Source organism: Calonectris borealis, chromosome Z (genome assembly GCF_964195595.1).
Source record: "Calonectris borealis chromosome Z, bCalBor7.hap1.2, whole genome shotgun sequence".
In the NCBI taxonomy this organism is placed as follows: Eukaryota; Metazoa; Chordata; class Aves; order Procellariiformes; family Procellariidae; genus Calonectris; species Calonectris borealis.
This window is the reverse complement of record NC_134352.1, coordinates 67,475,634-67,539,474: the sequence shown is the minus strand read 5'-3', so window position 1 is coordinate 67,539,474 and position 63,841 is coordinate 67,475,634. Positions and strand designations below refer to the sequence as shown.

Here is a 63,841-nt window from a genome sequence, read left to right as displayed (position 1 = left end):
AAGCACCTGGCAGAAAACCGAGTTCTGAGTCTTCCGTGACTTTATATATACTTTGGCTTAACATTTTAAAATAAATGTGGTCAAAAAAGTTCACAGCTCCTCTCCAGCTGTCTGCTGGCTTGAGGTTTGTGGCTCTAGTCAGTAATGGAGGTAGTGAACTGCATGGAAATTCACACAGCACTTAGAAAAGGGAGGATCTTTTAAAGTTCTGGGACCATTCCTTACAAGCGTTTTTGAAGAGGACAGAGTGCCCTTAGTGTTTTTTTCTTCCCCAGAAATACATGACAGCAGCTACACACAACGGATTATTCACCAAATTTAGTGGGTTCAGCTTGGTTCATACTTTCCGTGCGGTTCAAGTGCTATAAAATACTCCACAGAGAAACACTGCTGACAAATAACTAACAGGCAAAGAAGTAGTACATAGGGGAGCAACAATGCAACTACACACAAATCCCAGAATGGTTGTAAATTTTTGCCCAAGGAGTCAAAGAAAAGCGAGATCCACCCTGGGATGAAATAGCCAGCTGAGGGTACTTCAAAAGTATTCTGTTTTTTCCTGTATGACTTATCACTGCACAAAAAAAACCAAACAGTAAAAAAATCAGGCTGTGCTTCCCACTTACTTTCTGTGTTTTACTGTGGTACTCACCTTTTCAGAGAGTTTTTTTAAGGGTAAATCTGTTATATCACGCTCAACAATATAGCATGTAAACCGTGATGCAGGTCCGACTGCACCTGAATAGCAGCTGCTGAAGTATATGCAGCTTCTTGCATGGAAAGCCAAGTCCCGCTGTTTCTGATGGAATCTTCCCCTAACTGCCAAAATCTTTTCAAGAGCAATTTCTCCAAGGCCTGAATCAGTGCCCATTGAAAGCAAAGGGAAAGATTCCTATTCATGGCAGCTGGCCCAAGTAAGCCAGAGGTCCAGGCTGCCCTTGCCAGAAAATTTTGTTTATGTGCATTTTGATGACTTTTAAAGCTTCTCTTTTTGTAGTTGTCTTTCTTATGGATCTTACTTCTCAGTGAATTTTTTCCAGACACTTCATATACTGGATAAAGCGGGGTTGCTGTGCTTCTATCCCTGATTCAACAGAGAAGATCATTTTATCAGATTAATTTTTAAGAGACCCGCTTTAGTCAGGGTGCACTGGGAAGCATATGCAATGTTAAAACATTCTGCCGTCCAATGGCCTGATTTCCCCTGTATAAACACACGGGATGAAGATAAAAGACTCAGTCATGTGCTAAAGAAAACTGTGCGGTGCCCTCACAATAAAACCATAGAAGCCAGATTTTTAACAAGTTTACCCAATGGTGGAAGTTTACTTGTAGTTTGGCCTCAGAGGTAAGTATAGACATTCCAGTCCAGATGGGGATTGAGGGCAGATTTCACTGTGGAAAGAACTGGGAGAGTCTCGTAAGCTCCCAGGGAAGGTGTGGGAGCCTGTGGTAACATACATACTTTCATGCCACTAAATGGCAATTTATTACCAAGGTGCAAATCAGGTGAACAAACCTGTCTGAAAGGGGCTCATTGGGGCATCTGAGTTATCTACAAAAACAGACAGGAAAGGAATGAAAAACCGTGCACCTTTAGGTAAGAGTTTATTTCTGGAGGAGCTCTAGCCCATTATTTGTTGCATTTGCTATGATGGGGTAGCTGGCTGCCTGCAGAAAGTAAGTGCTGTCTGTGGTATAAACAAGTGCAGAGTGCAGACTGTCATCTTCTGTTTAACTAAACGTGTTCTCTTCTGGAGAAGGAGCAGGAACAGTATATGCAGTCGCAACTCACTGTTTTAGGCCAGACTTCAGTTAGCTTAAAAAAATCCAACCTCCCCCCCAGCATTAAGAATAGCAAATTGTGTTACACCTTTGATATCCCAACTAATTATTCAGAGAAGAAATCACAACTAGCTGGAGTTTGGCTATCAGAGGTTACCCCTAACTTCTCACTCCTTTGGTGTATGACGTATCAAGAGGAGAGACAAGGTAATACTTAAACCTGAACCACCACTGTAAAAATAGTTAGGGAGTTGGTGGCACTATGAAGAAATGTGAACCGATTTCAAGGGCTGAATAAATCCAGTTTCAGGGAGAAGACAGCAGTTTCCCAGGCAAGAGTAAACTACTCATGGTAACTTTCACAGAGGCAGGACATGATCTTTTGCCCATTGTTGTCAATCTGGCTGCACCCTAAATAGCAGCTGTATTCCATAACAGAGGACTTCAGTTACGCAAATCCTCCCTCCCAAGCCGAGGGACTGCAGACAGGATAGGTGAGATTCAACCTTCCCTTAGTAAAGAGTGTTGCGCTTCTATAGGAGAAGAGGTGCTGAGTGAACATGAGCTCTCCCAAATCCCAAACCCACAAAGCCAGCACAAAGTATCAGTGGTAATCATCCTCACTGCCTCTGCCACCCTGTACCAGCCCAGACCCCTTGAACTCCGACGCTGGAAGGTGAAAGGATGTCCCCAAGTTTGCTTATGCTAACTTGGTATCCTGACCTGGGCTCTTATTACACATCTGTATGCAAAAAAACTAGGTATTCACTGAGGAGATAAATAAAAAAACCAGCTTCAATGCAAAACAGCCTCCTCTCTCCTCCCATAAGCAGCCTGTAGCTTGAATGCCCTGTGGCAATTTCGTAATACAATCTCCTTTTGCTCTGAGAGATGAAGCCAGCTGGGCAGTGGGGACAATGTCTCTGTTTGGTGTGGCATTTAGTATCTAGCCTGGAACGCAATGTGTAGGCATTTCTCCTCCCCTCATACTGCAGCTGAATGACTTTGCTGTGTTGATTTGAAATGACCTGACTAATCTCAACTTCCTCTAACAGTTTAATGAAATGTCAGAAGTGAACAAGGTCCACGGAATTGAAAAAAGACCATTCAAACAATGATGAAAAGAAACACATGGACAGCAGTTTTTAAACAGTCTTTGGGCTATTGGAAATAATTCAATGAGCTTTAGCCAAGCTGCAATATAAACATACTAAGAAGGGACCAAAAAATGTTTTATATAAAGCCACGTTTTTCATCTGGACTGTTTAATCTACTTTAGGATTACAAAAAGGAGGTATATGGCAAAAGCCACAAGTAGGTAAATTTGAAAAAAAGAAAGAGACCCTTCCTGCCCCGCTCAGATCAGTTAGTGTTTAGAAATACAAACCACAGAGCAACAGTTACGTAGCACTGGTTCCACCATCTGAAATTACAGGAGTGAGAGGTAGAGAGGGTCTGGCAAGTTGAGTCCTGTTCCTTTCCAAGAAAAGTTTAATGGTGTTCTCAACTGCAGAAGAAATTAAATACACTGATCGTGACTCCAACCTCACAAAATACCAACTCAGAGGGAAAAGCCTGCATTGTACTCCCCCATCAAGCACAGTACAGTGAGCTAAAACAAAAATATCAGTGCTTTGCATATTATTAATATTTTACTTCCTATTAGGAAGTTATTGAGAGCTCTGCTAAAACAGCACTTTCATTACTGAAGACAGCCCCCAAATTTAATGAACTGCCCAAGGAAATGAATTTCTGCTTCCGATGGAAGGTAAGAGAGACACTGTTTTGCTGGTACAGCTGCTACCAGCTATTACCAAGCACTAATCCATTTCCCATTACTGTTTTCCTCAGATGCCTTCATATCCATTATAATCGTGACAGATGTTTAGTGCAGTTGTCCTCTGCATCCTGAAAGGCAAAAATACGCTTTCCAGAGGCAACCATATCTACCATTACTGCCACGCTGCAGAACACGGCCATTGCAGCATCAGCGTGGCTGTACGTACACGGGAGTCTCTGGGACTTCCCAGAATGCAGGCTGTGTATCAAAGATTCGACTGTCTCAGTTACTCCGGGAAGTCTCTCCTCCTTCCCAGCAGCTCCAGCACTCAGTTGTACTGTTTCTGCCTCTCAGCTTTCTGCTGTTATGCTATGCTGGAGGGACATTCATGGACATGGGCCACAAAGGAGTTTTAAGCAACTTCAGGGCTGACTGCACATTCTTGCATGTTAATTAACATTTGCCCAAAGTCCAGCACGCAAAGTTAGGAGATGCCAGGTCTGAGCAATGATAGGGAACCAATTGCTCTTGCAACCTTTGCACTCTCAAGCTGACGCCTTATGGCAAAAAAGTTATGTGATCATGTAATCAAAAGCCAACCATTGAGGGGAAAGCTGGCGGAGGAGGAGGGGGCAGTCTGGAGGTTGGGCGGGCAAAATGCCTATCCAACAAAGCGCTCAGCATTGCAACCAAGTGCCATTATCTTCACGTATTTTTTGTATGTGGAGTTCGAAAGGCTGAACTTTTAAGAAAAAAGGAAATGTTACATAAAATGTCCTCCCTGAGCCCCTCCGTTTAAATGATGCAACGTTTGAATCCTGAATGCTCATTTTTGCTGTGCAGATCATTTGCGCTACAGGATTTAATACATTAAGATTAGATTATTAATCCAGACAGAACAGAAGAAGATGATTTGTAGGAACAGATACAGCTGTGAGTGATTGGAAGAGCAAGGGGAAACTGAGAGCTAATAAGCACAGGGGAGATTTTGAAGCCTGCTAGAAGCTGAAAGAAAGAATGTGGGTCGCGATAACATTAAGAAACTGGAGCAGATGATGCTAGGCCATTACAGAACAGGCAATGAGGTTAGTACAAGCACGGATATGGAGAAGGTAATTCTTTCTCTTGTCATGGCAGAAGGCAGTCATAAGAGCCCCATCATCTGTCCCTGTCCTTAGAAAGTACGACTACTTCTGCTCATCACAAAGCTCCCACTGAAAAACTAAGGCCTTCGTCTCGGTGCTCCGACTGTGTGTAATCACAGACATGTCCACAACTTCAACACAGAGGCATGTCCACAACTGCTCTTGAAGCTTCCTGGGAATTTCCCTCGCTACTGGTACTTTGGCAATGTCTAAAGGTCATGCTGGGTTAATGCCTTATATACCTTGAGATCTGGGTTTTGGCTTGATGGTATCAGCACACATGATTACAGCTGCTTGAGCCCCATGCAATGAAAACTTCAGTTTGCATCACAGAGTTACCACATAATACGGAGGGCTGGATTTTCAAAGTGCAATGAAGTAGGGATGGTGCCAAACAAAGAGCCTGGTACTGTTACGAAGAAAACCTTAGACTCTTATTCAATGCCCAGAGTTGACAGTATTTCACCTCACAGCTTACTCCACCAAAGCTCAAATGTAAAGACAGAATTCAGTATTTCCAGCAGAAATCATTTTTCTTCTATGAGAAGGTAATAAATGGTATTTCACAATACACCATTGGGTCTACATATTACTTTTTCTGCGCCACTAAGTCACGTGATGATTTGCTGGAACAGAGAACATAAGGAATTGGAATTAGCTGGCCATCACTGCAGGTCGCACGAGAAGCAAGACGAAGTGTGGATTTGTGGAGGACTACATTTTGTGCTTGCATGAAAAGAGACACTGCAATCTAGTTCTGGTCTTTTAGACCATTTAAGTTGCCATGAAATTTTAAAATATTACTTAACTCAGGATGTTGACTGTTGACACAGAAAAAAAAACCCTGAAAATGCCACTCTACTTACACACTCCTAACTTGTTTCTGACACTTGTGAGTATCTCAAATGCATGTAGTAAAATAAAAAAATACTTTCCCATAAGAAAATGTGCTTCAGGTGATGCCAGTGTAATGAAATATTTGTTAACACTTTAATACTTACCAATTTATAATTCAAATCAAAGCTGTTAAAGGCCTGTATAAATAAACAGTGCGGCAAGAACCTATTTCTGTAACCCAGGGCTAAAACAGGCTCTTGGAAAGGTACAGAATAATTTCCTTCTAAATATTAACTCAGATCATTGTACATAGCACAACTGGCAAAGAGACAAACAGATAGACGATGCAATTAAGACACTTCACCATGAACTCTGTCTTACTTGGGAATTTCTGTTGAACTACTAGATCCTAACAGAATTTAATTCTACTAAAAATCAGTGGGCATTTTACTACCTGCTACCATGGCAAGGATTTAACTCATGGAACCATATTCAGATGGAACATGGAAAGACATAATCAAATTGAAGTACCTGCACTCCTCAGGGTTTGTACCTAAATTAAGCACTGAGTCTATAATGAATAAGCACAAGAGCTTAATGTGAATGAGCCAATGCTGCTTGAAATCCTGCATCTTTTGTCCTTTCCTTTCGGTGTTCAAGTACTTCTCTTCTGTACCAAGTAACTGTGGAGGGTTTAGCAACATATTACAGTTGTGGAACTGTAAATTTGCAAAATTTGTTGGAAAGAAGAGGAAGTTTGTTGGAAAGTAAAAAAAAAAAGCAGGTTTAATTTGTGAAATACACTGCTGAGAACTTTGACGGAATGCAGCCATCAAGTTACATGCAGTGATGACTACCTAGACGTTCAAGGAAGTATTTTATGGCAGAGGTCAGACCCTGTCCCTAAAAAGCAAATGTGTTGGCCAGTGCTAATGGTGTCAGCACTGCAAAATACGCTCACTGTCAGGCAGTGAAAAGGATGGACAGATATGCCCTAGAGAATAAGGAAACCAAGCAGTGGAAGATAAGAGTATACACAGGGAAAATGGCCAGGATGGGGCAAATACTTCTCTCTAATACAGAACAGATGATGGATGTATTCTCCAATTCTGATTTAAAGGCACAAAAAGTTTCACAAGAAAAAGAGAGAGAATCTGAAATAATTATTCTGATCTGCAGATAATATTCCAAACTCATATGATCTTGTATTTCATACAAATCAAAGGACATTTATGCAAGTCAGTGTCCTTTACACAGTTTGAGGAGCCTAACTCAAACAAACAGATTTACATCATTACTACAAAAATTCACATTGTTTTCCACAGAAGCATGGTAATTATCTAGGTTATGCTTTTCATTGTCTTTCTGATGAAAATACAAATTCTTACCCTGCAATGTAATTATTTCCCAACTCAACTCCTACTTCACAAATATTGCATCACTCCAACTTTTTCACTGTTTTACTTACTTCGGAATTTAGCGTTGCTCAGAGTCCTCTTTCAGTTATTCTACGTTTGTTGATTATTTTAATATACTGGAATTCTGTACAAAGAGGAGTTTTTACTCTCTCTCCAACCACAAACGATGACATTCCACTAGTGTCTGGCAACTTAACTGTTGCATGTTTTGGGTTAAGACTCAGACTCACAGTCTGAGACAGTAGGTGAAGGAAGGTGTCTGTGTGCTTACGCATGTACACCCTCTTAGTTAGTAAACAAGAAGTTAAAAAAAAAACCACAACAAAACCCTTCCCAGATGCTTCCAGCTTCCGTTAGGAATTATCTAAAACTTAAATCATTTGATTCAGTCCACAGTTCCGAAGAGTGCTAGCTTTGTCTCTCTGCTCACATCCAAAACGTCTAGGGTAATGTAATGGAAGAGCAGAGTGAGAGACCGCTAGCTTAAGACCCTCCAAGGGAGGGAGCAAGCCTGTGATGAACATTGTGTCCAACTGCATTCGTAAAACCACATGCAACTCCTGACAAGGCAACTTCACAGCTTCACATCATAGCCCAGTTAACAGAGTTGAAGTGAGGTCAAGCCTGGAATTCTAATTTTAATTGTCTTGTTCTAATTTTTTTTTATCCTCCTGACTTTCTTCATTGTAAGATCACAAATAACTTGTGTACATAATCGTTCTGAATAAAACACTGAGACATGAGTTTATTGTTTCTCTTAGTTGGAATTTCCTAGAGGAAAAATATTGCCAAAACAATTTAATAGCATATTCAAAATTAAGAGTGCATTTTGACCCAAATGACTAGAAATTAACCTAAAAAAAAAAAAAAAAGGAAAGACAATCATTTCTTCATTTTCCAAACAAAACAGGAAAAAAACTGCAACAAAAGAGCATTTCAAACAGTCACTGAACAATAGTGTGAAACATGTTTGTTAATAAAGGTAAGGACAGTTCCTTCGGAGGAAAGAGAAGTTCTACCGCCTGAGGCTGAAAGCTGTGTGTTTTGAGAAGTGTGCTGTAAAAAATTAAAATATTTGAGCTTCATTAATCTTTGATGCACATTCAACAAAAATTGGAGAACTACCTCACTCAAATCTGAACCATTTCACTTCTCACAAAATTGCGTTTTCAGAGGAGCAAGACAGGTTTCCTGTCAAGCGCCTGAAAGATGTGTTTTGAATTTGTTTCAAAGGTGCAGCTTTTCTCAAGAAGATCATATTGAGGACTGTTCGTTCTCACGCATGACAGTCTTGCTCAAGGCTGTTGCCAAATGTCACAGTACCACTTTTGACAGCCACAGGGAGAAGGGGGATTTTTCACAATAGGAATTGTGCAATCAGATTAGCCAGTCCAAGGAGGATTATAAAGATGTGAATGATCAATGCTGGCCACGTCAGCTGCCCAGCACGATGCAGGGAAATCACGTAGATGAGGGACGGATACACGAATACAAACGCCAGACCACATGTTGCTCCAGAGTATCTGAGGAAAGGGGGGGAGAGGGGAAGAAGAAAAGAAAAAAAAAAGAAAAAAAGAATGGTTTGTGTTAACTCTCATTTCTTGTTGTCATTTTTCCCCCTCAAACCAATGAACAGTCTGGCTGAACAATAACTATCTGCAGTCACTAAACATAAATTTCTGTTCCTTGCTGTCCTTCTCCTCCTTCACTAGCATTTAATTATGCCCCCTTCTGTGTTGCTCAGCCCCCTGCTCCCCTGTACCTGCACTCTGACACGCCCTTGACATTTCCGTCACATTCCCAGAAGCTTCTGGGGACTGACTCCCTCTCTTCGAGTTGATCTTTCTACTTTCTTTGGGGAAATTTGTGAACATGCAACATGGCCATCCTTTTTTAGGCATCCTTTACTGTTAGAACTGCAAATCTCATTGCACCCCAGCCATCTGAGGACACATGTTAAAGCATGTAAGCATAGAAATGCTCCTGAATCTGCAACTTTTATTTTAATGTATTTAATGAGCTCCTAGCAAACCATTCTCCAGACCTGAAAAGATCAACATGCCCTCCTGGTAACATGACCAACCACAGCAAGTGAAACATTTAACTGTTCTTTTCCTAATCACTCCCTTGCTTACCAAAACCTTCTCATTATTTTCTCCTACTGTGAGTTTCCACCTACTAAGCTATACTGCAGCCAAATGCGCATTATTAACTAACAACATATTTTATTTCAAATATTTGAACATTCCCTTTAGACAGAGGAAACATCATAATTGAGAGTAACCATCTGCAACACAAAACCAGCAAATACCTAAGTTAGACTATATATAGACAACTTATCAGCTGGAAATTCACTGTTCAAAATGTTTGATTACTATGCACAGTATGAACACATTAGCAGAGGTCAGGATCAGTCTGCAAACAGAAAAATGTATTGCATGGTATTTATTTGGAATTAAGAACTAGACCATCTCTATTACTGGAATACAAAAATTTTCACTAAAAGGAGAGGTAGGAAAAAAAGGAAATGGAAAAAACCTCAAGGATCAGCCACTGAGCAAAAGTAAGTTATTTTGCTACTCTGGCCAGACCCAAGCCTGTCATTCTGGTTTTATAATTGCAGATTTCTATATTTTTAAACACCTCCCTCTCCTGGTTGCTGTAGGAAAGATGCGAACTAGGAATGAATGACAATGATTACAAATATGGTGGTGCCAAATGTAGAAAATAAAACTCATTAGATTATTTCCGCTAATCTTTCTCAATTATAGAAATCCTAGGTGTTTATTAACTCGGTAAATTTAAGATATCATTTAGAAGTACAACTTCTATGTCACTTTTCCCTTTGACGTTACTTGCTTTCTTGGATTTTTATTATAGACTTTCAAAACAGCTTCAAAGGGTCTTGACACAAAATAAAAGCTTGAGAGAAGCCACACAATAACCGAGCAACTTTTCTACTGACACCATACTCTTTCATGTTTATAGTTATAAGGTCCTCAGATACAGCTCCAAGGAAACTTGGGGAATCATCCCAATCACCTCAGATACAGAGGCACAATTACAGATAGCTGCTAGTCAGAACTTTAAAAGAGCTGATTGTTTATACTTCTAAATCATTATTTACATCTTAAAAAGGTGTAAGCCTCACAAAATATAATGACAGAATTACCTGCACTCATACTGTTCCTTTTCAACATCAAGAGGCAAACATGCAGCAACACCAGAGGCAAGTTCACTGTGCAAGCAACACTCACCTTATGATACCTCCTATATTCGGATAAAATCTTGCCATTGTTACTCCAGCTCCTACAATTGCTATGTTCAGGACGAGCACATGGAAAACGCTACAGGAAAGTGAGGGAAGAGTGTTAAAATCTATGCTGTATTTATTACAAAATATGACCATTATCCTTCATTTACACTAATGTTTAACTGGTATATGGATTGTGTTTCCATTTGCACGACTCACTATTAAAACTGATTAATTTCACAGCAAACATAACATCTACTGAATATTCAGAGTGCCAAACTCTAAATAGCTAGTGTTTTGACTCAAAATATTCTTAAGGAGTAAGTATGTGTAATTTGGCAGTTCTTCTGAAAAACACCATACGTGGTACTCAGCACTCAAGTATTTCAGATGGATATTCAAATACCAAAGAAACAATACTGTATAACTTAATTCCCACAAGAAAGAATTAGCTTGTTCAGAGAATGATCTGAATTGCTCAAAGTGAACTAATGGAAACCAGAAGAAAGGAAAAGATGTATTGAGTGGAAAATGTTACATAGAAGACAAGGAGGGAAATAACACCTTAAAACTTGAACTCTAGTGCATTTTGATAGAGGACAAATGTTTACAATGTTGGACGTCATTGAATATTTGACCTGTGTACTATTTATGCTGGAATTTTTTGTTGAATTTGTTTTTACAAAGAATGTCCTGTTGCTTTCCTTTTTGCATTAAGGATGAAAAAAATGGAGAATTTCTGTTCTGCAAAAGCAGCTTTTAATGCATCAGACAAACTCAGTGTAGTTATGCACAGAGCTGAGACTCAGGAGAGTATCACTTTTCTTTAGAGAATATGAAATGTTGGCATATTTTAACATAAGGTAAAGTCAGGAAATATAATAAAAAACTGCGATATTCTGGTCACACAGCTGTTTCTATGAAGGGAAAAAAGAATTCATACAGAGGAAACATACATACACTTACAGGTTTTGTTTATTCTTCTGGAAGATTTGATTTCTTAAAATAAACAAAATCTGTAAGCCAATGCTAATTTTTTCTTAACTGTAGAAAGTATCTGTATTATGGAGGATGTCAGTAACTAACAAGCTTTTTAAAAGTGACCACTTCCATGGCTGAAAGGATGACTGCCAGTTTCCAAATTAGGAAGAAAGATTAGAGATGTCGAGTAGTCTCATTGAAGTTTAGGGGAATGGAGGTAATTTAAACAAAGGAATAATTTAAGATATGGACTATTTCTAACGTTCACTCTTAAAAATTTCTTTCAAAAAGATAAAAATATATCTTTAATTTTGTACATGACATTTTAACAGTGGTACAAGAGGTGTACCTCAGATACTGAAGATAGCAGTGGGAATACAGCGGCTGAAACTTTAACAAAAACATAATTGGATATAAACCTGGTAAAACCCGAAGAACAAAAAATAAAATCCCAAAAATCAGACTTATTAGGGAAAGAAGGACCAAACATTTACTGCTTCTCTAATGGAAAGCCAATTAACTAAACTATTCATTAAAAAGTGTTTGCTATTAAAAATTACTTCCTCTCTCCCCACACATACAGCAGATTGCAAATCTTACTGTCAGATAGCACAATTGAAGCAAAAAGTTTATGAACACAGAAAATGATGGCACTTCTTCCATTCTTTTTTTGCTGAGATTAATTTTTTAGCAAGAGGGATTAAAAGGAGTGCAGGCTTAGTAATTCAAAAACGTTTTGCAAATCTGGGTCAGTTCAGAATATTTTAGCAGAAAACCTGAAAAATGTCTGAAGTATTTCATTCTGACATGATTTAAAATAGAAGAAGTGATTTTGTAGTTCAAAGTTGTTGCTTTTTAGAACATTAATTCTAGCTTCTTATAACTTCAAAAGCAAAGTGATGTGTGTGTGTGTTTGGTGTGAAATGAAACATTTTCAGCTTTTTGATCTGGGAAAAAATAATTGGGTCGGGGGGGGGGGGGAATGTGTTTTGGCTCAATGGAAAACAATGGTCTGAAAATGCTGGAGTCTCCAAAACAATTCAGTACTTGCAGAGTAGTGCTTTGCAGTTTTAATTATTACAATTAAGCAGGATCCTCAAGAACAATATCAAAATCAAGAAGTCTGAAAAGGATTTAAATCCATCTGTTTCAGGGCAAAAGGTTACACTGTATTTCTCCCCTGGAACATCCTTGCTCCTTTGTCTACCTTTTTGAAACAGCCCGAGTTATAACCATGTTACCAGTTAACAGGTGTTTAACCTGCAACCCCTTTCTTTTACGGAGGCAGATATTCATAGTCCATCTCAGCTCCAAGAAAGAAAAAAGCCTCATTCTTAACGGAGAGAAAGGCATTATCATTTAGAAAAAAAACTCTCCTTCTGAATAAAGAAAAATCTGATATCTAGGGCTACTAGTAGCTGTATTATTTGAGACAGTATTTTTCATAAGACTCCAAGTTTCATGTGTGTGTGTGCTCCAGAAGGGACAAGCATCTCTCACAGGCCGTGACATTGTAACAAGTTCTAAATTGCTCAGTTTTAGCCTAACACTGGCTTACAGTACAATTAATGCTTACCACACATTGCAAAAGCGCAGTCAGAAAAACAGTACTTTTTGGAAGCATAACCATACCACCTCTACTTATTACCACGATAGGAAGAAAACTATTTAGATGATGTTAGAGCTCAGAAAGGATCTGGCCCCTTTTAACCTAGCCCCCCCACCGGCACAGAGCTATTCTCTAAGCGCTTTCTTCCTCGTGGTCGTCAATGGCAGCAGAGTTGGGTGGCCCATGCCAAGGCTGGATTGTCCGCCGGGGCAGCCTGATTAGGGTTGCCGCTCTGAGGCACAGGTTGGATTGCCCCAAGGCGGCTGTCATTCACAAAAGAGGCGCAGCCACGGCAATCCAAGTGCGGCACACGGCACTCCGTCTTCTATATTCTGTCCTCAGCCTCAATATTTTCTGTTGGGCAGACGAAGACTTTATAGAAAGGGAATCACTGCTCACCTGCAAAAATCCTGCAATTCCACAAAAACGATAGTAGAGAGGAGGAGGTAAAAAAAATTTAAAAAAAAAATCAAGCTTTCCCCTAAGTCTTGCTTTTTTTCCCCATTGCAAGGTTAACCTTTCAGATTGACAGTCAAGAAACAACCTGGTATGCCAGAAGAGCATTAGAGGACTTGCTCTATCAAGTTCTCTCCTGCGAAAGTGGCAGTTACAGTTAAGCCACTGAACGACAGTGACCACATATATATCTAATTAACTTCAGCATCCTCAAAGTAAGCATCATATTGAAAACTATGAAACCAAACCCTAGGGCAGGAGACATTTAAAGAAAGAAACTGATTTTAAATCCCCTCAGGTCAGATGCAAGGAAATTAGAAGTGCTGGACTCAGCATGGAGTCACGGGGTGAACACACACAAGAAGGGAAATAGGAAAGCAAGGAAAAAAGCAAACCACGATCATTTAAGTAAGAATTTTTGAAAGGCTACTGTATCTAAAAATGCATTTTGTTCCTGGAAATCTCATTCAAGTCACATCGGTCAAAAGACTGAATCACAGCAGTTAAGAAGCAAGACAGAAGCTAGTGAAGAGCAGATAACTGATCATGCATGCAAACAGCAGAAACTTATTTCATTGCATCAGAAGACACACATCTGTGGGAGAACTGGCAGGTCTGCTGGGCTACCATGGAGTAAAGGGAGGACAATCTTTTTTCTTAAAAGCCAAGTGATTTCTGTCCATCAGCTTATTTAACCTCTCAGAACAGGAAAGATGTTAAAAAGTTTTAAAAACTGATCAGATGACTGTACAAAGTGTTGTATGCGCGGCATGTAATTAATCAAGGGAATTCTCTGTCACAAATATCACTGTAGCCAAGAGCCAATAACAATAATAAAAAAATTAGCTTTCTGTACATATAAGAAGATCCAGAGTCACATAAGAAACAGCAGATAAACCACATGCCTCTGGCCCTAAGTCACCCGTTAAATGACGCCATTGCAAACATACCTCACTTTAGAAAAGAAAGTAATTTCCCAATACACGACATTCTGGCTTTCCTTTACAACACCAGGAAGAGAAGGAGAGAATGAATAGTTCCTTGGGTTTCATCCCAGTACGTCACTTTCTATGTTTTAGTCTGTACACTAGCATACATTTTGCAAAATGAAAGAAGGAATTAGGATGCCTTCTCTTGTCTCCGAATCTTTTGCAGGAAGCACAGAAGGGCTGAAGGCTTTGTGATGATGCCTGTCAGATGAGCCTGTGCCCAGCATGTCTACAGATGTATTTGTTTTTAAGATGGTCAGAGACACAGATGACTGATACTGGTACATAAGAGGAAGGAAAATCCCCCTTCTTAGAAGCAGGGGGGCTTTTGCTCTCCTCCTTACTGCTGGAGGCCATAGGATACTACTCCTTTCCTGTATGCTTCAGACAAGCAAGCTGCCACTGTTCAGCTGACCCTTGATGTGAAACCTGGGAGAAGAAAAAGTTATGTATCGTCTGCTTAAGCTTTTAAGTTTGGAGAGGGTGAGCTTCTTTATCACGCAAGACTACAGGTTAGTAGGATACACTATGGATAAGCACAGCAAAGCACTGTTAGCAGAAAAATAGCACTGCAAAGTATCTAAAAAGCTTGGGACAGAAGACATGGGGATCAGTCTTCAGACAAGAAAAGCTCCCCTGAAGTTGAGTAAATGGCTCCTTGTTATAATCCAGTTATAATTCATGGCCTACCAGCAAAAGCCAGGATACAAAAGAGGATACTGCTTCTGGTAGAAATTGCCTTAGATTAGACAAATTGTCAAGACTAAGAACTACAAAACAGCAAACTAATACCTTGGTGCTTCATCATATCCTGTGACAGATAAATAGTAAAGAAAAAGGAGTTAAAGCAAAGAATCAAATTGATTTGAGCAATACAGTCACTGCTAGGAAATAAAAATTATCTGGCAGCCCTGTAAGCATGTGTCTGATCAAGCTATTCAATCAACAGCTATTCAATTTAAGATGCATCCATCCAGAATTCCAAGTGCTCCACCTAATAACTTAATGGCTATCCATTAACTCCATTCATAGCAGAAGCAGGTATCCACAGGTGCAAAAAATTGCTCATATGAAGAAGCCTGGCTTTTAATATCAGGGAGCTTCCAGTTCTTGTGAAACCTGCAGCATATCCAGATGGAGCAACCAGGGCTTAAAAAAGAAGACAGGAAAATTTACAATGAGGACTTGGACTAAAGGAGGATTGGTATGGGGTTTTTTTTTGTAAAAGAAGAAATAATTGGACAATTATAGCCAGAAGGTAAATTTATAACATTCTCTCAGATGCAAAGGAAACTTAATACAGGAAGGATACACCTATGGAAATACATGCGATTTAGCACTCTAAATCACAGGGTTAAAAGAGGCTAGGTTGCCAACAGAGATCCTCAAATGCAGTATCAGTATGAATTCAGAACACTACTCAATGTGCTGTATAAACAGATGGACGGATATACCATTAGCGCACACCCCTAAACCCCACTTCCACTACCTAAAAATAAAAATAGGAAAAGGTAGAAAAATCATGTAAACATACAGAATCAGTCACAAAACCACAAGATTTTAAACTGTGGGTTTGGGGTTTTTTAAAAAATTCTTCTAGAAGAAGAGCACAGAACCCCACTTTCTGTTCTGCTCTTTTTCTCCTTCTTCATCCTGTTGGTTCATTACTAACATAGAAATTTTCTCCAGTCAAGTGACCGGGAATATTCCCCTCCATATATACACCTTATGCACACATCTAAGGGCTAAAGCTTGAGTCTCTGCAGGTCAGTCTTTCTTATTGACCGAGAACAGTTAGCCCTGGACATTGAAGATTTCGATAAAAGAAGCCACGTATATACAACTACTCGTTGTATATACTCACATATATATTCAACTACAATGAGTCGAGTGCTCATCTTCTTACACAAAAGCCACGGAACTTAATATTTCCAGGTAGGTTCTTCAGGGTGGATCAACAGGCTCCCCAGTGAGACATCAGTTTATGTCAGTAAGAGGTACTTCTTTATATTTGCAAAATGTTTTCCCACCAAAGTAGCTCTGGGAAAAATTCAGAATACTGAAATTTTTCCTAGAAAGGTGGTATCGGCACAGTGCTACTATAAGACCTTTGTCAGCTTTAGCTACTGGTGAGAACCAGTCATCAAAAGACTATTTCACAACCAGGTAATAAATCTGTGCTTGCTACCAGTCTCCAGTTAGTCCCCATTGCATAGAAAAACTAAGGGCTGACCTTGCCAGTTGTAAATGCACGGAGCTTGGAGGTTAGTTGAGTGATTTTTGTGCTATATTTGAGATACCTGGGATACTAGAGAGAGAGGCGCAGCCAGCCAGAATCTACTACCTTATCACTATAGGTTGGAGCTATTTAAGTGGCTTCCTAGAAGCCATTTTTGACTTCTCAGAAACTTTAAATACCTCCCTATAAGGAGTCTTAAAAATTAAAAAAAAAAAAAAAAAAAAAAAAGAAGTGAGTGAAGCTACCCACAGGACATCCTGGAGACAAGAACCAAGCAAGTATTTGCATCATGACATTTGTCATACCGTGAAGGCTTAAAACAGCAAGCTGGAATTAACCTGAGAAGAGACTGGTATGAAGCTGTAGGTTCTAGAGGAGGGCATGAGGGAAATGAAAACCATTCTGGTCAGGGAGTAACTGGAGGGAGGAGATAGGAAGAGGCACATCCACATAATATAAAGGACATGGCTATTTCCCAGTGGCTGTGAAATCCATGTTTAGCACTTAAATCAATGGCCTTGTTTCCAACAGTAACTTGCAGCAGTTCCTAAAAATCTCCTCAATGTTGAACTGCGTACAATTTAGCATCAAAAAAAGTAGGCACTTATTTCACTGCCTAATTTTAGGCATCCAGTTTCTAGACCTTCTCATACCTATTTTAGGACCCAGAAGAAACCTGAAACTTGGAACAACGTCTTCCCAGACCTGTATGCTACTGCTGATGCCACACAGGAAATACACATTTCTTCCTGGGATATTTTTTTCCTTTCCTCCATCAACAGTAATTCACAATATAAAATAAGAAACTCAGACATAAATGCCAACTTCTCAGCTGTGACAAATTCAGACAATACTCCAAATATAAATGTCCTAGGTTTTATTTAAAAAAAAAAAAACTAAAATTGAAATCTGGATCAGCTCTTCCCTGCAGTTCAGAGTGTACAAATGCAGGGGTGTGGCTCATCTCTGAAATTGGCATGTGAAAAGCTATTTTTGTAAGCATAGCAGCAGCCTAGATAACACAGCTACCAACTCACTTAGCTATTAGCTCTGTTTAAAAACAGATGGATGATTACTAATTATGCACAATCAAAACACATATGGCACCCTGAAAGGTTAATATCCAGAGTGTATGTCCTTCACAGCCTAAAGACTACTTGATGAAATGTTTCTGGACTGAACAAATTTTGTTTCTTGTACAACTTTTCTTTCGCCATATAAGTGCAAAACACAAAGGAACTGTGTTGACAAAATTCCTCTGTTTATTGACAAAACGAAGAGCTAAACCAAAAGAACGCCCCCATTCTGTTCTGCCAAGCTGTAGCAGTCCTGATCTGCAGGCAAGTTAATTTTGCATGCCTATTCCCCCCAACTCCACAAACATTGTGAAATTAGCTTTTGAAACATACCTAATGCAGCGAAGGAAACCCTCGAAAGCTCAGCCAAATTTCTGACAACAGAAGCAAGCAAAGTGCGCCAAGCTTTTGTCAAGGAGTAGACTTCTTACCTTGGGTAAGCATTTCCAAAAAACTGTCTTAACAGCTGAACTCGTGCCAGATAGCCCAACAGTGGGTATACAGTCATCATCTGGAACAGCAGGAATATTCTTGCAACAAACGACATGATGTCATCACTGGGAAAGTTATCTAGAAAATTCTAAACATAGGAATAATGTCACAGTTATCAATGGTGCCTTAATTACATGTATCTGCTGATTTTTAATAGCTGTGTGCAAGAAAGAAAGGGATAAAAGCCAAGCAACTACAATTGCTAAACAAACTCCAGAACGTGAAATACCCTCTCCCTCTTTTACAATTGCCTTGCCACCAAATACCAACTGATTTTTTAATATTACAGGGCTGATGTCAGCTTTCATGTTAGCATTAAAGATGGAATATTTTCTAATCTTCTGAACATCCTCAAATAATCAAGGCTGTGGAAGGGCCACCTGATTTTTTTAGGCAGATGGATTCATTAGGGACATGGTGTAGTGGGCATGGTGTGTTGGGTTGATGGTTGGACACGATGATCTTAGAGGTCTTTTCCAACCTGTATGATTCTATGATTCTATAATTCTATACGCTCCTATTACCTGTCATATCATATCCAGATATTAAAAACAGTTATTTAATCAGTAAAACTGGATCATATACAAATGAGGAAGGGATCATATACTGTAAGTGGGAACATCTGAAAAAGTAGTGTAGGACTTAAGTATCATGGAGATATACAAATGGCTTCGTAAGTACTTAGGATAACTACAGAAAATAAATGGGAAGAAAACAACTTGTCACCTACTATTTAACTGTGGATTTCACCCCATGAAGTTATTTCAAATCATTCAGTTGAAAAGTTATTTCATGGTTAAACAGTCAGAGGAAGCCTTTAAATGCTGCTTTATTGCTAAGTATTATGCAAGAGACATGGAACACCTGGCATAAAATGGATCATCAATTGATAACTCCTATCTTTGAAGTAATTTAGGGTGTGGGAATCAGCTTTGCCTATAAGCAGGGAAGAGTTTAATAGCCTTCACAGGGTGTTTCATGTGGTGCTATTATCTGAAGAACTCTGCTGGCAAGGTTCACTAGAGTGTTAAGACTCCAAATCTAACTATAGCGAGGACTCCTATCTAAACAAGCTTGCATTCACATTACATTTCTTTTTCTGGAGTACCTGAAACCAGTCCCAATAAGTGGGATTGGTCACTACAACACACAACTAAACATAAACGTAATACTTTTCAGGATTAAAGAAGCTAAAGAAATTAAAGCCTCAACTGTTCACTTGTTCATTTTGGTCCTTTCTTCATCACTGTCACAGAGTATTTATTAAATGTTTGTTTTTTTACAGAACTACTGGCAACCAAACATGAATATAAATGAGGGAACACAAGCACTACTCATCTGCTTGTGGTAGTGCCCATGAGGCGTTAGCCAACTAACCAGAGTCAAGGACAGATGGGTCTGCCAGGGTGAGTCATGAAGCAAGAAGCAGTAGCAGTTCTTTTTTTAACACATATTTATTATAAGATCAAGGACAAATATATACTGCAGTAAAATATCTCACCTGTTCAATACATTCTTTGGATAGTGGTGGAGAAGGAAAAGATGCAAAAATTATCACTCCGACATACAGATATGTTAATCCCACCAGGAAGTATGCAATAGAGAGGTCTCTCACCTAAGGAAAAATAAAATCTTACTTTGGCCAGCACTGACACACCAAAACAGGCAAAATAAAAACCTCATGCGAAGATTTCTATTGCATTTATTACTGTTACTTTTATATTTATTACTGGTTTATATTTATTACTCTTACTTTTACATTTTTACTTTTACTTTCTATTACTTGAATGGGGACTTCAAATCTGGTCCTGGATCAGATCAGAAAGCTGCAAGATGATACCCCAAAGTGGAGCTGGACAAGTGTTATGTATCTATCTACATACAGAAAAGGCACCAAGAAACAGATATGCCAATAGATGTAGCATGTTATTGCTGGACGCACAAACATATACTATTTATTAAAACAAATAAACAAGAAACCCCCTCTACTTTCTTACATTCCCCTACTCTTACTAAGAGCCTCGGGACACAGAGACAGCTGTTGAGGACAGAAAGCCCAGCAATGCCGTATGTTAAATTTCTTGTCAGGACTAAAATCTTGCAATTAAAGACATCAGCCTACCCAACTGCAGATATAAGGTAAAGGACTTTTTTTAAGAAGCTGCTTTGAAACCTTAAAGGATGATCCACACACACCGGCTTCTGTATGAATGGCGTGACAATGGAAGACATAGCTAATACATTATTAAATAAAAAATACAAATAAAACACAAATAAAACAGAAAGGCATAGGTAGGCACAGAATTACGTATGTCATTTAGCTTTAGTACTGTATTTTATAATGACTCTTTCCGCTTTATTACCGAATTTCTGTAAACACCCCAGGTAAATGCACTAAATAATAGTCAAAGATTATGAGGAGAGAGTGCCGAAGCTAGGGTCATAAATCCATATTTAACTATATTACATATACCTAAACATAGATTTAAACCTTAACTTCAATGTTCACTTCTGAAAATTTTGACTATATTTGTAAGTATCTAATATATAAAAAGATTGTCAACTACACAAAAATAGTTCAAAGTTTTTAGCAACATTTAGTATTGGAAAATAAGCAGCAAATCTACCCAAGTACTTTACGAAATTGCAGAATCCACATATCCACATACATCAGAGTGACCTCGCAGCAATGTACTTAGTGGGTTATTCTTCTACATCAATTCTTTTTTTTTGAAATGAAGTGGGAGACCATTTGTTTCTAGTTAGCTAACTATATTCTGTATAAGCTTATGCTACATTACAAAACACTCATTACCTTAGAGCAAACCATTTGTTCAGCTGCTGCTAATAATCAGCTTCTTAAAGGATTACTAGTAATTCTTCAATACATGACCCTATTTTCCTATGACTGAGGAGCAAGTCTTAGTAGCTCAGGCACAGCACCAAATTATTAGGACTATATGGCTTCCAGACCAGGATCATAATTATGGCCTCCAGCCAGTTCACTGAGCGTGGGCAAAGCTTGATCACATTTGTGCATGGAAATGGTTCCCTAAGTGTTTCTTCACCCTATCTCCTTGACAAAAGCAGCATATCCTATACCTTTCTGGCATCTTCCAAAGGCAAGGCAGTCCCTGAGGAAAGTACAAAATGCTTGATTACAAGTTTCAAGAAAAGTTCAGATGGAAGTCAGTTTTTAGTGAGGGAACTGGAATCTCCTGCTCATTTTGCCAGTGCTTTGGGGGTAGAAGATTGTTGCCTCTTTTCCATCGGCCTGCAAGAGGCCAATGATATTTCTTAGCAGACAACAATGTGCTGTTAACGTGTACCCCAGGGTGGCCCTCATGCCATTGGCAGCTGCACACTTCCAGCTGCAACCTCTTCCTCCTGCTGACCGGTTACATGCAGCTGGAAGATGCTTCTCTAGTCTTATTCTCCTCACATGGGTCACTGAGTAAGGACTATCAACCTCCATCAGAGGTTGAGCAATAGCATTTTCTTTAAAGTATTCCCAGAATTTCTTCTCAGTGACATGAGAAGCTGTACATAACAGCTACATCTTCAAAAGCACCAGTGCCCATCCTAAAAAGTCATCTTAGGAATACTAAATCTGAGCATCCAGATTTCTTATCGGTATTTATGAGTAACTTCTGGCTCTGCAGAAGCCAGAGACTAATCAAGATAAGGTGGTTTTGCAGGGAGACATGAACTCTCATCTTTTGAAGACAATTTTTCAAAATGCACCCAAGACCTTCCTAAGGCACATAATCTGACAAAACCTGTTTTCACTTGCTTTAAATTTGGTATTTTAGGTGTATTCCTCATGAATAAGGACAGCATAGTAACTCGCAGTTGTTATTTGTACTCAGCCTACATATAAGCTCTAGAACCAACTGTAAAACTATTTTTGCTGTGACAAGTACTTGCAATTGTGAGGACAAGCAATCTGAAATGAAATTTTTACTGCTTCCTTTGGACTACACTTGATTAAGGGTAGATAGCTGGTGTGCTATTACCTCTGATTGTACTAACCAGTTCATGTTCCTACAGTTCTTAAGGGTGTATGCTTTAATCTGTACTGAAACTAAGTGCTGAGATAATTTTGATAAAAATTGTAACACAATAGACCTTCAGTCTTCAGGTGCTGTCACCATCCAAAGAATACCCAGTTTTTGATTTCCATAAGCCACAAGAAAAGAAATAAAAACAACTTGAAAACCTGAATTTATTTTTTCTCTAACATCCATCAGCTCCCTTGCAAACATCTGCTTCTGCATATAAAATGGTTATCTTTGCACAAGAGTGTGTGTTTGTGTATATAACAGGAATATCTTTTGATTACTGTTCATTACTCTTCAGGAGACCTGGGTTCACTCCCTAAAGACCTTGACTATAAATACTGTTTAGACAGCATAATTCCAGATAAAACCAAAGGACACACGGAGACAGATAAAAGGATTAATTTTAAGTAACAGAGCAATAATCGCATTTGTCTATTTCAGATTTTATATTAAGACGTTTATATTCAGAATGCACATCACTATGGTGGAAGCTGCCTAAGCATAAAGAATATGGCAGTCCTCACACCTACAGTTTATAATCTAAGATTCAAATGTAGAAAAAATGGTTGAAAGGAGGAAGTATTTGGCAGATCAGAGTGGAAGGGAAGTATCAAAGATAACATGCAGGTCACAGTCCATAAGGATATTGCCACCTGCCAAGGCCTTGTCAAGTACTCCTGAACTAACAGGCAGATTTTGAGGTGGAACATAGAGAACATGTTAGCTGCACTTATGGCTGACCAGGAGCTTTTCTGGTCAGATGCACATAATAAAGTCTTAAAAGTGCATCTGGAAGAACAGAAAATTGGGTGACTGAGGCTAGCAGCAGCCGCAGAACTAAGGCAGAAATTAGCCTCCTAACAAAAGGATGAGTCTGATAAATCTGGTGGAGCTAACAAAGAAAACTCTGAAAGTACAAGACGTTATATCACACTATCATGGACTGGTACCCAGGCGCAGGCTGGAGCTGTGGCACACAACTGGACACAGCACAGTGAAGGCTCTGTGGCTCTCAGGTATTTCCCATGTGACGCTGAGAAGAATAGGCAACTTTTAGGCCTTGTTTTCCCTATTGCATGCCATGGAGAAAAGTTCATTTCTTCCTCAAGTACCACAGTGAAAGCTGCTTTGTAGAGTTGCTTCTTGGACGGAGAAGCTTATATCAGTGCTTAGTAATTATTACCACATTAGAAGTACCTTCTGATGACCTCATTTCAAATTGGTCACTCCTCAAAATTGAGATGCTACTTCTGTAATATCTCAACAGGACTCTGATCCATATAATAAAAACAGACTTCACCTGTTCAAGCATCAAAGGCAAGTGGTAACATTTAACAGGATGACAAAAAAGTACTTCACCAAGATGCATAATGCTATGCACAATTTTGGCTGAAAAGGGAAACCAATGGTAGGACAGCCATCAATGGAAGCTCACTCTGTTTACAGGGAATAAACAGCGTTTCAACAGTGCAGAAAGTAAGAATGATCCACAGCTCCATGCCTTCTGCAGTTACCACTTGGACAAAAAACATCTCCCCACTCCCAGCCATTCCCCCAGGTAGGTCCACAAACAATTGTTAGGAGACAACACTAGTATATTCATGCCTGTAGATTATGCTCTGGGCTTGTGCAGCATCTGTACAGTTGCTCAGGGAACCACATCACACACGTGAATCAGAAAAAAAAAAACCAAACAAAAAACCCAACAAATCACCTTTTTGTGGCTGGGTTAGTTTTCTATGCAATCAGTTTCCAAACTAGTTGATTGTGCAGTGCACAAAAACTTACACTGATAAATACAACGGGGGGAGATGGGAACAGGAAGCTCACCTTTGAACAGCAGACTAAGAGCCCTGCTCACAGGGCTTCTCCAGGCTGTGCTGCTGACATTTGGCTTACTCCAGTGCACTGCTCTTCTCACACCCACACCACTGTACTGGAATAGCAGCCAGAGGAATCCTCCCCCCATGTGTGTTTTAGCTTTGGGCAGTGATACACGCCTGTGACCAGAATGGAAGCTGCTATTGTTTTGGATTTCTGACTCCATAAAAGGAATGTTATTGTTTCTCTTACTTTTTTCCACCTCCCCAAAGAGTTGTTCTTATGACCACTAGTTTCAGCAAGTTTTGTTCAAAACTAAATCAGTACTTTTCCATCTTGCCAAGTTCTGTGCCTTTTTACAGAACTCTGATGGAAGTGACATGTTAACAGGTCGATCCATAAATCAGTGGAGTCTCCATTCGACTCACCGACTCCCCATGAGATACTAAGAAAGCATCTTGTTGATGTAAATACATAGGAAAAAATACCTGCAACACCGTGACAGAAGTTGAGACCCCTATACATATGTAAACGTCCCACTTAGTCTAGCAGCTTAGTGAAATAATCACAAAACAGTTAGCTCTTGAAGAGTGCTTCATTAACATTTGCAAAGCACTTTGAGTCCTAGGTGAAAAGCTCCTGTACAGCTACAAACAGGGAAGGAAATTTCTAGCCAAATAAAACTCCTAGAAGAACTACGCATAGATTTGGTTTCCCATTACAAACCTTTCCTGCCATACTTAAAGGTGCTCTTTCCGCGCAACACTCTTCTGGAATGCGAGAGCCTTTTCGAGGGCCTGGGATCCATGCTAGGGCTGACTTGGAAATTCAACTTTAGCTCCAGGAAAGGCATTCAGAAAGGCTGATTCAAATGAGGCAGCAGTTTCTTCCTCTTTAACACAAGAAAAGCAAGCTGGAGAAGATTCCAGGTGCTGCTCTTTGCAGCTGATTGCTTGCTCTGATGTAAATGTAGGGGGAAAAAGCCTCAGGAAAGTCTTGAAGGTGGCATGGAGGTATTAGGCCTTCTCTGCATACAAAGCTGATTGCTGGAGTGACCATGCCTTCAGAATTTGAAAGCCACAACTAAAGGGAAAGAGAACTCTTGCCCTTTTCCACATTGTAAGATTTTCTTAAGAAAACTGAGAAGAAACTTACTTAGTTTTCTTTCTCCAGAGCTCCACTAACCCCCTCTTTAGTTGTTAAACTGTTTTCAGAAATGCCCATATACCCCAAGAAGCTTTCGTGGAGGAGAATTCATGACTCCTTTGCAGAGGTGGTGACTCACAAGCTGGCCTTGGTTCATGGGGACAAAAAAGTAACTATACAGATTACTAAAGCAAAAGGTCATCTCACTGCATTGGCACATAATCTGCACTTCACTTCTGAATAATCAAATCAGATATATTTTATCTGATGTGTTGTGTAGGCAACCGGCTCTTGGTGGCCTTGCTTAAGCAGGGGAGTTGGACAAGATGACATCCAGAGGTCCCTTCTAACCTCAACCATTCTGGGATTCTGTGATTCTGTGCCAGTTTTTCATACGGCTAATATGTAAAAAACTTTGTATGTTATTGTAGTTACCTTTACAGCTAAGATTTTAATGAAGCTGGACAAGAAGCCTGGAAAGTAGGGAGGAAGAAATTAAATAATAAAAATAATTACAGTAAAAACGTAAGAAATTAAATAATAATTACAGTAAAAACGTACTCTAGGACTCTAACTCTGTATCATGTTTACTCCATTTTGTATTTTATAATGGGAAGATATTAAGAAAGAATGCGGTTCTATCTGGATGAGCATTAGCTAACTTTTTCAAGGGCAAAGGACCAGTCCAAAGGCTACACATCACAAAGGCTCCCAATCCAGGCTTCAGCTTTGAGGATTTCCTAAATAGGATCAGTTTTCCCCACGGACCTTGGCTTGGATTGTGACACAAAACTACTGAAGCAACTCTGAGAAAAGATATTATCTAGACCCCAACATTATTGCTCAGGACTCTGCTACAATCAGTCCCGTGCCCAATATTCTCCAACACTTTTCATTCCAAAATTGGCCAGATTTTTCTAGAGTCTTACAACATTGTCAAGCGTTCTGCCTCTTATGTGTAATTTGGCCATTTAATACCAGCCTGACCACAAATAAGTCTGGGATGCTCCTCAAGGCTTTCATTTGAATAAATTTGTAATGCATCTGTTACTCGTTGGTAGCCAGTGAAAAGTACGTATAACTGGTTTCTTATCGGATCACAAGAGCAAGTTACATTTTCTGAAGCTATTACAGTCCCTCTATCAATTTCAAGAGAAGCAGATAGGAGAAAATTAGTGTCATATGGCAATCTAGATACAAATCAGCACAGTCTTGTGAAATTACTTACGTTGTTTTCTTGATTCCTGTTATTTTGAAGAAGCGTGATGACACAATTGTGGATGAAGAAGGCAAGTGTCAGAACCCCTGTGAGCTGAGGGAACAGAATTCTAAACTCTAAGGGAGGAAAAAAAGTGTTTATAACAACTTACTTCTTTGAAACAAACAATGGCAAAATGCAGAGGACATACAGTGCTGTGGAGTCTACTGGCAGGAACATGAACCTCCACGTTGAAATGGAACAATCTATCTTATTTTTGACTATAGCCAATGCAGATATTTAATCAGGAAGTATAAAATGCATGAAGACAGTGGCTATTATATAACACACTCTCCAGCAAAGTTTCTGGAGAGACCCCAATCATCAAAGATTATTAGGATAATCTAGGATTTACACATACAAGCTTTTCTGCTTCTCAGCAGTTTAACTGGAAAGCATTTTTGAGGCACGAATTGATTGCAGTCAGGCTGCATATCTATTGGTCCCCGAACAGGGACATGGGGGGGAAGGAATCATTTACTCTGTGAGCATCTTTTGCTGTTAAGAATTCACTTATGCTGCCAGAGGAAAAATGACATCTGTAGATGTTTAAGAGGTTCTCTTACAAACCAGGCCATAAAGAAAGGTAGAGCAACTTCCTGTCTTATCATACACCTTACAGCATCTATGAAAAATTTATTTTTTTTTTTGCGCCATGGGAATAGCATTGCTGCGCTTCTTTTAATACTTGAAGGATTATGTTCACACAATTGCGTTTCTGGAAGCGCTGCAACTGGTCTAGGAATTCACCAATGTGTAACACCATTAAAGCACCATCTTTATTGGTATTATATAAGGATATATGTACTCTTTAGAGTGTTAACAGCAAACAGAGATCCCTAAGTTAGCTCAGCTTCTGGAAAGCATCCAGCAGTATATTCATCAGAGGCTCACAAACCCTTACAGATCAAAACACAGAGAGCTCCATGCAAATATATTTAAACCAGATTTCTCTAAAGTGCTATGAAGTCAGCAAGGTAAACACACCCTAGGCAATTAATGAAGGGCTCATCCAGGTTGAGAGAATATGTCTTCCCTAGGGCTGGATTCTCTTTATCTTCAACATCTAACTAGCATGATGCGCTACTGATAGAATTGAGAATGCAAGTGACTTTTGGGCTTGTTTTCCATCCACTACTTTAATCTCAATAATAAAAATCAAACTGACAGATTCAGAATCTCTTTTAGCACTGCATTTCCCCCATCACTACAACTATCAGTAGTAGCTGGATTTGTGTGCATTAACTTTGTCTAGTATACTAGCAGTATACATGCTTTGTCTAGTACTAGCAGTACTAGTCAGATTGACAAAATAACCAAACTACTGGGTGCTCCACTTCTTAGTGACCCGCAGCACACGTATTGTGCTATAACTTATTTTACACTAGGACTGCTTAATAGATCTTGGACTTGAACTTCAAGATGCTTAAAACCTGATTTCTTAGACTTAGGCTGGTTTCCACTTTACATGGGTTTGCTAGTGAACCAGTGAACCATTGTTCGGGCTGCACTCCTAATTTTCTCCTGCACTCTGAGGAAGAGTCTGTAGATACGAGGCATGTGAGCATTTGATGACTGTCAGCTGGGGCAGTTCAGGTTAAAACCATGTTTCCATGCTCACAAAGGAGCAAGACCAAACATTGTGGTCTATCTACTGTCTGAGCAGCGCATGCTTCAGTATCATTTCTACTTACAGATAGCATTAAGAATAATGCCACACAAAACAAATTAGGTCATTAACACAGATGCTAATCATCTAATGCTTTGAAATCCAAAATTTTATACTGGAGGCCAAAGTAGTTTGTTAGTCTAAAAATTGTGCCTAAAAGTAAATGTAGCGATGGAGGAAAAAAGATAGCATAGATAGCACTGTTTCAGAACTACCTACATCCATCTGTAAGTTTGTACTTATGCTGCAGTAGTCAGGAGGACTCTTAGGGAATTACAATGATAATCCAGTTCATCCTCAAAGCATCTGCTTTGGTCTTGCACACAGTCATATTCAGTAAAAACTGCCTGGTTTTGAAGACTCAGCCAGAAAGGACAATTTTTTTTTTTCTTGGTGACATGACGAAGCTGAAGAAACTGTTTTACATAGCCTTTCACTTGTTTCTTGTCATTCAGATCCTGAAATTGGGTTCTGAATGCCTGGCTGAGATGAGGAAGGAATGACCTTCAGCAGTTATGGAAAAATGAACAAACAGATTTGATGATAGCTAGGGGCTGGGGGGCGGAGAAGGGGAATTCTGGGTTTTGAGCAGACCTCTTTGCCAAACGTACATGGAATACACCAGCTAACACCAGCTAAGTTGTTCACTCTGCTTATTATTGTGCCAGATTAATTTCAGTTCAAGCAGAGAGCTGAATCAACCCAAAGGGAGTGGTAGAAGACGACAAAGAATAAGTAGCTGCAAGACCACTGCAACTGTGATGTGAACACACTTAAATCAGTTGAATTTCAGATCAGTAACTTTACTGAACTATCTGTAATTTACTCACTGAGTTGTTACTCTTGTTGCCACAGTGCGTTACCATGATTCCACAAATTAGATCAGATTTTATTAGAAACACAGAACAACTCTGATGTTTCTTTTTCGATCTCTATCTTGCTACAGTCATTCAAAACCCATACTAATGTTTTAAGTTATCCTTGTTTTCTTCTCCAGTTCTATATTATTGGACAATAGTTTGCAACCCATGTGTAAAACTGTTAGTACAGTGCTTATTGTGACTGGGAAACTAAAAATCCACAAACCCACAAAAGAAACCCTAAGAAGGTGCATATATCTGAATTTTGCCTTAAGTAAATAAGTAACTTTTAAAGAAGGAAAAAATACTCTTGTTTCTAAGAACAGAAGGAGTGATACAGTTCAACATTACAGGACATAGCTCCTTGGAGCTAACTGGTCATACAATTTTGCCTGTTGTAAAGGATGGGGAAAAAGCAGCTAAGACCTAACCCTAGATCTCTCGTTCAAAGCCTCCTAAAACAAGAAACTGATCTCTTTAGACTATCTGTTCATGCAATATCACTGTTTATGACTGAGTGACATCTCACCCAGTAATTTGCAACAGTAATTTGGAAAGAAGAAACAGTCACCAAAACAACATTCAAGAAAGAAAAGAAACATATTGGAGAGCTAACAGGTGTTTAAAAGAGAAGAGATAAGATTATGGACTAAAACCTGAAATAGAATGGGAAGTACAGGAAAATCATACTCGTAAATTATGGTGAATGAGCTATTTCATTTAAGCAACACAGTGTGTGGAGAACTTACAGCACCTTTACCAGACAGTCTGTCTACAGTTTGTCATTTTTAACTGAAAATAGTTACTGAAATATGCATAATCTGAAAATGGTGCAGCTAGAACTTACTATAATATAGGTAAAACAAGACTATGGCAAGCTCCCTGTCACATGCTAAATATTGGAGATACCTCTGGGCACTCCTTCTCTTCTCCACAGTGTTGATACTGACTCCTAATTAAGGAACATCACTGGGAAAGGGATTCCTTGTCACTTTGGCACAACAGATCCTTCCTGAGGCTCTACATGCAACATCAGACAGCATTTCCTCACTTCACGTATGTCACAGAGGCATTAAAAGGTAGATGAGAAAGTCATTCATGAATTACTTTTAAAAAATCTTAATCCCATCATATAGATGCTTCACTACTGCATTTGAACTATCTTACCTGGTACAAAAAAATCATTCTCTGTAAACCAGTTGTATTCTAAGTGGATTCCCAGATGAGCAGCCTTTACAGTAACCAGAAAAACTAAGTAGACAACTGAAACCGTACCTAGAAAAGACAAGAGCCAAACAAACACCATGAGGCAGCAGAAAGTGTTTGTGCTGTGTTTTATTCTTGCTCCATCCAACTAGTTACCAGTAGCCCAAACACTTATGGTTGGTATTCATTCCTAAAAATACAGGCTAGGTCTAAATTTTCTTTTTCTTTATTTCTTTCATAGGTCAGAGAGAAAGAATAACATACTTGCATCCAATGCAAGCTTTCAGCATGTTTAATGTTCTCCAGGTGCTGCACTACTGACAGTGGAAGAAGTACCCTGTAATCCCTGGTGCTGGGCAGGTAGGGAGGTCTCTAGGAAGTAACAGATCGGTTCCAGCTTCAGCTGACGGGATTTTAATCTAAGATGAGACAAAGTGAGCCACAGTACTGCAGCTATTACATCATCCATTCAGTCACTGTCTTTTTGAACCAAAATGGCCCAATGAGATATGAATGTTTACTGCAATTGTGAATTTCACACTGGGAGCTAGAAGCTGATAATGACATTTGATCGCTACCTTTGATTTAAACCTTGTCTTGATCATAACCTTGGATAACCTTGATCATAACACCAGATTTGCATTCCATCTCATTAGTTCAGAGGTATCCAGCAATACTCTGCACAGCTAGAGGACTACAGATAAGATTGCAGATGGGTATAAATGCCTTGCTGTGTCTGCATGTGGGATGGAAAGCATATGATCTTGGCTCCTGCCATTTGAAAGAGAGGAGGGCAGAATAATAACTACCTAAAAATTGAAGGAAACTGTGTAACAGTAATTAAGGCTACTGCGATGCAACCTCCTGGCCAATAATACTGCTAGTCACCAGAGACAGCCTATAAGTAAATAAACACAAATAAACAGCATTTTTACAGTTTAGAATACAGATTCAGATAAGACATCATTTCATTCTAGCAATATCTCCAAGGTTAAAAAATAAATTGAAGAAATTATCATTTGATTACACAGAGCAGAGTCAAGGAATTAGGAAGATAAAAGGTTCTGTACTTGAGGATCAGCTTAACAGCTAAAATATTCTGGAGTTTCCTAATGATTTAGATTTCTGTACCTGTGAAGATAAGTAAAAGTGCTCTATTAAGATTCATTTCAGCATCTCAAAAATTGCTTTCCATTTTTTCTTGTCCCATAAACTTCAAGGTTTACAAAAATCAAGGCAACTTTGAAGAGCTTCTGAATTACATAATAATCTACTAAAGTTATGAGAAATTTCATATATTAATATTCAGGTTCTCAAATAAAAAAATAGTTGCCCATGGTAATCTGCTTATTTTAAAAACAGATACAGTTATGGCTAGATCTCACTTGATAAAATATTTTCTTTTCCCTAATGTTGTATCTAGTCTATGTAAAAACCTTACTTGTTACACAGAAGCACTATCACTTACCCAAGTTCCTGTGCTGTATTTTCATTTAGTGCTTCCAGCAACAGCAGATCCAAGGTCTAATTAAGTGTCACACTGGAACAGAGGACAAACTAGACCCTCGTTTCCCTGTCCTCTATCTCTTTTACAATACATCTCCATCTTTTTCAACCCATTCTGGGATTCCCATCTCCTTTTCCCTTTCTCTTCACCATGGGCTTCAATGCTATGCCCTCAGGCCTCTCCTACTGCATAAACTGGGACCAACCCCACCAATCATCCACACGCTTTATCCACTTTACCAATCCCACCTGCCTTGGGCTTCTATCTCAAGACATGGAAACAAGGAGATGTCACAATTTTTGTCCTTGTAGCACAGAATAGGCCAGGGTATGGGGAGCTGGGGCAAAGCACAGCAGCAGGTTACACTGATTGACTGATGTTGTGATTAATTAATCAACTGATTGGTAGCAAATGACTTCAGGTCAGAAGCAATTAATCTTTGCAAGTAACGGCCTGTGTCGAAACATTTACCAGATGAGGAAGGGTATGCCTGGCTGTTTGTGCCAAGGAAATATGCATCAAATGCTGCATAGTGTTATGGGTACCACCATTTGGGAAAATCTGTTGTAAATATAGTGGAACTTGTTTTACAGAATTTTATCAAGGGAGCAAAGGAAAAGAAATTAACTCCCTAATAACTGTAAGATTCAAGCAAAGCAGAGTAGAAAGCCTGTGGGCGATTAACAAACCAACCAACAAACCACTCTGAGGCATGATACTGGCTGCTGGCAAACTACTGGAAAGCTGCCCAGAGGAAAAGGACCTGGGGGTGCTGGCTGACAGCCGGCTGAACATGAGCCGGCAGTGTGCCCAGGTGGCCAAGAAGGCCAACGGCATCCTGGCCTGTATCAGAAATAGCGTGGCCAGCAGGAGTAGGGAGGTGATCGTGCCCCTGTACTCGGCACTGGTGAGGCTGCACCTCGAAACCTGTGTTCAGTTCTGGGCCCCTCACTACAAGAAGGACATGGAGGTGCTGGAGCGTGTCCAGAGGAGGGCAACGAAGCTGGTGAAGGGCCTGGAGCACAAGTCTTATGAGGAGCGGCTGAGGGAACTGGGGTTGTTTAGTCTGGAGAAGAGGAGGCTCAGGGGAGACCTCATCGCACTCTACAACTACCTGAAAGGAGGTTGTAGACTAGCCATAGGACGAGAGGAAATGGCCTCAAGTTGCGCCAAGGGAGGTTTAGATTGGACATTAGGAGAAATTTCTTTGCTGAAAGAGTGATCAGGCCTTGGACCAGGCTGCCCAGGGAAGTGGTGGAGTCACCATCCCTGGAAGTATTTAAAACACATGTAGATGAGGCGCTCAGGGACATGGTGTAGTGGGCATGGTGTGTTGGGTTGACGGTTGGACATGATGATCTTAGAGGTCTTTTCCAACCTTAATGATTCTATGATTCTATGATTTAATAGTATTTGTTACCTACCTAGGACATTAAACTTTGCAAAGAAGGATGGAGACTTCAGATTTAGCAGGGGTAGAAGAATAGCAATCAGGTAAAATGGTACTGTTTGTGATTTGTTCCACCACTCCTCGAAGAGTTCAAAACCTGTATTGTTGCCAGAAGAGAACATCACACTCCTATTCTGTGGTGGGTGACTGCTAGTGGCACTTGGACAAATGACTGGAAGAAAGGAAAAGAAAAATATTCCCAGATGAAAAAGGTTTTACTTGCACAGAATCTTCACAGCCAAGATCCCATAATTTCTGGAGAGCATTCTACCTCTGGGGAAAAGGACCACTCAAAAGCAATGTTTGACAACTCAGTACCTAACTTCTATTTGTTTTTTTATCAGGAGTTCAGCGCTAAGATTTCACTACTAGGCACCTTGCCCTCTAAGTTGACAAGTGCTACGATTCTTTCAGCCGAGCACAACAAAGATGCTAATTTGTCTGAAGCCTGAGCTGTGGCATAGGATCAGCCTTCAAGGTCACATACTTCTAACTAGGTGTGTTCAGTGCCTACATGCACCTGCTGGAATCAAGTCATAGCAACACACCTCTGCATCCGGCTGCTATTTAGCATTGCAATCTGTCCCTACACACTTCAGTAAGATCACATGAACCAAGACGCAAGTGCATCTGTGTACAGAAGAGGCTGTATTACTGTTCATTGCTCTGGGTGCACACAAACTACGGATGATAAGAAAGCTACTATAACAATTTGCAGGTCTAAAACTCATGCACCAAACCAAAACACCCTGTCATCTTGGTGCCATGCCAGGTGCTACATCACTGCTAGACAACACAACAGAAGCAATTTAAGATATGCACCCATAACGCTGCCAAAAGAGAACATCACACTCCTGTTACATGGTGGCTGACGAATGGCAGCACCTGAACAAGTGACTGGAACAAAACCAAACAAACAAAAAGATCCCTTGATAAAAACATATTTATTTGATTTTTGTTAATATCAGCATTTCTTTCTAACACATGCCTACAAAGTTATGTGTTGAAATATGAACCTGTCTTATTATTGTTCTCATAATGTCTTATTTTAAATTTTGGCATCCCACAATACTTGATAGCCTCCCTCCCACATTGGCTGCATGCCTGTTCTGTTACAAAGGCAACGGTGTAAAAGGTATTCTGCCAAATCTCTTGAGAGACCACTACGTTACTTCCAGTTTTCGCATTTGCTTTCTCTCCATTGCTTATAAGAGGATTGTTTCACAAACGTTGAAAAATACTTTTCTTCCTACTGATCTCCTTGGTAGCCCTGAATGCCCTGCCAAGAGTCATTTGAGCATCTGGCAGCCCTTAATTTTGTGAAGCAGCTGCTTTATATCTTCCAGTTGCTGGAGGGTGCTGTGGAATATTGCTGTCTACTTTGTCTCCAAGTTACACCCCCTGCTGCATAAGGATGGGACAGAACAGCAGAAGCAGGAGGCAGCACAAGTGAAAGAGCGCTGCAGCAGCTATTGGTCCCTTGCTTGTAAGGGCTGTAGGAGAAATAGGATTCAACGCCAGCCCAAATGCAAATCAACTGGTTTTCAGAATTATTTCTGAACCCCTCTGCCTGACTCCAAACAGCTGCTCTCCAGAAACACAGCTGCAACTAGTGTGACACACAGCTGTCTGGCTGGTACTGAAATGTTTCCCCACTCCCATAAGCACCCAGGATAGAGAAAATTTTCTGCTTTGTAACAAAGAACTACATGTTCAGTCCCTGTATACAGGCAGAAAGATCAGAATGCCTAGTTTCTGTCTTCATTCTACGTTATTCTGCCTACTTAAGAACTCCCAATAGACCTATCTTCATACTTGAGTGCAGTTTCTCCTCCTAGTTGTGCAAATGTCAGATTCTCCACAAAAGGCAAGTGGACCCTCATGTAGCCTGACACTTGTTTCTTTTTGTGCTCAGCATCATTAAAGCTGTTCTTACAGCATTTTTTTAAATAATAATGTTGCTGGAGAGGTGGTGAGGAGCAAAGATGCCCCAGCCAAGATTTTAAACAGTAAACAGATCTGATGTGCCTCAATTTTAGGGTACAAAAGTTAAAATTCCCTGAGGGAATTCCTCATTGTGCAACTACTGTTAAGCGGTCTAACATTCATGGTTTATCTGGGTATACACAAACTTGTAATTTGCTTTTTAATCCTTACCCCCACCCCCACTTTCTTTCTTTCTTTTTTTTTTTTTTTTTTTTTTTTTTTGTTAAATTATTAAGCTTTCCAAGTATGTGGAAAGTCTGTGTGTTGTTTCCATTTATGGAAGTACAAATCTCACATAGAAAATTACATTTTTTTTAAAAACAGATAGTTAGAACTTATAATGTACACTTTATAACTAGAATGTGGTTAGGCTTGGAAACATGATGATTTGCCGTTAAACCCCCCCCCAAACCAGCAAACACAATACTAATAAGTGCTTCTTACCTTTGTTACTTCCATTTGTGCCAGGAACAATATCTGTTACATTAATGTCATGAACAAAGTCTGAAAAGAAGAAGAAAATCTTACTATCAATGTCCTAAACCTGCTACTAGGCTTTTATCTGCTGACTTAAAATTAAGTAAGGAAATATTTTGGAAAATTACATCAGAGGCGCGATACAGCAACTTGCACTCCCCCCAACCCCAAGTGGATATTGTAAAACTTTCTTTTAGAAGTGTTTTAAAGTAGCCTCCCCACGCACTACTTTCTTCTCAGCAGCCCTGTCCATTTCTGAAGTTCCCAAGCCTCCCCTCCCAGCTGCTCATTCCTGTTACCCCAGCACATCTCTGATTGTCCCAGCTCCTTGGCCTGCAGTGTTGTACAGTAGGTTAGTGAGGAGATGCATCTTAAAACCAGCCTCTTTTGGGACAGAAAAAATGTGCATGCAACCATATCCTTAGTCCAGATGGTATTATAAGGAAAAAGCTTCCCCTACTCATTTTTCTAATCTTTCTTTTCAGAAGAGACTCTGTGGGATGCTTTTTCCATGTTGTATTTTAAAGAAGGGAATCTCTGCAAAAAGGTTTAAGTCTCACTGTCCACAGTCATCTCCAGTAGTATTTTGTTTCCAGTACACCCCTGTGCCACTTTACTGCTCTGCCACACCAGATATTTTCAAGTTTCTGCAACTTCAATAGTATGAGAGTACTGGATAGTAGTTTCCTTTTATTTATGTATATATACACACAGAAAATGCCCATCAGCTTGGAAATTTAATTAGTGTGTCTCTGGTTAAAATTTGCTTCTACTGCATGTGGGAGTATTATGCACACAGAAAATCAATGGGGGCAGTAAGCCTCAGATTTCTTAAATGCAATTAACAGCAGCTTGTTTCTCATAAAGAAAGCAAAAAGTCGTGTGGGAAGAAAACTATTTTTTGTTTCTTCATTTTGATTTATGACACCCTGAATCACAATTGAGTTTCTCATACTTACTGATATCAGCTCAGTGTATACAACAATCAGAAGATTTAATTAAAATAATTCATCACCTCCTCACTTCACCACTGTTTTGTGTTGCTACTTAAAAAAAAGTTCCTAGTGTGAAGCCATCAGAAGAATCCATAGCTCTTACAGAATTAGAGCACTTTAAAATTAGTTATAGACGGATAGCCAGCTTATGTTTCCTCTGTACTTAGAAAGTGTTTTACAACTGGCAATTGCATTTGTGGATTTATTTCTGTTTCATAAAACAAAAACAGAACAAAAGCATGGGACACTGTCCCAAAAAAAAAAAAAAGACAGGATATCATACTTGGCTTACAGTTCTTTGCATTCTAATTTCTAGACCATCCTTCCTTAGGAAATCAATTTGTTCCCACCTAAATTGCACATGCAGATTTTTCAAAAAGTCATCTGAACGTACTAGAATTAAATACAGTAGCCTGCTTAGAATATCTTAGAAACGCATGGCTGGAAGATGCCATTGTGTCAAACCTACATCCTATTACCCATTTTATAACTTAGTAATTAAGTAGCCACAATGAAAGTTAGGCCAAGAATCCAATGATTGAAGTTATCACAGAGCAAACAAATTAAATAAGAACCCTAACAAATACAGGTAAGTGATAAAATAACATGTGAATCTCAGGGAAAAGGAGGACTTTTTTCCTAGAAAAGGAACTGTTTTGATCATTCTGAAGTTTGCTTATTAGAATTGGAGTTATTTGGTTTAGAATAATTTGGATTGAAGTGCCAACCTTATTAAAAAAAACCAAAGTCTAAAATGAAATGGCCTTTACAACATATGAATTAGGTCAGCTGTAAAATATACCAGTCATTAACCAGTAAAGTAAAGTATGTCCTTCAGGGATGGTGGGAACTCTAATTAAACATTGTTTAAGAGGTATAAGTGTCTGTGCTGTTATTTGCCTCAGAGATTTGTTAATTACCTTCAAAACAGAAACTCTTAAATCTTAGCTGTGCTATTCAACGCTATGAGTCAGATTTTCAAAGCTCTCAATTCCATTATTTATTCCCACAACTCTACATACCTAATTGATTGTATCCACAAAAGCTTGTGTGTCTGTGCACGTACAAGGGTGTAAATAACCAGTATGTTTTCTTTTGTAGTAATGCCAGTCTAAGAATCATTCTTTCACTGTGCTACAGTTCATCGTTCCTTCAGGGACGCCTGCAGAAACTTTCTAAATGGCAGCACTCTAAGTATGTTTGCTGAAATCTAGAATGAAACTAGGTTTTTTTTCATTAACCTGGATCATTTCAACGGCCTAGCCTGTTATATGGCTGTTCAAATAGTTACACCCATGCAAACAAGGGGGGAGTGAAAATACAAAGTGGAAACAAGCAACCAGGTTTGGATTGTTTAAACTACACCAAGAAGCCTCATTACTGACATGCAAATCAGATAATTGGTACTTTGTCTTTCATTAAAAACTACACTTTAAGGGAGAGATTGAGAAACTGGCTTTGAAAACATACATGACTGTGCCCATAACTCCACACACAGTTACTTATTCTCACTTGACTTTTCATGCAAAGTAACAGAAAAATCAAGATTAAGTAAAATCGACAATCCTTCTTCAGTATAAAGCAAAGTCTTGATCTTTGCACAAAACAGCTGTAAAAGTTAACCAAAAATGTATACTTACTGTATATAAACTTTCCTGTGTTGAACAGAAAGTTGGACATAAGCACCCAGTAAACAACCATGGCTCCAACAAGCGATACCATAGAAAATAAGAGGCTTGACCATTGACCAAAGGCTCCAAAGTAATACTTGCAAACATCTGGGAATTCCCAGTTTGAGGTATCTATTAAAGCTGAAGAAGATACAAAAAACAGACACGTACCTAAACAAAATGTTATATTAGAGTCAGTAGAACTCTTCATGACTGGATGTGTTCTTGTTTCAGAATATTCTGAGACAAATTCACAGTGCTTCCAAGGGCTAAGAAGATTGCTGTTAAGTTTGAAGTGTAACACTCATTAGGTGTTTGACTAAAGGAGCCTGAAGAAGAAGAGGCTTTTATTGTGGCCATACGACTACTTTGAGTACTTCCAGAAGCACTGGAATAAGACATGGCGGCAAAAATGCAGCCGTGCATTTGCGGCTAAAGCCTTTTGCAGCAGTTATGGCAAAGTAGGCCAGACTACTAGTCCTCAGCAATGCCCTGAAATGAGTTGTCACAAACTGAAGGTCTTAACCGCCTTTATTTGAGCAAGTGAGGGCTTAGCTTACGCATAAAAGCACCAACTACAAGAGCTCCAATATGAATTTTGAACAATAAAAGTACATTCTAAGTAGAATCACTGTCAGTGAGGCAACTGTCCACAAATTGCTTCCAACACGCAAGTATTAGGGTAGTACAGGCATACAACACAAGTGGATACAGCTACAGCCCACACTGTTCCACTGTGAAACATGATCAGAAATACATTTAGAGAACTGGGTAGTGCCTATGGGGAAGAAGGGAAGCCTCTAACCCTGTAAGTCCCCAAGTGCTTCGTAAGTGAACATCTGAAACCTTGCTTGCTAAGAGTTTGGGTTTGGCTATAATACTTATGTCCCAAGGAACTGAAGGATAATCTAATAAGGGCAGACAGACATTTAGCTTACAGAGCTTAGATCCAGACTACTAAAGTAAGGAGACATTCAAAGGAACAGCTTTTATTTGCAGGTCAGGTCTAACATAACAGTAAAGATACAGACAAACCAAGAATCTATTAGATTTCTGTATTTCGCGCTTAATGGAAATATTTGCATAACGAAGCTTTGTATTTCTTACGTATCATTTTCCGTGATTTCACAACTCTGTAGCAGCAATAAAGAGTCAAAATGCCCATCAGTAAGATGAGAATTATTCCAGAAGTAAAGCCTGCCTGTTAGGAAGGAGAAATACAGCTTACTGTATCAATAACACTACAGAAAAATGAAGAGCAAGCCATGTTGCCAAAAACATTTTCATACACATACATTTTTCTTAGTTTTACCTGTTTTATTCCCCATGGGATACTTAATATAGATGTACCCATCATTGTATTCCATATCATAAATCTAGGAAGAAAAGAAAAAAGCCAGTGAATGATTTAAGAAGCACTCTTACCTCATACTATCCTCTTAGCTACAATAGTTATGTACACAATATAGAACATTCAATAATAATGCAATTTTCTGGCTAATATATGGCAAGGTGCTTAACATACATTGTCACTATACTGGAGTTTTTACCATAGCCATCTGTGCAACTGTCAACTTTAAAAGCAGTTCCTAATGGACTGTACACGTAGATTTCATCAGGAGCTGGAAGTACATGATCAGGAGCAATCTAACAAATGGATAAAAAACAAGAATTATTAGTAACACCAAAGTAACTATTGTCCCAAATAGAGCAAGCCAACTGTTGTAAATCACAAAACAAAAAGTGCATTTAAAAAAAAAAAAGGTTGGACTACATTGATTTTCTCCCCGTGAAAAAAAGTTGATAGGATTTTTAGCTAGATAGCAGAAAAATAGATTTTTCTTCTGCAAAAGCTCTGTAACATACTATGCACAGATCATGCTAGTTCAATCATTGCAGCTGACCACTGCTTACATCCTCTTACAGATGGAAGAAATGAGTACACACATCTGGTCAGCCTGGACCACTGTTAGAAAATTCAAGCTGTTTGTATGTTTTCTTTGAATGGTGAAGGCATTGCACAAGAAGTCAATCACAACTTGTTATAACACAAGACTTGTTAAGGCACTCAGCTACTAGATATTTACTTCAAAGCAAGCTGCAGAGCGATTCTCTCCCTAACTTTATTTGTGCTTCTTTTACAAACCTAGGCTGTGGAAGACCCAACATGCCAGACACCACTCAGTTAATCTGGCCCTGTCTTTGCCTTACCAATGCCCTGTCTGCAGGAGTCGTGAGCCTGCTATAGTAATGAATCCGCTTATTCATTGCCGAAGCTTCATCAGTGACTCTTTGCATGTCATCGTTCACACTGACTATGTTTGTAGGTTCCACATGAAATGGTCTAAAGGAGGGGAAAAAAAGAAAGAAAAGGAAAACCCTTAAAACCTTAGAACACGAGAGCTAACATACAATTCAGAGGGCAGCTTAGCATCACTCAGGATAAGTCTGTCATTCATGGACACAAAGTAAATGCAAAAATATCACTGCCATGAGGAAAGCTGCCATACATGAAAGAACCATGTGTTTATATCATCCATATTGAAATGGCCTCTTGCCCAGATTCTGCGGGGCAACCTAACATCAAAATTCAGACCTAATATCCAGTCTATTAGTTCTCAACAATGAGTCACACCAGAACTACATGTTAATAAGCTTGGCCACGCTTATTAGTGCTTATAACCGGTGTTGCTAGAAATAGTGATGAGGAGCAGAGGTAGAAAGTGTGAGAATGCAGAAGCAGAAAGAAGACAGAGAAAAAGAGAGGAATGAGTGGTGGTAATGAGGACCACCTATGAAAACGCTAGGAACTATTAATCTAGCCAAAAACACCATATGAAATTGTGTTTAATGGGAGAGGAACCAAGCTCAAATAAGTCCATGTGCTAAAAATAGTCCATACTATTTTTAAGCCAACGCAACCGGGAATGGAGTTTGTCACAGGACATGGAACAACAGATGTCCATTTACAGTTCTGAACTACTTCACAACTTCCCTTCAGATTTAATTAGGGTAATCACGGAGAACAGGACTGTCAGCAACAGAAGTCCTACATCTATCATACAGAGATGTACAGAATACAGGTGGTCTCCCTTCCCTCTTCCGCAGCTGAGTTAAACTGCAGGCAGGGTCACAGCCACTAAAGGAGAAAGCAGCCACACCACACACCCCTTGTTTTCTCTGCACACACATAGGTACAGAGCAATCAGAGTGAAAGCTGCTCCTGAAGTTACAACACAACATAAATCTATCTTCATGCAAGGGACCAGAGATATGCAACCTAATCAAGATATTGCAGAGATTTTTTTTTTTTAAATCAAATATAATTTACTTCCATATAGGCATACTATACTACTGCTTAAACGCAACATTCTCTCCTAACAGTGACAGGCTAATTTCTCAAACAAGACAGGGGATACTGGTGACCTGTAAGCCTTTGTTTTTTTCCCCTTTCACCAGTGCATTTAATTCCTAAAGTAATCTCAACAGCTTTCTATCTTCTTCTTCCAGGTTGATGTTTAATCATTCATAAACACGAACCACCCCAAAACCAGAACCCACAGAAGTACAGATCACACCAAGTTTCAGGCTACCAAAAGCAGAAATTAGGTCAGCAATAAATCCATGCCATTTTTCCTGTAATGTGAGCAAAGCCTATTTGAATTGACTGTTTTTCAATACCCATTTCTGGCTCAGACTACAAAGGAACTTGGTCAACCCCTCCTGCCCCAGCTCTCAATACCGTGACAAAGGTCTCATTCTCTTTCCCAGTGAATCATTAAGCGTTTGCACCATGGTACCACTTTTCATCTGGAAGGAAGAAAAGGAATACAGCTCTGAAACTGGTTGTTATATCTTTGGAAGAGATTAAGGTAGGTCCTTATTCCTGTGTGCTTAAGGGGACACAGCAGGTAAGAGTATTTATGGGACTAATAAAAACTGACTGACAAAAGCGGAAAACAGAGAAAAATAACCTTCTTCTCCACAAATACACTTTTTCCTTCATCTTAAGACTTCATTAATTATTACACCTTCCTTCATCATGAAAAAAAAAATGGCTTAGATTTGCTAAGCCGTTTCCCACTTACTGAAACAAAAGTGAACACACTTTCCATTTTTAAAACACTCTCAATTGACTCTTTTTTTTCCATGTCTGTGATATGAAGGGGGAAATCCCCATTTTGTGTGTGGACTTCTGTGGTGTTCTTGTAAACAATTAAGAGAGATACCACAATTAAACAGGAATAAATTTTAAGCAATATCTTTATTACTCAAGTCACAGACACACAGGGCTAACTAATTTCATAGGTACGTAACATACAAAAATACTCATGGACTGTCAGATCTAAAGGACTTCACTTGTTTTAGCTTAAAATTTATTGGGCTGATCCAATCATTGGACTCTGCTAAAAAATATTTCATTAGAATACCTGTAAAATAAAGACTGTAGTTATGAAAACAGGAAACGTAATATGTTTAAATGCTCCCCGCCCCCAGTCAGCTCTCTGCTGTTTTCTTCTTGGATCACTGACACACATTATATTTAGAACGTGAAAAGTATGTGTTTTGGTAATTATACGGCAGCTGCGCCGTGTGAAGAGCTTCATGAGGACTACCTCTTTCCCCATTTCCAGTTAATATTATTAGTACATCCCCATAATCTTCTGTTTCTACTGTGGAAAAATTACACTGAGACAAAGCCTACATTTTGTTTTGAAGCCAGCGGATCTGTGACAAAGATTTCCTTCAAATCAGTGTTCAACAACTGCTGACATGGATGTCAAAGAAAATTCTTCCAGACTGGAAAACAGTGGGAAATTATTTTTAAAGCAATTGAAGTTAAAGCCACGGATGATTTTAAAATTAAAATAACAGAAAACAAAAACATAACATCCTATTTTATGGGGAAAACAGTGTTATTAGTAAACGACCAAACAAATATCAAGAAAAAATTTCACGTATAGCAAAAACATATCTGTCTGAAGGTAAGAAATTCTTTAGAGAAAGATACTTCATTTTCTTCAGTATTACGAAGAGAGTCAAGCAACTGAACAAGCAATTTATGGTTCAGCACAAAACAGAAGGGTGTGATCCAGAATCCAATCTAGGGGTGAGGAAAAAAAAAATTACACCCCCCCTCCAAAAGAAATTCTATGTATCTGTTGCTGCTGCTTCCTGCCTGGAGGAGTGCATGTGTATAATGCTGCCAGTACTTGGGCTACTTCCCCTCTTGATCCCTTCTGGTGCGCATCTGTTGAGAATGAAAATGATCTAAAGCAGCAATTAATTTTCTTTTTCTCAGGGTACCACTGCACCTCTAGTCTTACTTAGCAAGTGACTATGCTAAAACAGACTGTCCACCCATCAGTTTTTCTGTTGTTAGAGATCTCTTTGTAAGCATCAGTCTCACTTGGAAGCTATACAGGCAGGCTGGGATGCAACCTTCCTCCCTAATCTCCACTAGGAGAGGGTAGCACTCTGCCTGGGATGAAAGTCATTTCCCAGCCCCAGCTACACCCAGATCAAAGACTGGTTATAGGGCATACTCAGACATAAGTCTGCGAAGCTCTCAAAGACTCGAAGAAGTTCTCAAAGACTGAGATTTTCAAAGCCCAAAGCAGGTGGGATATAATCTGGGATGTATTTTGGAAAACCCTCTTTAGGGACCTTAAGTCTAGCAGACAAGCATTCTGTACATGCAAGCATCAGCAGCTGCAACAGATTCCTAGAAAACTTTCTGATTTATCCAGACAATCACATTACAACTCTCATGTGGCAAAATGATTATGAAAAGGATGCGGGACAATGTGATCTGGGGGAAGGGGAGAGGTTACATGGCTGGAGGGTGTGACTATTAACGCAAAACAGTGCGGACAATTTCCATGCATTGAGATAGACTATGGTGTCCAATGAATTTATTATACTCATACGAAAAAACACAATTACAATTTATATTTCAATAGCTAGCCTGAAAAACAATGCTCCTTTTACCAGGGCAAACACACCAGTAAAACACAGCTGTTTTCCACAGCACGAGTGTGGACAAGATGCAGGATCTCATGCAGGAGGTCCACACCTCCCATACACTACACCCTGCACATGTACTTCAGAAACCATTCCCGTAAAACCTGCAGCTACACTCATCTGCTAGTTATTTCTTACTCACACAAAGGGACAGTTAATAAGAAGTCTAATGCTGGTCCAGGAAAAGAGAGAAGAGGGCTTCTGCCCAAACTTCCTCACATTATGAACTTAGGGGTAGCAATTTTTGCAAGCAAAGAAAACGAAAAGAGATGCTCATGATTAAAGTTGTTTCCAAATATTGTGCTAGGCAAAGTTCAAGTGTTGGATTTGGAGGGTTAGGGGGAACAGCATAATAGGAAAATTTGTTTGGCAAACTACATACAATCTTGCAACTGCTAGCATCCATAAAGGTGCCACAGCCGGCTTCTGGTTAACAGCTTCTGGTTGACAGCCGGCTGAACATGAGCCGGCAGTGTGCCCAGGTGGCCAAGAAGGCCAACGCCATCCTGGCCTGTATCAGAAATAGTGTGGCCAGCAGGAGCAGGGAGGTGATCGTGCCCCTGTACTCGGCACTGGTGAGGCCGCACCTCAAATACTGTGTTCAGTTCTGGGCCCCTCACTACAAGGACTTTGAGGTGCTGGAGCGTGTCCAGAGAAGGGCAACGAAGCTGGTGAAGGGTCTGGAGCACAAGTCTTATGAGGAGCGGCTGAGGGAACTGAAGTTGTTTAGTCTGGAGAAGAGGAGGCTCAGGGAAGACCTCATCGTGCTCTACAACTACTTCTCCCAATTAACTAGCGATAGGACAAGAGGAAATGGCCTCAGGCTGCACCAGGGGAAGTTTAGATTGGGTATTAGGAAAAATTTCTTAATTGTAGGGGTTGTCAAGCATTGGACCAGGCTGCCCAGGGAAGTGGTTGAGCCACCATCCCTGGAGGTATTTAAAAGACGTGTAGATGAGGCGCTTAGGGACATGGTTTAGTGGGCATGGTGGTGTTGGGTTGACGGTTGAACTTGATGATCTTAGAGGTCTTTTCCAACCTTAATGATTCTATGATTCTATGAATGTTACATCTCTTTTCTGGATATTTTCAGCAACGTACTACATCTTGCAAAGCAATGAAGCAGTATGGCGAATACCTATCTCAAGAAGTTTTAAACTAAGTACTACTGTTTTCGGAGTACCTTTGCTGAAATATTTTTGAACAGCAAGCAACTGGTTCTGGACATCTGATCAAAAGTAGTGTTCTGAGTATTGAGCTGTTATAATATAACACAATTTTTTGTGTCAGTGTGTGTTTTGGCTCTACATGATGGTATTAATGACTTCACATTAGACAAACTTCTCATATTTAAATAAATAAAAACCCCCTCTTTACAGAATGCTTAACACTTTATTTCCTCTCCTCCAAAAAGACCACGAGGAGCCACTTTAGCTTATTGCACAGATTTCTTTGACACTCCGCATCAATCAGTTACTTTTCAGGGATGTGATAGGATTATTACACAGAAATAAAGGTAGTAAATTCCTACGGCTTTATTGTTTTACTGAGTCACCAAATTATTAGAGGAATGCTGTATATGGCACAGGAGAAACTAAGGACTAAAACTGGTTCACTATCATGGAAATTAAAGTAAGGAGAAAAAGTAATAATAAGAAGACTATACTCATAGGTTACTATTTCTTAATCGGGAACTGCCTGTCTGGAGAGGAACATTACAGATGTCAGTGCATTTCTCTTAAGGAAACCTGTTCCGAAGAATTCCACGACTGACTTGATTTTTACTTTCTAAGCTGTCTGAATTTACATAAGCATTGTAAACAGTATGCTTGCAGTTTATCCTGTAAGATCTTTATTCTCTTGGTAATACATTTTACTTAAACTTTTTCCACGCTCATATCACCATTGTCATTATAATGATTACAGCATGACCACGCAAGTATCTTAAAATGCTGGATGCAGAACCAAAATAACCTTTCAAAGCACAATACTAAGTCACATCTGTTGCTCACAGGATACACATTTTAACAAATAAAGAATCACACGCTTTACCATACCACATTTCATGCACTGTTCCCTCTTCTGTGTCAAAGGCAAAGCTATTCTACTCTTCTCTTACAAAGAAGTATGAAGGTTCTTAATTAAGAAGGTTCTAATTCTTCCCAGCTAGAAAGCAATAATACTAGGAATGAGTAAAAATGTTAACAACACAGAAAAATGAAAAGCAGGCAATGGAGTAAAAAGATCACATGGGTGTGGGGCAGTAAAAGCCTAATGAATGCAGAATACAGTTTTGCACAGGTTAGTCCCGACCATTGTCTACCTTTTTATCAGTTAAAAGAATTTTGAAAAAAAAACTTTTGCATGCAAAAGGCTTCTCTGACTGCCACCTACAGACAATGTTTAATTTATTACTGTTTAATTTCACCTACTGATCTCTCCTACATTGTGTGAGAATGCTACGGGACTTCAAAAAGAATAGAAAAAGGAAGAAGTCTTGATCTCCCTTTAGCGGGGGGGGGTGGGGGTGGGGGGTGGGTGGTGGGGCCCACTGTCAAGTTTTTTCATATGCAAAACAACTAACACAAAACATCACTTGTTTCTTTGAAGATTCAAGTATTGCCAAAGACAACTGCAGTATCTGTTGGCAATAAATAGATTTAAAGAGCAGTAAGAAGAAAAAAAAGCAACTCCCTCTCTTGCATACAATAATCATCAATAAGCCATTGCAGCAATGACATTCTGGTTTTTAAAGGGACCTACAAAATGGGCAAAACACACCAAATACGGTGTGAGTAATTCGGGTCATTGTGAAGAACAATAACACCCTCTCTAAGAGGATTAAAAGTGGCTTTATATTTCCCCCAAATTAGCAAAAGAATACCAGACAAAATAATTTACAACTCTAAAAAACAATTACTTTATTGTTCTTATGTAAACACTGAAAAGCATACCTTTCAAAAATCCCAAATCCTCCAAGCTGTTAAGAAAACCAAACAACTATGTAAACGCTGCCAGATCTCAAACAATCCAAACCAAAGAACAGAACAGCACTAAGACAGACAAACGGTGATTACACACAAAACACTTCAAGAGCTATCTCAATCAAAGCAAAATGACCACCCACCAACATCTGATCAGGTTTCTGAATAGCAAGTTAAAAAAAGGAGCAAACTAAGCAGAGCAAATCCCATATGATTGCACTTGCACTGTTTGACACCTTTATGCGTGATAAACCTCTTTCCCTGGAACTGCTACTGCCTAAAGCTCTAATGAAGAAGCCTTTCAAACCGTCCACTGCTCCGACCATGCCTGACGCAGACCCTGATGGCCTGTTCTTCCTCATTCCTTCCTCTAAAGATCGCACCACCTCCTCGAATACGCAGAGATGGAGTTCAGCCTTGTTTGGCCCCAGTATAATTTCCAGGCCTTCCTGATATCCTAGGGCTCATGCCCTTCATCTTTGTGCCTCTGCATGCTTGGAACGCAAAAGACTAGGTTGTAGAAAATGGGAGAATGAACTCAAGAGTGGAGCGATAAGGACAAATTGGACAGATCTGTAAAGCTGGAAGTTGTGGAGGTGGGAACACAATCCAAGTATACGTTTCTGCTTTTGGGGAGGGAACCAAATGCTACATGCTATGACCTTTTATGAAACTGAGTCTCCAAACTTAAGAAAACACAAGAGAAAAAAACACACAATGAGGAAACAATACCTAACTTCACTTCTGAAAAGTGGATCTTGGCATTTTGATGTATCACAAAGGTGTAAACTTCTCTCGTTGCGCCTGCATCACCGCATTACCTGAAACTCATTGCTCCTCAAACACAACACATGCTTCCTCCAACACAAGGACCTCCCAAAAGTCATATAAATTAGCAGTTGCCTTATGCCAGAAGGGCCTCAAACACTGCTCAAAAAGAAGGTAAAGCAAGAATTCATTTTGCACATTTCCTTTTCCCACCTGAAAGTACTCTACTGTTTCCTAATCTTTATATATACAATTCTGTACACCTGTGCTCCGTTTGTTCCTTTGGGCTCACTCAGACCCTTATGCTCCTCCCTTTGCTCGCAGAGAAAAAAGAGATTGTTTAGCCCCTGGCTAACGTATAAGCAGGCTCTCATGGCTTTACCAAAGCTGCAGGCTGGGACAGCAGCAAAACACTGTAATCAAGAACTCTTTTTGCTGAAGTGGGCCTTAACAAGAGGATTTTGTATACAACAGTGCCATCTTCAGTTCCTTCAGCAAAACTGCTCTACTGAAATACGATGCTGGATGCAAAGGGCAAAAGAAAAGAGCCATAAACAGGGTCCAAGAGGTAGCACAGGCTATTTCTTCACCTAAAAAAGTAGAGCTGGTGCCTCCAGCTACCGTAAGAAGGTTAGCTCCCACTCCGATCTAATTTTGGTTCCAGGACCAGATCACAGAAATCTTAACTGGAACAGCAGAGGAAGTCTCCCAGTCCGACCTCCTTTGGGGAACAGAGCTATTAAACTCCAAGAAAACATGCAAAATAACTTTTTAGCTAGATTCATCTTATTTTCACAGGCATGGCAAAAAGGCTGGGCTGCCGAATTTTTCATATTTGCTCAATCTCAAAAAAATACTACAGTTTTTTTTCTTAAAGGCAGTAAAGGTCGCTTAATTCCCTCAGTATTAGCAAATAATGTATTTTTCCAGCATCACCTGCAGAGTGCATACAGAGCCATTTACACATACCGACAGCCATTTATCTACACCATCTGGCAAGCTTTCTTGCATAGTCTCAACGTTTCAGTTTGTTGTGCTAAATAAAAACCATCATGCTTCAGTATACACACAATATTCAGTGTTTGAAGAGCACTGTAAAAGCCACATGCCAAGTTCTTATTGGAGCACTCTCTCTGAGGTGATGTCAATAGAAGAGTCTGATCCTTACAAACGAAACACAATATGAACATCTGTTCACCTGGTGCTTGGAAATAATATCATATAGAGACAAAGTAGGAACTGTTTGTACTCAGATCCTGGTTTCCAAATGTTAGTCTCCTGTCTTTGTAGGATTCTGTTGCTAAAAGCAAAGATTAAACAACTCATTGCTATATAATCATTATGTAGGTTCAGCCTTCGTCGTACCTTTTGCACTTAAAATCTTCTGGATTAAACTGTATATTCATGATTCCGTAATTGCCTTCATCACCTCCCACAGGAACCAAGAGAGGTTTGGTATCCTCTTCCATCTTTGGTGAATGTGCTTCCTTCTTCTAGATTCCGTCAATTATTCTGACCTAAAAAAAAGGAAGTGAGACAACTGCATTTAAGTAAAACTGTGTCCCCTGCTATGAATTTAACACTGGCAGAGTCCCACAGTTTCAGAAGCTCGTGGGGTGAAAACCGTCAGAAAATCCCTTCAACTTGCCACTTGAGAATTCTCATTCCGTAATGCAAACATCACGGGCCAAGTACAGTGGGATCAGTATTTTTTACAACACACTATCCATTTAAGTAAAGTGGTCAACGTACAATTGTGCTCTGCATCTCTTTTAAGACCGCAACAGGTAATATAAATCAAAGGAATATGATGGATACTGTTGCTTATGCTGGGACTGAAACAGGTTTGTAAAAAGTGAGGCTCGGAATCTGAATTTCCTTTGAGCTACCACAGCTAAGAATAAAGTCCACCATGTGCAAATTAACGTTAAGTATATTCGTAGGTAAGTCTTATCTTCCTGCTTTCAAAGCATGGGACTCCTTTTCTTACTGCTTCACTATAAGACCAGTGTGATTTTTAAAGGAGCTGTATTTCCAATTTGTAACAGTACAGCTGAGAACAATTTATCACAGTTATTAGAGACTATTGTTTCACTAAATTACTTCAAACTTTGCAGCAGACACATATGCAGTTTTCCAGTGTATTTCCCAGAATAAAGATCAGATTATTGCAGTCTACTGTGTCCAGGCTCTTTGAATTAAAGGCAATGAATGGTTTAATAATGCATTAATAATAATGTATTATATGAATTCAGAACACTTCTGGCCAAACAATGGGGATCAGATCGCTTTTAAGATAATGGAATTCTACTTAGTCTGAATTACAGTCCTCACATGGGACTCACGGTGGTCTCATGTGCAGCTGAACAAACGTAATGGCTTTAACAGCTCTCATCCCTCATATCTCCTGAAGAATTCCCCCAGGACTCCTTCTTCAAACAAAAATGGTAGAAGTATCTGCTCTTTCAGGGGGACTGTTTTCTGATGCTTCAGAATGTTAGACAGGAAAGATCGATGAGAACCAGAGCTGTCACAAGGTAAGGAAGGATGCCACTGGATGTTTGAAACCTGGGGTGGTGATGGAGGAAGATAAGATAGAAAGAACAAGGTGTGTATCATCCTTCTGCATCCTCATGGAAATACACTGTAAAGGCCCAATTTCAGAAATTACATCAACCTAAGTTAAGCACTGACATGGCTCTATCCCTTCCAAGCTGCATGTTGCCAATCCTCTTGCATTAGCTCATCCTGGTAATGCCTCCGGAAAAAAAACAAAGAATCTCAAGGAAAGGATGAAAAAGGAAGTGAAGTTAGCAGTTTTCAACCACATCGACTCTCTGGAGTTCAAACAATTGCTAAAGGAGGAGTGGGAAAACACTGAAGGAGTGCGTGGGGGGGGACTGCAGAAGCACTGGCTACGACTGGCTCAAACGGCTGAGGAAGTGCATTTCAGAGGAGAGAACCCGCTCCCCCTCTCCCTCGCTGCCCCCGTGTGCTAAGCACAGGTAATGGCTCTCTGCTCTCAAGGGGAGGGGACTACTGGAGGCTCCAGTTCATGGAAATGCTACTGAAAGCACTAGTCCTGCCCTTCACAGCTCAAGGGCATTTGTGTAATCCCACACTAAACTGGACTGGGAAGACTGATTGAGATGGTAATTAACCATTCTTTCCCGTGCTTTAAATCCAAATCAGTGTTGAGCTTGGGGCTTGTTGTCTGGCTGCACACGCTTGCATGCTGGTGCAAAGGAGGGGATAGTGCAAGGGTAAAGTCATTTCATCTGGTAGTGCTGCCACTTTCCTCCTAGTTTCAGCATCCATGATGAGATTTCCATGAAGTTACTAAGTTTAAAGGCATGATTTTGAGTTTAAAGGCATGATTTTCTCCTGTTCATTTTAGCTCTTTGAGAGGACATACTAAGTGATCAGTGATAATAATCCAGGCAATCCTAAGAGCCTTATTTGCACTCCCTGATAGCATCCTCCTTCTTTTCCACTTCATTTTTCACACTCTCTAAAGCTTTTTTCCTCTCCTCTTACCAGAGCCTTCCCAAGATGGGGTTTCTCTTACCTACCTTAGCTTACTGCTTCCTCTCTTCTGCCACTCTAGCCCTTCTATAAACCATCAGTTCAGATTCTTTACCCTAAAGTCCTTCCCTTCCACATCATTGCTGCCGACTTTTTGGCGTCATATATTCTCTCATCTTTCTCAGCTCCTCTGGTGATGCTCAGCTTTCGAATTTCTGCTCCTCATTTCCTCTCTATTTTCCATCTCTCCTACACAGTGTCAAAATTGCTTTCCAAACCTGCCTTTACTAAGCACTGTTTACAAAGAGATTTCTTAGTTCACAGCAATATTTTTATTTCCTTTCATGTGGCACTCTGTTCCTTTCCAAACCCCATCTATAGCTCCCTTCTTGTTCATTTCTTTCCCGTTGATTTCCCTTATTTTTCTGTAACTCCAGGTCACCTCCTTCCTCCCTACTGATTCCACAGTTCGTTCCATTTCTTTTACACTCTGCACCTGTTAAATTCACCCCAGTGCACATCAACTTCCTCCAGCAGATACATACTTCTGAAACAAAACCACAGGCCCCAGAGATTTCACACACTGCTACAGATACCCACCTACTCCTCTGCCATTCCCATTTTTGCATCCCTCTGACCACACCTGATGACAGCAGCCTTCATGGACTTTTATTTTTTAATTGTCACCTCTAGAGTCTACAGCCTCTTTCTTTCTAACACCTCACCCATGGCCCCAGGTAGAAGACTGGTAATGTGGTATTACCTTCTTTTATTCCATGCTTTTCTCTTTTTCACCTTAACATCCTGCATGCTTTTTCTGAACAGACACACTTAGGTCTCAAAAACAGATCCCTCACTTGTTCTGCATTTTGCAACGCTCTCCGAGTTTAAATCACACTTCGGATTTCACCATAAAAATGCAGATGAACATTTAAATTCCTAATGGCTGAACTGAAATTTGAAATAAATTCAAACCCCAAATACCCAGAAGTGTTTTTAGCCAGAATGTTCCAGAAGACTGCAGTTCTGAGATCCCTTCCTTCCACAGGCCCTGGTTTATGATGCAGATTAAGCAGACATGAAATGCTAATTTAAGATACTGCTTTGAATGCATCCCTTCCTTAAAACCTGTTGTAAATAATGTATTTGTGCTTTACAATTCAATCTGACAAATGCAGACAACATGGATTACCAGTTTGATTTTCTTTGCACTATGGCTATAAATAAAGAACCCAGAAGATTTTCTAGTATTCCATAAAGAAAGATAATCCTTCCAAAATATAGCATACACTAAGTTTGGCTTGAAAGCAGCATTTGAGGCTTACGGAGTTGTTGCTTACTGACTCTTTAGGGTCTACTTCAAAGCTGGATTGGTGAAGACAGTTTATTTGTTAAGTGCTTATGGTTGAGAACAGATAGGTGAAGCTTATGACCAGCAAACTGATTACTTTACAAATAGATGCAGCTATCATGTATGTAAAGGCTGCAGCTGGAGCTAGTACAGCTTAAATGAAAATTATAAGCAAAAGAGCAAAATGAAGAAGAATGAACCTGATTAACCTGTCTTTTATCCAATTTCTAGCCCTTTTGCCTGGACTGCATTCTCAATAAACATTTTTAATACATGGGGTAGAGCCAGTTGTTCAGAGCTATCTGAACTTACTGCCTGACACCTTCCATTACAATAACCTCAACTGCTTACTTTCCTAGTGTCCTAGTTATTTAAAGATTTTTTTATACTGGCTATTTGATCTATGTTCACCTCATTCTAAAGGTTTCTTTTAAAAACCTCTGAAATGACAGTATTCTTTATATGGTCTTAAAAGCCTATGATCAGGACTGGGATGTCAAACACAAAGAATTCATGTCAAAAATCAAAGTTGCTTGACAAATCTCATTCTGTTTATATATTTTATGATACATCATGGTTACAGTTCCCATGAGCCCACTGTTGCATTCAGAGAATTACTGTATGGCTGCTTGGAAATGGAGAAGGCTGTTATAAGGATACCTGACTCATCTGTTGTCTAACTGGATTTTCCTGCAAGTGGGAAAGAGGTTCCTGCTAGCTGTAGTGTACCTGGAGTTGGTGATATGAATTCACGGTACTTTGTCTTCAGCAGTGCTATGAGTTAAAGGCATCGCTCTTCCCTGCTGCTCATTCTCACAGTCTTTCCTCCCCATATTTGTGGTGGCACAGCTATTTGTCTTCTTTCTTCTCTTCATGGAATGAACAGGACTGGGGAATAGATCTGGCTAAAAAAATAAATCTAAAGAGGAACATAATTGTTTTGGGTCTGGTTTGGGGTTGTCTGGGTTGTAGTTCTGCAGAACCAGCAGTTTCACACTGCAGTTGAAGAGACACGGGTGTGGTCTGTGGAAGAAAGAAAGCAATACTGCTGGAAGTGTAACTAAAACCACAGCCTGAGGGACCACCTACCTCTGACAGTATGTTCCCCATTTTTTTCCTTCTGCTTAGAACCTACTTCGTGTAATGCTGCAAAACAAAAGAACTTCTGTGCTGTGCACCACTGAGTGATGTTAAATATTTTGAAAGCAACCAAGTAACTCTCAAACTGAGCATTCAAAATTAGTGGATTTTTTCCTGTGCTTTATTCCCTATCCTTAGAATGAGGATAATGCCAATACTTGCCTTAGCTTATAGGCACATTGTGAAGAGAAATTACCTTTTACATAAAACTTAGCTGTGATTGGTACTAAGTACTGCAAAAAACATCCAAGAGAAACAGTTAGTTTATTAAGCAGCAAATAAGGCAGATCAGTCTCATGCAAAAGTGAACTGAACACTATCATTTTGCTGCTCTAACAAAACATTCCCTACTCAGAGAACTGCCCAGCTTGAGAAAAATAATGATCTGATAACTAAGATTTCTAATCAATACCATAATTTATATGTACTGAGACAACTAAGATTGTCTAGGCAATTTTAATTTTCATTAAACTTAGCTAAGTTTAATACTCCAACCTTTGAATACTTCAACTTTGCAACCTCTGTCCTTTTAAACACAGGTTTGTGTGTTTAGTTATCTATGCAGAGATACTAGGTTCGCTTTGTAACATACTTGCTAATGAATGCAATACATTGAGGAGAAAATCCCTGTTTCTCATTCTCAGGTCCTCTGCCATTTGCTTGTCACCATTGTACTCTTCTGCAAGTTCTCTTCTTTCACCTGCAGGGACTGGGTTCCATCCTCCTCTGCCATAAACATCATGTCTCTCCTCTCTGAACTTCTACTAGTGACAGCAGAGATGAAGATCAGAAAGAGTGCTAGCTGCATTCTCCCACAACTAAAATCTTATTGATCAGGCAGGAACAAAAGAAGAAATTTTATGTTTTCCGCTGCAGCATGCTGCACTGCTGCTGAGAGGAAAAGGCTGTAGAATGTTTTCTCTGCACCCATATTTCTTTTCCTTTCCTACTCAGCTTTGGTGAGGAAAGTGTTTGTTTTTGCTTGGGAAACTCCTAACCTACCATGTAACAGGTATCTGCTACTTAGTCCTCCAAGCATTTGACGCCAGGAGAAAATACTCTGGCTTTGCTACCCCCATGAAAGTCAGTGTTAAGTGCTGTTGAAAATGCCTCCCTAAACTTTCATGGTTTTATCTAGGACAGTTATTAAGATAAAAAGATAGATCTTCCACAACAGCTATGATAAAGGAAATATATTCTTGGCATACTTTTGTAGTACCAAAAACCCCACAAATTTGAAGCAATGTTGACACTAGCATCTTTTAGGAACTGTTGTACACTGCCTTAAAGCACGGTCCGTTGTCCTCCTTTCAAAGGAATGACTACATCCAGAGGAAAATTTGAAATACTCTTCCCGATACAAAAAATCTGTCCAAACTGTTAGCATGCTAAAATAAGTTTGGGATTCTCTTCTGGGTAAGGGCTTAAAACAGCAATTACTTTTTCCAATCATATGTGATCAACACAGTCCTAACCATCAGTAATATCTAACCACCTACATGTTCAAACACCATTAATGTCAAGGTATCTTTCAATGGTCAAAAGTCTGCACAGACTTTTAATCCTGTTGTCCCTTTTCAGGATATAATTTCACTGGTCATCTGTGGTGAAGCTGTCTTAGTATGCCCTCTTGCCCTATTTATAATTCTCCTACAAACATCTGAAGCACTACATCAGAAGGGCAGCAAAAGGGAACAAGTGGATGAGAATTCAATAATCCAGGTTTTCTGCTGCTGGTCATAAACTGTGAAGCAATACCTAGGGGTACGCAAGATACTTTTCCCAGTCCCACTCCCGGCTACACTCCACATGACTTTCAGACAGTAATCTAAACAGGGCTAGACCTTCATTAGCCCTCGCTAGCTTGCCCTTCTGAGTTTCTCCTTTCGCTGCCTTCAGGTTCTCTCTCTTTCCCCTGCTTACAAAGTCTGAAAAGCTTCAAGGAGTGAAGACAAGGACCCAGCAGATTAAGAAACCCCATTCTAGCCTGACGGCTGTGCTGTCATCTGGTCTTCTTTGTACCGGATGACAAAACCGAATTACAGTTTGCTTGCAGTGTGAATCTAACAATGACAGTTTATAGCTCGGCTACAGATGTGTGTGTCAATGCTGTAAGATGAGACACCCATCTCAATAGATCATTCGGAGTTACAGCCAGGCCATGTAAGAGGGTTACCAAACAGGTTTACCCCATAGCAGGAATAAACCTATTCATTTAGTCAGTCATCCTAGTCATCCCACGAGCACAGACTGTGCTTAGCTGGTTTGTAGGACAGCTATGTATCAGAGAACCTTCCACAGAAGGCAGGGGAAGAAGGTAGAGAGGGGCACTACCACCTCAGCCTCCACCATGCCATCATGGCTACCCGGTGGACATGGTGCTGGAAAAATAGCAGCTGGAGCTCTGAGAGCTGTTTATGCTCCATGTTACTAAAGCTGAAGTTGCTGCACAGACGTTAGCAGTGGTTCTGTAGCAACTTCCCAGTGTAAAAGAAGACCCAGTGGACCCGCCATCATGGATGAACCCAGAACTCTTAATTTAATTTGGAAGTCATGCACCTTAAAATAAACAATCACAGAACTTAGTCACCTATAACTTGTTACTTTTCAACCTGTTTAATTACAACTGCAGTCTTAAATTATTTTGGTAGGAATTTTGCCACCAAAAGCTGTTCTCGTGCTTATGTGCAGCAGTTTTGAGATTTCCACTGGTTCTTAAAAGGATAGCTCCCAGTCAATTAGATTACACAAATAAAAATGTGACATTTAAACTGTGAACACATTTTGTTTCATTTCTTCTTTAAAGTCACTACTCCTAAAACCCCACCTCATACTTATGGTTTAAATGCAAGAATCCACTAATGAAAGTATTTAGTTCAAATGAGGAAAATTATTTTTAAAAGTGCTACTTGTTGTGACCTAGTCTTCTTTTAAATTCTAAGCAGATGAATGGATGAATAAAGCTCAAGGCATAAATCTCAAATAAACTGCAGGCTGTGCACATATGAATTGTGAGAAGTAAGCACGGTCTACACTGAAAGTCAAGGACTTCAAAGCAGGACAGAAGAGTTCTTCGATTACCCTTCTGGGGCAGTGAGTCCTCCACCAGAAGGGACTGAAGAATGCTGTTCTGGCTAAGAGTAGTAGCATACTTTCAGAGCTCCTTAAAACTGGGACAGATTGCCACCAGTTAGCTTGTCCATACTCTCCTACAACTGTATTGGTTGAAGATGATTAAAACTATATAAGCAATGTAAGTTAACTTTCTGGGAAAAAAAGACTCTTGAATATACAAGCTGAACCACTGTTGAGCTTCTGTGTACCACAAACTGAACCAATGGGTATGTGGTCACTACAAGATGATAAATCTAAGTAAAATTAAGAAAAAATGGAACATCAATTTGATTTGTTTTCAGCAGATAAACCATCTATTATTTGTATATAGTTTTTTTTTTTTTTTTCGGAAACTGTAAAGAAGTACTTACAAGAACATAGAGTTATCACCTTAGGGATTAACCTAAATTTTTAACACCTTAAATTTTAAGGTTACTGGGTCCACAGGCCCGTTAAAACCGATGTAAGCTTTTCCCTGATTTATGAATCGCCCCAAAAGCTTTCACGTCGTTTCCGTACATCAGACAACGCTCTGATGTTTTCTTCGTTTTCCCATGTAACGTTACCCTCGAACCAGACACGGTGCCGCCGCACAGCTTCTGCGGCCCGAACCGCTCCCAGCCCGGCCCCGCAGCCCGCCCGGAAAGGAGGCAGCGCCTCGGCGCGGCCGGCCCGCCGCCCCCCTCGGGGGGCTGAGCAAGGCGGGCTGCAGGCGGCGCTCCGGGCAGAGCTGGTGGGGCAACAACACCCGCCGCACCGTGTCCGCGGAGCGCCTCCGCCCCAAGACCCGAGGGCCCGGCGGCACAATCCCGCCGACCCGCCCTTCCCGCCCCGGCCGGGCCCGGGGCCCCTGCCAGCTGGCGCCACACAAACAGACGCGACTCCTCTACCTGCGGCGGCGGCACCGCCTCGCGCCGCTTCGGCAGCCACACGCTCCCGCGGCGGCAACAGGAAGCACCCCGGGCCGGGGCCGGGGCCGGGGCGGCGGCAGGAGGCTCTCCGCGGAGCCCGGCGGCGGGCGGGGCGGGCCGCGTAGTTCCCGAGGGCGGCTCCGCTGAGGAAGCCGCCCGGGCGCTGCCGAGCGCAGGACTACGCTTCCCAGGGAGCCGTGCGCGGCGCGAGGCCGGCGGGGTGGGAAGGGGGCGGGGCCGCGCATCTCCCTGCAGGCAGGGCTCGCCGCGGCGGGGCAGTTCCCGCCGTGGGCCTCCGCGTTACTGCGTGGCGTGCAGTGGACGTGGTGCCCGGGGGAGGCCCCGGCGGGGCCAGCACCGTGGAAGAGCGAACCCAAACCGCTCGAGCTGGCTGAGAGGAGCCCGCCGACTCGCTTCAGCGCGGGCGGCGCCGTGGTTGTGCTTGGTGGCGCTCTCGCCTCCCTCCTCTCGTTCTGTAAACGCCGTCTCAAGCGCGCCGGCGCTGCGCTGCGGGCAAGGGCGTCTGCTGCGACAGCACGCGCTCCGTGCCCGACCGAGTTCTGCAGGGAGGTCGTTGCGGTATGGACAAGCATTGGCCAAACAGCCATGAAGAAAACATTTGGATTTGCTGGCGATTGTTGATGAGGTGCCAATCAAAAAAAAAAAAAAAAAAAGCTCAGCCATTTGCTTCCGTGCTTTTGCAGTCAGAATGTTGACAAAGTGTAGACATAACACTTGCCAAAACAAACTGCACTGGTCTTGGCATGACTGGCAAAGTGCCTTCTGTGGGGAATGATGTACCACGAGTCTCCTGGCCTGCTGAGCAAAGGACAGGTAAGCAGGCAAGACAACAGGGACAATCAGCCAGCCAATACCTTTTAGAAATTCACAATTTTTCACCCTAGGATTTTTTTTGATCCTAGTTAAATCAAGTTGGGAACTTGTCCTTCTCATAGTTGAAACCTTGGTTAAAGTCAAATTCTAGGGATATTTATAGGTCATGCTTGGGAAAATTGCTGAATTGCATGCAAGGAAGGCAGCAGAGAGAGCTTCCCAATGTGAGAACAATATTACAAAACAAGCTAGACACAAATCCCAATCTGTATTGCCTGTTCAAGTGCAGCCCTAACCAGACTGTGTGGCTAGCAGCGGGACTGTTCCTGCAAGAAAGCTGCTGTGTAATTGAATTTCAGTGTGGGAGGAAGTGCAGCAGCCGAGACTAACACCACGCGTCATCCTGAAATTCAGAGGCACATAAGCTGAGTCGGACCAAAACTCTTTCTTCTGTGTAGCCCAGCAAATTCACTATCATCTTTTGCCTCTGAGTCACTCTTAGAATCCAAGTCTATGTTGTGGCTCTTAGACACTGTATTGGGTTGGCGTGGCAAGGTTTTTGTAGCGGGGGGGCTACAGGGGTGGCTTCTGTGAGAAGCTGCTGGAAGCTTCCCCTATGTCCAATAGACCCAATGCCAGCTGGCTCCAAGACGGATCCACCACTGGCTGAGCCCATCAGCGACAGTGGCAGTGCTTCTGGGGTAACATATTTAAGAAGGGGGGGAAAAGAAAATCCATACAACAGCAGCCAGGAGAAAAGAGTGAGAATATGTGAGAGGAACAACTCTGCAGATACCAAGGTCAGTGGAGAAGGAGGGGGAGGAGATTCCCCTGCAGCCCGTGGTGAAGACCATGGTGAGACAGGCTGTCCCCCTGCAGGCCATGGAGGTCCATGCTGGAACAGATATCCACCTGCAGCCTGTGGAGGACCCCACGCCGGAGCAGGTGGATGCCCGAAGGAGGCTGTGACCCCGTGGGAAGCCTGTGCTGGAGCAAGCTCCTGGCAGGACTGTGACCCCGTGGAGAGGAGCCCACACTGGAGCAGGTTTGCTGGCAGGACTTGTGACTCCATGGGGGAACACACTGGAGCAGTCTGTTCCTTGAAAGACTGAACCCCATGGAAAGGACCCACGGTGCAGCAGTTCGTGAAGAACTGCAGCCCGTGAGAAGGACCCATGTTCGAGAATTTCGTGGAGAACAGTCTCCCGTGCGAGGGACCCCATGCTGGAGAGGGAAGAATGTAAGGAGTCCTCCCCCTGAGGAGGAAGGAGCGGCAGAGACAATGCGTGATGAACTGACCGCAACCCCCATTCTCCATCCCCCTGTGCTGCTGCGTGGGGAGGAGGGAGAGAATTCAGGAGTAAAGTTAAGCCTGGAAATAAAGGAGGGGTAGGGGGAGGTGTTTTAAGATATAGTTTTTATTTTCTCATTACCATACTCTGATTTGACTGCTAATAAATTAAACTAATTTCCCCAAGTTGAATCTGTTTTGCCCAAGATGGTAATTGGTAAGTGATCTCCCTGTCCTTATCCTGACCCACAAGCCTTTCGTTATATTTTCTCTCCCCTGTCCAGCTGAGGAGGAGAGTGATAGAGCGGCTTGGTGCGCACCTCGCGTCCAGCCAGGGTCAGCCCACCACAGACATTTGAAGGTTTTTGTTGATGAGTCAGGAAGTCTGTCTACCTGTTACCACATGAATTTGAAATGCAATGCTAACACCACATGCTGGTGCTATGAAAGTGAATTAAACTAAAACCCACAAAGTGGAGATGTGTGAAGAACTGATTTTTTTTTCAGCATGCAAGCAGCTAGTCTTGCAAGCCTCTCCTGTGTCCTATGCTATGAAGACATACAGTTACTGCTATAGCAAATACATGACGTAGTTCATTGCATTCTTCGTCACCAACTACAGTCCTCAAAAGAGTTACGCTCAGGAAAAATGTTTTATTGTAAGAACTGCAACCGAGCCAAACAGAATTTTAGAGATGCCTCCTGCTCCCTCATGAAAACAACTGCCAACAGTTGACTTTACAAAAGGGTATTCAGCCGCTGTCCTGCAGTGCTTGTGTTGTGGCTTTCTATTCTGATGACACATTACCTTCTGGGCAAAGAGTGTCTCTTCCTACATGCCTAGGCAGTGTCTAGAAAAATGGGAGCCTAAATTTGTTTAGGACCTCTTGGTACATCTGTAAGACAAAGAGGGTATTAAATCCAGCTCTTTAAAAAATTTCTACCTCACACTATGTTAAATCTTCTTTTGATTTAGCCTTAAGGCATACTTTGCTCTGTACTTGCAGGTATAATTGTAATATGCACAAATTCATAAAATTGAAGCATGATAGAAAGTTATAGTGGATGAACAAATAACTTTTCCCATCATTGCAAACACAGGCATGGTCACATGGCTAACAAACTTAGTGGGTTTTGCATTTCACTAGGGATTACTCCAGATTTCTTTTTGAAAAATACTGGTAATACATCAGGATAGCATTTAAGATGTAGAAACTGTGTTACACGAAAAATCTTGTTTGTGGGCAAAGAGAAAGCACACCTTATATATAAGTAAAGCCAAGAATTCGTTGTTATGGTCACTGAAATCCTAAGAGTCTAATCATTATTAGTCCAGCTCCAATTGTAACACAAAAAGAAAGAAGAAAATTTTTTATGCACGCTTCCTTTCCACCCCTTTTCCTGGTGTTACGCTCACCCTTCTGCTGCTGCTCTGGGTCCTTAGGTTGGTGGTTTGGGCAGTAGTGAGAGGAGGGGATGTTACGGCAAGTTGTCAGCATCTGGAGTCCTTCTCTGGGAGGAATATGATGCTTACGTTGCTGGTTTCTTCTTCCTCACTCTAGGGGGTTAAACTCACACTTGGGGTTATTTTTATACTTTTTTTTAATATACTTTTACATGTTTTTCTGGTGTTACATTTGAATATACTCTACAAGATACTGTTTATGTATGTTGGATATTACTTCGTTCTCTTTTGGCTCTAGGTGACTCTGCTTGAGTGGGACTGGGTGGACAAAATGACCTCCAGGGTGGTCAGCAAACGTCTTGTGCAACTTGTGCCCTGCCACCATGGTTTACATGGAATTATTAGCAGCCTTAGGAAAAAGAAAAAAAAAAAGTTGTAGCTCCCTGAAGAATCTTCTGAGTTGAACAAATGAGTTACACTTACCACGTAATTTCTTGGCATTCACAAAATCTCATTGTTTGGCTTCTCCTGAATTAGTGGGAAGTAATTTGGAGGCAGCAGATAGTGTCCTACAATGAGCAGAATCAAAGGAATAGAGGAAGAAAATAAGAACTCTCCAAGCCCATCTACTAGTTAGAGGCTGTGACATCTGATTGTATCTGAAATGAACTAAGAGATCACCCACCAGTGATTACAGATCTGCCACCATGACAGCATTCATAGTTGCTCCCTATGTTTACCATTAAAAGTATTAACCTAAACTGCATCTCCTTGAGTGAGTTAGGGAGTGCTGAACATGAAGTTATGCTGGCAAAGCTGAGGGAATGGTAACCTGTTGATGGAAAGGAGGATGAACAATTTGAAAGCTCTCAGTTTGGCTTAGATGTACCATCTGCCATTAACTATAAATTTCTCAGGAGAACAGACCTACTGCTATTTTTCTCTATGGATGTCCAAAATAGAGCTTCAGTGCAATGAAAACAGAAGCCGTTTTGGCTGATGAAGCAGCCTACTCTGTTTTCTTGTTTAGGCAAAAAGTAAAATGGTGTGTTATGGAGTTAGCACAGTGGGTAAAATTTAGCTTGTGAGCCTCCCTGCTAGTTCCAGATGCTGCTTCAGGAACTTGTAAATAGCTTTACACACTTCCCACAGAGATGCTCCCACTGCGACTTCTTCATCCTTGGACATTGTGTATCTTACTGATCACTTATGGAAAGCTATTAACTCCAAGCAGTTATCTTTGCTCCCTGCACTAAGCACAGCCTCACATATATCATCTAGTGGCACAGTTTTAAGTTCGCTCTGAGATAGAGAAGCTGGTTCTTAAGTTTCTTAGCTGCTTTGCGTTCTAAGTTGAGCACAACTTGTGTCCTGTCCTGACGTTTCTGAAAAATGAGCAGCTGTAAAGAGTAGGGCTTAACTGACAATGAGTAAGATGAAAATAACCAGAGCATTAGTTCAGAGACCACTCTCCAATAACCTCCATCTGCTGCAGCAATTTGCCTTACTGTTGCCCAAAGCCCCCACTAGACATTCAGGTGTTCACTGCAAATTACAGAGCTGATGTAGCTTCTGTGCAACAGAAGACACTAGAGTTCTTAAACACCACACAGTTTTTCAAATAGTTTTTCTGATGAGGAGAATCTGTTGAATGTGGTGGAGCAGGTTAACGAGTATTTATCATATTTATGGAACAATATAAACTTCCTCTACGATTTTCAGAACAAGTGTTGCTGTATTATTCCACAGCACGAAAAGAGGTACAGAGAAGACATACGCTGCACAGCAGCTCAGAAACACAAGCAGAAGTGTCAGAGTACTTGGTGCAATTTTTAATAGACGCATTTAACTGATACGAGTCCCATCTATGTTCTTCTGCACTTCAACATAAATAAAACTCCTGAGCCAGGAATTTAGCCCTCTTTCTTTTCTCTACCAAGTCTGGTATAACAAAAAAACTGCGGGAAGGGGATGTTGTTCTGAAGTTAGGTGTTTGTGTGTTTTTTTTTGTTTAAACAAATAAAATGCCTGTTTAACCTAAGTAGACGATTTTCTTTTTTATTCTAGCAAAGGAGTATGTTCTGTTAGCTGTTACGCTACTGCTTGAAAACTGTTTGCAGTAAAATGATTAATATCTTAGTTGCAGTTCTGCCAAACAGTGGATTTCATTTTCATTAGAAGTAGGTATTTGTAAAATAAACCACGCTTTAACAGTCATACATGAAGAAATTAAGGAATATTCAGATGCTCAGAGAGCCGAGCATGACCATCACCAAAGCACAGAACTGCTCAGATACTGTGAACCTGCATTTTCCTCAGCTCCCTTTT

The 63,841-nt window shown here is 40.5% G+C and overlaps 1 protein-coding gene across 3 annotated transcripts; it reads right to left on the bottom strand.

The window, feature by feature from the left end:
* Window positions 1–7,681: 7,681 nt before the first annotated feature.
* SLC38A9 (solute carrier family 38 member 9) lies at window positions 7,682–58,061 on the bottom strand. Of its 3 annotated transcripts, XM_075138294.1 has the most exons (17): window positions 57,963–58,061; window positions 49,308–49,459; window positions 42,872–42,966; window positions 41,909–41,976; window positions 40,378–40,510; window positions 39,692–39,813; window positions 39,479–39,542; window positions 39,274–39,367; window positions 38,137–38,307; window positions 35,469–35,528; window positions 33,013–33,210; window positions 30,043–30,150; window positions 26,317–26,423; window positions 19,562–19,675; window positions 18,000–18,148; window positions 10,223–10,312; window positions 7,682–8,488 (listed from the first exon to the last, which is right to left on the bottom strand). In XM_075138294.1, exons 4-17 carry the CDS (start codon window positions 41,974–41,976, stop codon window positions 8,323–8,325), a joined length of 1,644 nt encoding a protein of 547 aa, XP_074994395.1. In that variant the 5' UTR covers window positions 42,872–42,966; window positions 49,308–49,459; window positions 57,963–58,061; the 3' UTR covers window positions 7,682–8,322. The 3 variants fall into 3 exon arrangements, with proteins under 3 accessions (XP_074994395.1, XP_074994394.1, XP_074994396.1); XM_075138293.1 differs by lacking the exons at window positions 41,909–41,976; window positions 42,872–42,966 and having other exon boundaries at window positions 57,963–58,043; XM_075138295.1 differs by lacking the exons at window positions 40,378–40,510; window positions 41,909–41,976; window positions 42,872–42,966; window positions 49,308–49,459; window positions 57,963–58,061 and having other exon boundaries at window positions 39,717–39,750.
* Between the last annotated feature and the right edge of the window lie 5,780 nt (window positions 58,062–63,841).

Bases quoted from the DNA above. Each gene is read 5' to 3' on its own strand.
- SLC38A9 (XM_075138293.1), bottom strand. From the start codon at position 49,411: ATGGAAGAGGATACCAAACCTCTCTTGGTTCCTGTGGGAGGTGATGAA. The intron at 39,368-39,478 runs GTAAAACTAAGA...CCTTCCTAACAG, and splicing joins TCCCATGGGGAATAAAACAG to GCAGGCTTTACTTCTGGAAT. The intron at 19,676-26,316 runs GTAAGTAATTTC...ATTTTTCCTTAG, and splicing joins ACAGGAATCAAGAAAACAAC to GTGAGAGACCTCTCTATTGC.